The following is a 72089-nucleotide window of genomic DNA, read 5'->3' as shown; positions in this document are numbered from 1 at the left end:
CCCATAGCGTCTGCGCGCACACGAGTAAAAGCGAGCAGACGGCGTAAACGGCAGCGCCGGAAAAGTAAACATGGCGGCACCTGTGGATGTAGTTTCCTTCCGCCTCGGATTTATCACGTCGTCGTCCTGCGCTGTGTGGCCGGTAAGTTCAAAACCTACGCATTTATTTGCTTTATATTCGCGTCCTGAACCTTCGAGAGCGATGTACTCGTCGGTATTTTGCAGTATTTCCAAGATTCATTCTCATATTGTCAGAGACGAGGCTTAGCAGGCATGGCTAAATAAACACAGCTGATCGCAATAATAAAGACAAAACATACCTGACGTTTCTTCTCCAGCGTGAGCTGACACAAAGCGATGGCCGATTTTGCCATTTATTTATTGCTGTGAGGACAGTGGGCGAGTAGCAAGCGCGAGTTCGGATCGAAGCGGGGTGTCGCGTCTGCATGGGTGCTGCCATGTTGGCTTGTAACCCCAGCTACTGGCGGTTGCTAATACAACAATTAAAGACATACACCATAAATACGACGCAGATTAAACATATCCCTTATCGTTGTGGCGTGGTACGTACCAAACAAACGCAAATGTCTCAACGTTTTCAACTCTGAGGCGATTACATGTAGAACTATGTTTTGCTGCGCAAGCACGTGACTTGCTTACACCCTGCAGCAACCAGCTTGTGTAGTACGGCCACGGCCGCTTCGCTGGCCCAATGCGTTGGCTGGGGCAAATGGCTGGGGGAAGGCCAGTTACGATCACGTGATCAAACATGGCAGCGCCCGTATGCCGCTGCGGAAAATCGTCTATAAGAGCCAAATACAAAGTTTACTCCGAATAACGATGACAGGGGGCTATATAGATTCTAGCCACAATATGGATTTGAGGTATTTAGGAGACAGGAACACACTAGAAAAAAATTGTTCGAGCAGGCCCGACCATATTGGCAGCAGCAAAAAAGTGCGTTTTTCTCAGTTTCAGTTAAAGTGCATTTGGCTCTTTTAGAAAAAAAACGCCACATATATCTGCGAGAAACGTGATGACTACACAGCCGTATGTGCTGCAGTTGCCGAAGACTAGCAAGAAACTGCTCTAATTGTACTTCTCTTACAATATGAGGCTACAATGCTTTACTCTCACAATCGCACATATGCTAACGTTTAGTGACTGTAACCGCTATAACTAAGCTGATGCGAACGAAATCCAAGGTTTATGCGAACGGAACAATGATTCATCAGAAAGTGCTCTCTAGTTCGCTCATTAATAAATGCTCTGATGGTCTTAATTTGAATTTGTCATTTATTTGTTTTTCACTGTTAGGATATGAAATCTGCAGGCTTTCCCTCAAGCGTCTCGGTTACCCTCGAAGCAGCAAGCACGTGCCCCTTAAGACCGTGAGGGCAGATCACACTACAGTTCCGCACATTTTAAAGAATATATGTCTGCGAGAAACGCCATTAGTACACAGCCGTATGTGCTGCAGTCGCAGAAGACTAGCAACAACTGAACTGCTCTAATTGCACTGCTGCTTTTATAAAAAAAAATGCTACAATACTTTGCTCTTTCTCAGAACATCAATGGAGGCAGGAAATTAGCGTGTAGAAAATGTGACTGCCAATTGCAGAGTTCGCCACAATTTTGTTACAGGTGCAGCCGTACTCAACATATGTGTTTGGGGCGGAATGGGAGGGGGGGGAGGGGGGGGGGCTCGTGCATGAGTGAGTGAGTGAGTGAGTGAGTGAGTGAGTGAGTGAGTGAGTGAGTGGAATTTTCAGCGCCCCGTGGCCCGCCCTGCAACATTTCCTCAATCAAACCCCGATTTCCCCAAATCATCGCAAAGCTCTCGTACGACTCTTTTGCGTATTTCTATGCAAGGGTTTACAATTTTCAAAGACTTACCTTTATTCTCTTTCTCTCTTTGGTGAAATATGATGTGAAGAAAAGAAGTTGGTCACTCGATCAGCCCCACGGGACGAATAAGACTGTACACCGCTGGACACTCGGTCTGCAAGGAATTGTTACAGCGATGGCCCTTTGAGATAGCGAGAAAATGGCATGCGTATACTGAGTCCGCCGATAAGGACAGCCTCTCCTTGTCTGCGCCGAGGCTTGTCAGGTGTTTTAGGAAGCGCTGCTATCTTCCATGTCGTTAAGTGCGAACGCATCTGTTTGCACTGCAAACTCGTTTCGCATGCAAGAAATAATAAAAAAGAAGGCTTGCTACGTCATCGCTGACGATGAAGAGTTGAGAGATATGAGGCGAGAACAAGAAGGTTCTGCTCACTTTCTGCGACTCATCTTTTTTTTTCTGTCATTTTGGACACCTAATATACGAAAGGCAAACGCACAACTGACCTTGGTGCCACTCCTAAGCAGGAAATAAGGGTGCCGTGTTGTAGAGAGTATTTGCTGACACGACGTGGCCTTATCACGGCCTTCGGTATTAGTCCTTTGTTTTGAACCGACAGAGCAGATATCGCAGCCAAGCGAAAGTATTCGTGCCAAGCATACACTCAGAAGTCGTTGAGAGCACACCGTCACTAGTATACAGGTTCACACTGTGGCTAGATGGCCTTAGAGTGAGTCATTATGAGAGCATCTGTGTCGTCTCAAGTCTTGAAAATACGTTACGTATGTAACGGTAGTACGGCACACCCTATATCGTGCAGCTGCGAACGCACAGGCTGCTGTGCGGCTGTATCCGTTGTGACCGCGATGTACCGCAACGCCCGCTACATAACTAGCGCACATGGCTTTCCTGAGCGAGAGTTTCTAGGCGATGGAAACGCGTATACATGGCTCCAATATTAAATGGAGAGTTTTGAAGAGACTGCTGCCACGTGGTTGTGGCGGTGGAAACACATACATGGCTCTAATATTAAATTGGGAGTTTTAAAAGAATGCTGCCACGTGGTTGTGACGGTGAGAAACGCATCAGCCAGAACGGTAAAGATGGGACTCTTTTTCCGGTGAACCTGCGTACAGCAAACCAGCAATGTTATGCTGGACAACAGGGGCGTAGCCAAGGGGGGGGTTGGGGGGGTTCAAACCCCCCCCCCCGAAAATTTTCAGTTTTGCTTGCGTATATAGGCATGCACACATACAAACGCACGCACGAACATACATAAAGTATGGTTGAACCCCCCCCCCCCCCCCGAAAAAAATTTCTGGCTACGCCCCTGCTGGACAATGTCAAATTCAGTCATCTTGACCAATTTGGTAATGGCGGCATTTTAAGCCAATCGGAGAGGCCGTAGTGGCCCTCCGGGCCAATCAGACTTGACCAATGGCGGAATGTGTCCAGAAAAGCGCCCAGATGCACTCAAAGTACAATTGATATGTATCCGAGACTGTATACCCAGCACCGTCGATGGTGTTCGCGTGTGTTCTAGAATGTCTGTTTCACGCTTAGGGGGGAACAGCCTGTACTCCACTGTTCGTATCGTGCGTACAACATGATTAGAAGAGCCGAAAATATTCCAGAACGTTTCAATACATTCAGCAATGGCATGCGCCGAGCGATAACGCGTGTAACAGTATTAGTCGGTGAAAGCCGTTCACATTGAAAAACAGGTGCGCGTATTACTATTGCGAAGGCTAAAGAACAAAACTTTCAATTACATTTTATTAGAGCCTATGGGGCACGGTTTTTTGTTTTACGTTGAAACTTACGTTGTAATATCCGCCGCAGCTATTGCGCACAATGGGAACAAAAGAAATTCGGCAGATCCCACCTACCGTAGGAATCGATGTTATGCGAAGCATGGGCACGAAGGTGGCTGTGTCGAAATTTTTCACATTGAGCGAGATGTTACGGAATGACGCCAGAGAAATGTGCAAATGGTATACGCAGACACATATTTTGAGGAGTCGAACATGTGTTATATAACCAGTTGTTTACAGTTGCTTAACGATGCCAACAGCAACATAGGTGTTACCAACACCTGACGCAGTAAGCTGATATGTAGTGCTTGTATTCTTCAATAGGGAGCTTTCACAAGCGGCGGAGGCGCTGTGCATTGTGGGTAGTCCGCCATTTTGAAGTCATAGTCAACCAAGCCGGGAAGCGCGCGTGTGCGGCAGCTCCGAGTAAACAAACAGACATGCCGGCGCGATCGCGCATGTTCTTATTCTGAGGAGCACCGAGCAATAACTACGAAGTCAGCGAAGACCAGAATGTACGCATCCACGCTCTCCCTTAAACACCGCGAGTGATACAGCGAGAAAATCCAACTATCCGGAGTGGACCCGTTCACGCTGCAGGCAGCCGACTGTGAACTTGTGACCACTCGTCGATGCCTCGGACATTCGTGAAGTTTTGGTCTTGCGGACGTGTTTTGTTACGCGGCAGCAGCTCAAAGGAAGGGAGGCCGTTGGCGGCCACAACTTCGTGACAAGCGGCTGGGTAAGCGAGCCGCGAATGAAGCAAGTTGCTGCCGATAGCGGGATCATCATGGCACAGGTAAATAAGCTTGTAAGGAAGGACGTTTTAGATATTTATCTTTTGCATTCTTTTGTAAAGTGACAAGCCTCAAGTCGAAGTGTGGTTCCTGGGAAGGGTGACGGAGAAATCCTTGCCGCGCGCACGGCCTGAAACGGCGAGGCGTGTTCCCACATCGCAGCGCTCCTCTTTTACGTGGAGTACGGCCTGCGAGCGCGTGAAGAGCGCTCGTGCACTGACGGCTCCAAGAGCTGGTTCCCTCCTGCCATGAAAAAACTTGAGGTGCGGCCCGTTGCCGAAATAGGCTTGTCGTCATCCGCGATGAAGAAGTGGCGCATCGACACTGCAACAAGCCAACCTGTGCACCGCAGCCTTGACCGCGACCAGTTTCTCGGTGCACTGACTGCAGCTGAGTATCGACCTGCAGTAGCGAGCACTAACGTGTAGTCGGTGAGAAGCAGCAAAGGCGCCGATTAGCATCAGCTCTTCGAGAAAAGTGCAATAAGTTTAAGTTTTCATGAACTTTTGGCGAAATATGCAAAGGTGTACAGCACGCTGCAATGTGCGAGCACGCCTCGCCGTTTCCGGCCATGCACGAGCAATGCGCAGCAAGGATTTCTCCGTCATCCTTCCCCAGGAACCACACTTCGACGGGAGGCTTGATGCGGGCCTGCGAATGGGTCACATAACAAAAGAATGGAAAAGATAAACATCTAACCTGTGTCATGACGATCCCGCTATCGGCAGCAACTTGCTTCATTCGCGGCTCGCTTACCGGCCGCTTGTCACGAAGTCGTGGCCGCCAACGGCCTTCGTTCCTTCGAGCTGCTGTCGCGTTACAAAACACGTCCTCAAGACCACAAATTCGCGAATGTCGGAGGCATCGACGAGCGGTCACAAATTCACATCCACTATGCAGTCATGCAGTCGCCTGCCTGCAGCGTGAACGGGTCCACTCCGGATAGTTGGATTTTCTCGTTGTATCGCTCGCGGTGTTTCGGGGAGAGCGTCGATGCGTACATTCTGGTCTCGCTGACTTCGTAGTTATTGCTCCGTACTTCTCACAAGAACAACAAGCGTGATTGCGCCGGCACGTCTGTTTGCGTACTCGGTGCTGCCGCACGCGCGCGCTTCCCGGCTCGGTTGTCTATGACTTCAAAATGGCGGACTACCCACAATGCACAGCGCCTCCGCCGCTTGTGAAAGCTCCCTATACTCAATATCGCTCATTCGAATAGGACAATGAAGGAACACAGATGCACAGGACAGGCGCTACTCGCAACTAAGCTTTATTCAGAAAAGTTTCCCTAGATATATACACAGCGGAGTGGCACGAGCGGGCACACTGCACGTACGTTACAGTCACAGTTGCAGTTGTTACAGTTGCGTTACAGTTGTTATATGCTTATACTTATCCGTTATGACGGAGAACGCACGCGCGTTTCACGAACTTGTATGTGTGTGTGGAAGGGGTCCTTGGCAGTTCTTGAATGAGGTCATCATCACCCTGATCAGGGAGCACCAGCAGCTGGACAGGACTTGTTATCGGATCCGTTCGTGATCGCGGCTACGAACGGTCACGAACGGATCCGATCGCGGCTACGAACGGTGTAGTGAAATGCGAGGTATAGTAGAGCTAGTTGAAACGCAGATGGCTCTTGCGAAGAAGTGATCTATGATGCCTCCTGTCCTGGACGTTGCACCGAGGTCTTGTGATGCGCTGTCCACATCCAAGCCGTCTTTTATGCCATCTAAGAACCACGCGTTGTTGGGTTTCATAAATTAATGCTGAAGTCACCGGTAATCATGAGGTACATGGTCCTCTCGGCAGTGTTACTATAGGAAGCATTGACCCCGGTTTTTGCATAATCCCCGTGGTCTAAGTTGCGGACCACGTGTACGAGTGGATGGTAGCTCAGCGTCCTTCAGGGGTGCTCTGTCTACAGTTCCCTAACTTTTCTTGCATCCGCCGATGGTATAGCGGTTACGGTACTCGGCTGTTGACCCGAAGGTCGCGGGTTCGATCCCGGCCGCGGCGGTCGCATTTCGATGGGGGCGAAATGCTAGAAGCCCATGTACTGTGCCATGTCAGTGCACGTTAAGGAATACCAGATGGTCAAAATTTCCGAAACCCTTCACTACAGCGTCTCTCATAGTCATACCATGGTTTTGGGACGTAGAACCCCAGCAATCACTGTTAATTTTTTTGTCACTTTCTTTCCGTGTCAGTGTGTATGTTCGCGGTTACTGCGTTGACTGAGATTATGCTATCACCTGAGGCACATAGCCGCATAACATGAACTGTGGTATACGGGTATGTGCCACACGTGACTGCGGGAAAGGATTTCATGACGTACGCGACAGGTATTTTGCGTTATTCACGTCATGACCAGTGAATCGTGTTCGTTGTACACTCATCCTATGCTGTGCGAATTTTGGTATATTACAACCTATGGAGACGACCAGGAGAGCGCCCAGACGTAGGCGGCTAGATAGATAGATAGATAGATAGATAGATAGATAGATAGATAGATAGATAGATAGATAGATAGATAGATAGATAGATAGATAGATAGATAGATAGATAGATAGATAGATAGATAGATAGATAGATAGATAGATAGATAGATAGATAGATAGATAGATAGATAGATAGATAGATAGATAGATAGATAGATAGATAGATAGATAGATAGATAGAAACGCCCAAAGTGCCAGAGGTTCGCTAAAAAATGCTTCGCATTAAAAAAAAAAAAGCAGGGTTCCAGCGGGAATAGAACCCTGGCACCTTGAATGGCAAGAACGTATTCTTAATTTCTACCACGTAGCAACGCCCGTGCTTGAAACTTCTTCGGAAAAAAGACCCGGTAAAGGCATCATGTCGGACGAGGAATCGCGTTAACATAATTAATATTGCTTGGCAGCAGAGTCGAATCGCACCAGGCGTCACACTGTATGGATTACGTAACGAGTGGGTGGTCTAAAGCTTCCGACCCATTCCAAAAGGGCTAAGCCGTACTTCATCATCATCATCATCGCCACCACCACCACCGACCACCAGCTATACGTTCAACAAAGTGCGCAGCTACGTAGGTGCACACTTACAGACGCATAGTATTTGCTACTTCGCAGAATGATGATTGTTCATGGCGCAGGGGTCTCGCAATTGTGCTTGCGTTCGGCGTAAGAGTTTACAACGGGCTCTGGAAGGCCGTTCATCCGTCGTACGCTGTGGCTGTGCTGCGTGTTCCTAGCAGGCCTGGGGTTGTTTTATGCAAGACCCATTCCAGCAGTATACTACATGCCTAGAACAAAAAAAAAAAAAATCACGCCATATCCACGAAGCGAATGATGATTGAGGAGCTGGCTCGGAGAAGGTCGGGAAAACCCGTGAATCTTCCGTACAAGTCCTCTACCATCATATGAAGACATGACACACGTTGTCATATATACGTATATGCACAATGTTTTATTAATTTACAGTTCTGATGAACTATATACACAGTTTACAATTATATACACATTGATGAAGTATATATACAAGAAATATCTAAGAGCGTCTGATTCTCCATTGTCGACACTTGCAGACGCAACTCTCCTAATGTCCTTTCAATTTGAAAACTGCCCTCGAGACACGCACGGCAAAGTGGCCCTAAAAATAGCTGTCCGACGCTCGCGTGGCTGTCGACCGCGTTCCCCGCTCGCCCTGTGAGAACTAACGGCCATGCTAGAGGGCCGGAAGACACGACGCGCGTAGAGTTCCTCTTAGCGTTCCACGACGCTTTGAATGGAAGGACTAAAACTTTGAGGGCGCTTGGCCTTCGCCTTCAGGAGTAGAACGCAATATCGTAATCGGGCCCCATTCGCATCGCCTTCTCAAGTGGACACCATGCCGCAAGGAAAGGAACCTCTGTGCGCGTAACATTGGATGTTTCAGACTATCGTAGAATGCCTATTGCCAGTAAAGACTGCTGAGGCACGGCCGCTGGCTGAGGTATGCGGCCCGGAGCGTGAAGAGTGTACCCCTGTCCCCTGCTCTTCCCATTTGTTTAGAGCGCAGCTCTTAGGCGCCCGTTCCCGTGTTGAGCGGCGTCACCGCGTTGTCGGCGTAACCGATAGAGCGAGCGAGGACGAAAAAGAGCGAACGCGGAGCGCAGCGAGCCGCTGTGTTAGCGTCTGCAATGTCTCGTGCCTGTTCACGCTCCTCGTGACAGCGCAACGCACGCACGAGCACGAGAAAGTGCGTTGACCTGAAAGGCTTGGGAGAAGAAGACGACGTGCGTTGGTCGAAGGGACACTTTGTGTGTGGAACGCTCTAGCGAACTCTTAGATTTTGCATCTAATTTTCCGGGCAAGGAAGTTTTAGAGCGCAGCTCTTAGGCGCCCGTTCCTGTGTTGAGCGGCGTCGGCGTCGTCCTAACCGGCAGAGCGAACGAGGACGAAAGAGAGCGAACGCGGAGTGCAGAGGAGTATGAAAGACGGCAATAGCGAGGAGAGCGCGAGGAGGAGAGAACTACCATAAAGTTTCCTACAATATTTCGCAGCGCGATCGTTCAGCCACCATATGATGGGTATAGTACACGGATTTGCCTAATCTTCGTGCTTACGGCTTCGAACGCACTTGTGTCTTTGTTTATTGCTGTGTTTTGGTGTTCGTTTCGGATAAAAGAATGAACCATTGTGAACTTCGTGACCCAATTTGAATGGGTGAGCTTAAAAAGGTCAAGGTGGTGAAGTGGAACTAGAGAGGCTAGAAGGGTTTGGCTAGTGTCGTGAGCAGACGCTTCTGTCGGCCTCCGCGGTGAAACGTGTTTTTATGACGCCGCTAGGGGCGCTGCGCTCCGGAGACGCTTATCTAGATATCACCGGGGCGTATGACAACGTTAATCAGGAAATTTTGTGGGATATATTGAAGGAAGTGGGCATAGGTGACGACTGTGTACAGCTTTTGAAGGAAATATACCGAGAAAATACAGTTTGTATAGAATGGGAAGGAATAAGTGGCAAGGACAGCGTTGAAATTAGCAAGGGGCTGAGACAGGGATGCCCTCTGTCCCCGCTGTTATTCATGCTGTACATGGCGAGGATGGAAAAGCGCTAGAAGGTAGCAACATTGGATTTAATTTGTCACACAAACAGGTCGGAGCGATGGTTGAGCAGAAGCTTCCTGGTCTATTTATGCTGATGATATTGTCTTATTTGCGGACAGTCAAGATGATATACAGCGACTGGCAGATATATGCGGAAGGGAGTGTGAGGCTCTAGGACTAGGATTTAGTGCAACAAAATGTGGATTGATGGTATTCAATGATCACGGAGACCATGCGGTCTTAATACAGGGCCAAAAAATACCGAGGGTAAGCGAGTACAAGTACCTCGGAGTATGGGTAAATGAGGGGGATAGATATATGAAGTACAAGAGAAAGCATCGGTAGCAAAGGGAAAGAGGAATGCTGCAATTATGAAGCACAGAGCTTTATGGGGATACAATAGGTACGAGGTGCTTCGAGGGCTGTGGAAGGGTGTGATGGTTCCGGGGCTTACATTTGGGAACTCAGTGGTGTGCATGAAGTCAGAGGTGCAATCAGGAATGGATGTAAATCAAAGGACGGTGGGCCGCCTCGCGTTGGGCGCTCACGGGAAGACGACAAATGAGGCGGTAAAGGGTGATATGGGATGGACAGGCTTTGAAGTGAGGGAAGCGCAGAGCAAAATGAGATTCGAAGAGAGGCTGAGGAAAATGAAGGAGAGTAGATGGGCAGAGAAGGTTTTCAGGTATTTGTATAGAAAAAGCGTTGACACGCAGTGGAGAAGAGAACTAGGAGGCTCACCAGTAAATATACGGCTAGCAGTGCGGGGCGATATGGCAACAGGGAGCATTAAGCGGAAGGTCAGGGAGGCGGAGAGGACTTATTGGATGACAGCGATGGAAAAGAAGCCGGCTCTGAGGTAACTACCGAAAAGGAAAAAAACGAATGAGGAGGGAAGGTTTATGATAATTCAAGGGGAAGTGCTTTACTGTTTGAAGCAAGGTCGGGCTGCCTTAGAACGCGTAGTTATAAAGCGAAATTCAGTAACGAAGAAGAACAATGTACATGCTGCGGGGGAACTAAGGAAACGATGGAACATGTACTGATTGAATGTGGCGATATTCACCCAGGTATACGTGTGGGCACGAGTGTACATGAAGCCTTGGGTTTTAGGGACAACAATGGAAAGCTGAACACGTCCGCGATAGAAATAAGTAAGAGACGGTTAGAGTATTGGTGGCAGAAAAGTAGAGATAAAGTATACAAAAATAAATAACTGGGAAAAAAAAAGGTCATTCTGCCTTAAGAGGCAGAGAGATGGACCGTGAATTTATATTTTTTGGTATAATAACGTAGATTTAATCAATGTAGATAAGGCATTAGGACAACATGAAACAAGGAAGTTTTTTTTTTCTTTCTTTTTTTTCGCCTTCGAGCCTGGTGGCAGACATGTCACCGCCCCGTTATAAAGGGGACGCTCATAGCATCCATCCATCCGGGTTAGAGGCGAGCTGACGAGCTGGCCCCGCTGCCGCTGCCGATCATTGTTTGTTTGCTTGTGTTTGTGCTTGGTTGTGTGGAAGCGCGAATTTTGTTCGTCTCTGCACGTGGTTTGTCAACGTACTGCTTTATTGTGGCTTACCTGATATGTTTCCGCCAAACATCAACTGTGACATTACCGTCATTTCTTCGTATTTTGGAGTATGCCTGTTAAGAAAGGCAGGACATGCTTCGTGCCTCTGTGCAAAGGCGGGTACAAAACGTCTGCCTAAAAAGTTCCCTGGTCCGTGCTCCGGCGGACGCTCTTCGTCGAGAAGAATGGGCAAGGAACATAAAACGAGAAGACAGAGTGCTGGACGAGACATGCGTTGTGTGTTCTCGTCAAAATGACGATCGGTTTATTGTGAGGATCTTCAAGCACATCATTAATGGAGAGCTTGTAGAGGTATCTAACGTCATCGCTCAATTGTAATTACTGATGCCCCCCTTACTCAATGCCCTTCAATGGGCCTGTAAGGCATTTTGAATAAATAAATAAATAAATAAATAAATTACAGATACTTGCTAACAGCGAATTTGAGCCAAGACAAATTAGAGAATATTTTTGGAATTGTTAGACGATCGTTTCTGTGTAATGATCACCCCGATCCCAGAGCAGTTTTTGCTCATAGTAAACAATCTAGCGCTCTACAACTTAGCGAAACCACCTAGAAGTGGTAACTCGCCAGCAGAGATCATAAGTGCACTCTTGGGGCCATCAGACATTGGAAAACAAAAGGCAGCCCGCATTACAAGCTTATTAATTGATGAACTCTTGGATGAGAGAAACCTCGCAAATGCTTCAGCTGTGCTTGAAGACAGCAGTATTTTTGACCACAAAGGCTGTGTTGAACAGAAAAGTGACAGCCCTTTAATTTTCTATGCTGTTGGCTATGTCGTCAGGAAAGCACTTAAAAGGTTCCCGTGCCCCACATGTGCACCAGCCATTTTGCCTTTGCAGGCAGAGACAAATGAGAATGCCTCATTGACGAGGAAATTTGACCATGGGGGCTTACTGTACCCCTCAAAACACCTTGAAGACTTGATTGCAAAGCTGGAGAACGCGTTTGCTGTGTTTTTAAGCAGAAATGAGCTGCATGCTGAAAGTATGCTATCATTTTTAGAGTTTCTGCACGGGCATGACCACCAAAAAGTTGGCTGCAGCGAGCATGGTCAAGCACTCACTATAGAAATGGTTAAGTTTTATAGTTTAACTAGGCTGCACTTCTTCACTAAAGCCATCAACAAAGAGAAGTAAGTCTACACAACGCGAGAAGCAAAAGCTGCTCAAACTGAGGCGCTAGCTGTCAGTGATCTCCGAACTGCTACAGCGAAATATTGAATTCAACAACGTGTCACTTTTGTGCTCTGCACCCTTCATTATACCGTTTCGTCATTGTGTCTCCGGAGCGGAACGATCATGCGTTTCTAACCTGAGGGCCGAACTTTGGTCCTTATTCAGCTATGCTGTTTCCCACTTACAAGACCTTTTTTTTTTCTGGAAGCCTGAAGTAGCTTCCATTAAAACAGAGTAATGATAATGATAGAAATAACAAAAATCAGTAATACGCCGTTTAATATATAATAAAAGCGGGCCTATACAACTCCAACGGTAGGTTGCAAGAACTGCCAGCATCTGCTTCTAAGTGAAGTTTCAGGGGTGACCGACCGAAAATACAGCTGCCCAAGAATGCTACACAGAACATCACGACGCTCGTATTGTCCTGTCTGCATGAGCCAACGAACGATTGCGAGCACGCAGATAAATTATACAAAAATGCGCACAGAAAACGCATTGCTGGGTGCCGCTTGTAAGCGGGCCAAAGAGCGCGCGCCCCGCGCCAGCGGGCCGGAGCGCCACCTGTGCGCCGTCATAGCAAATGATTTCAACTGCGCCGACTCGTTCACAACACTAGTCAAACCCTTCTAGCCTCTCTAGTGGAACTGCTGAACGTTTGCTGAACTTCATCTTGCGACAGAGCGGCTGCAGGCTACACGGAGCCAAATGGAGCCGAAAGAACGAAGCTTAGACAAATCCGTGTACCAGCCAACATCATTCCTATGCTGGCTGAAGCGCCGTGCGTTGCAGCTCCCATAGGCATTAGAGCCAGAGTTCCCTCTAGTGTATTATTAGGGAACTCTATGGGAACGACAGTGGCGAGACAATAGGTTCCGCGGCGGCCACCCGCGGAGCGAGAGTAGTCGTGCGGTCACCGATGACGTCACTCAGGAACGCGTCGAGGGCGTCCACCGATACCATATACGGAAGTAAAGCGCTGCGTGAACGGAGGCCTGCCTGCGGCGGCTGTTGTGGAACGCGCCCACGCGCTGCCTTCCGCGGTCTCCCGGTTAGCGTGGCAGTCGCGCCTCAACTTATCGCAAAACCAAAACACCCAAACAGCTGCGCTCAGAATTCGCATTAGCCAGTATCGTAATCGTCGGTGAATTTTTCCAAGCAGCATTTAAAATGCAGTCGCTACATATGCTAGCTATTTTTCGTCGTCCACGTAGTATATATATATATATATATATATATATATATATATATATATATATATATATATATATATATATATATATATATATATATATATATATATATATATATATATATATATATATATATATATATATATAGTGTCATACCAATGATAGCATTCTAGCGTGAACTCAATGAACTTTTAGATGGCAAACAGCACTGGACGAAATTTGCTCAGCAGGATGTCTAAACTTTAATATAATTAAACCTTCAGCTGATGAATCAATATAGCGCACTTCAGTTACTTCACTTAGCAAACTGGACTACCTCTCAATTTTATCATATGGCTTGCGATTCAGTACAGCGAATTGGGCTTGTTGGTACATAACGTCGATGGAATATCGCAATCTTAAAGACAGGGACACAGAAGGAAGGAAGCGCTTCTGTTGTCTTCCCTGCCTTCCTCCTTGCATAAAAAGATTGTTGAAAATTATGGATCGTTTTATTGTAATGCCTCCATTTATTGGAACGGTGGTGTAATACCACTTTCTTCCTGCCGAAATTTTCCGTTCTGACGCCAAGGTAGTTTTGATTTTTTGCTAAGTGAAGTAATATTTCACTGCTAGAAGAGTTCAATGATCAATTATAGTTTGCTATTTACAAGCACCTATACAGTTGGGCTTTGTACTTGCATTCGGTAAAATAATAATAATAATAATAATAATAATAATAATAATAATAATAATAATAATAATAATAATAATATCTGGGGTTTAACGTCCCAAAACCACGATATGATTATGAGAGACACTGTAGTGGAGGTCTCCGGAAATTTCGACCACCTGGGGTTACGTGCGCCTAAATCAAAGCACACGGGCCTCAAACATTCTCGCCTCCATCGAAAATGCAACCGCCGCGGCCGGGATTCGATCCCGCGATATAAGGCTTCGGGTCAGCAGTCGAGCGCCATAACTTCTAGACCACCGTGGCGGGGCTGCATTTGGCAAAAGGTTTTGAAACTGTAAATCGTGAAATTCGGCTGCAAAAGCTATTTCGTTTGGGTGCTTTTATTGTGTTCTTTTTATGAATCTCTGCATAATAATTTGCACCACATTTTGTAGGCAATTACGGGAGATTATGGTCAGTAAAGAAGTTATTAGTCACAAAAGTCAATTACATGAGGCGTTCCCTGAGCATCAGTGTCCTTACACCTGTTATTTATTTAGAACGACGTTCACTCGTTAATCAGTAAAGCTACTGTCTATCAATATGCAGACGACACGATATGCTTCTTACACGCCGTGACGTTATGATGAAGCTATTAGTGGTTAAATCTCTATTTCTTTTTAGGAACTGGCTCACCAGGTTCTTAAGCTCGGGCGAAGTCCCTCGCCGTAACCTTAGTTCCAGAGGCGACCGCTACAGGCGAAACTCGCGTGAAAGATAAGTCTTCTTCCTCTTGTTCTTCGAGCGCCTTGATGATGATAATAACGCAGGCAAAACCACATATAGCATATCAAACTGCAGCATTCGCACGCTCGCGCGAAAGAGAAGTCTTCTTCCTCTTGTTCTTCGAGCGCCTTGATGATGATAATAACGCAAGCAAAACCACATATAGCATAGCCAACTGTAGCATGCGGCGCTCGCTCCACTCCGGCGCGTGCTCTAGTTTGATAGAAGACGGCTAGAGGGCCACAACTTCGCGCTTCCTCTCTCTTTCGACAGTCGTCAGTCAGTGCGTTTCGATGCTAATAACATGAACGAAAAAGACACGGCGGCGGAGCGGAGGGCTCGCAAGGCAGCCGCAGGCGGGCACGCCGCCAAGACCCTGCTCTGAGAGCTCGCGAGGCCACAGAGAGACGTCAGCGTCATGCGGACCCCGAGATACAAGCCCGCGAAGCCGCAGCAGCGCGGAAGCGGCGGCAAGAGAACCTCGAAGATGTACGGGCGCGGGATGCAGCGGCCAAGCGCCGAAAGCGGTCGCCACCTGAAGTTGGTGGCGCCGACGGGCGCGATTTCCTCGACCACACGTTCGGCCACAGATGCAAGGTCTGCGACCGCTTGTGGTTCGACAAACTCACCGCAGTCGCTACTATAACAACGTGTCACGTCTTTATATGACAGCTGATGAATTGTACGGAGCATTCACGGTTTACTCGATTATCTCCGAGCCAGCTCCTCAATCATCATTCACTTCGTGGATATATATGGCATGATTTTTTTTCTAGATCTTCCTTTCTTTCTCTTCTTCCTTTTCCCCTTTACGTCAGGTATTATCATTTTACAGCGAGTCATGATACAGGAAGTGACGTGGTTTCTTGCGTCACTCTTTATACGTTCAAAAAACATGTGTCGCGGAGGTTTTGGATGCACTTGGGCAGTTCGAGCAACGAAAAATGTTGTGACGGGCTGACACGGAAGGCACTTGAAGTTACCACGAGGTTACTAGATCTCCAACACTGGAGCGTAAGCGTCCCTGTACTCCCATTGTCCGATAAGGAACATGCTTTTCGACCTTAGGCACGTGTTGCACATTTCAGTTGCGTTCAGGCGTGAAGTTACATTGTGTTTGCTTGGCCTTTCGCCTCGTTTTATCTGCGTGCTGAAGTCCTCTGTTGCACCGTTACGCTGCAGTCTACACTGACACTGTGTGGATGCGATAGCGTGCATGCGTAGCGTGCACCACCTCGAGAGCACATTCCTCTTTCTTTTCATCTGTTAATGACTTCCTTAAAAGTAGGGTAGCAAACCGTACAAGTGTTTGGTTGACCTCTCTGCCTTTCCTCCTCGCTACGCTGGCTGGTGTTCAGCACTGCGTACCGTCTTTGTGGGGAACGCAGTGACTGATCGTCAATTGCCAAGCATCTTGGAATAATCATTGAGGCGTTCAGCCCAGAAACGGATAGAGGATTTTTCCGAGCGGGGAGCGGGGTCAGCTTCTGGGAAGTCTGAAGCCTTAAAGGGGTCATGAACCACTTTTCCAAGTAATGATCTAATGGCCTCAGTATCGGAGTGTACTGCCTCCCGAATCGATTGCCGCAAAAATTTCTCGAATCCGTCAAGAATCAGCGGAGTTACGGGGGTTTGGCGCACGCTCCCAGCGCTTTTTCTCTTTTCTCGTGCCGGCGAGCGCACTGGAAGCTAGACAGGGAGGGATGGCATGGGGGAAAGAAGTTACGCCAGCGCGCGTCATGAAACGCGATAGCTCTCCCGCTGTGCTTCGCTTGCGCGAGTGCGGCTACCGTGTACTGAGGAGTGCGGCGCCGGCAAGTGGCGGCACCCCGCGGCAAGAAGCGCATCTGATCCGAACGCCGCTCTCGATTTACGTCGGCTATCGGCCAATAAGCATGCTATGTCCCTTGCGACGTACAGCGGACAGACGCCCCGCCCACCGACGAGAGTGAGAACCGGCCTCTGTTTGAAAAGAGGGTGTCTGGGGAAACGGCAACTTCGCGCTCCGCTTGTGGCCATTACGCGGCGCGCACGACTGTAATATTTGGCAGAGCAGTTCATTGCCGTGTCAGCTTTCCGCAGGATGTGTTTTTTCAATCAGCCCAAGGGGTGCTTCATGACCCCTTTAAAGGCTAGCTGAGTATGGAGCGTCAACATCAATACTGATCTTATACATTCAAAAATAAAGGGTGGATCCACCCGTGCTTCAGACGTGGCACCTCTTTGAAAGGTATGATTGAACTAGCGAAGAACCTCACTACAAAGCCAATTTGTGATTTTAATGTTGGGTGAGAAATTTCAGTCCTAAATTTTGCCTGCGTATACTTTCAATAGCCGTATTTTACTGGTTTTTCTTAAAGGGTCATTAAAGAGACATGATTTTCCCGGACCAAACGCCGTGACGTCACTGATTTCGACGGTGTGTGCTAGGTCCTACGCAGTTCCTAATCAGTAAAAATTAAATACATTGTCCTCTGACGGGGTCATAGACTTAAAAGTTTTAGGAAATTTCGTTGCGCCAATGTAGCCAAATTACAAAAAACACAATTTGAAATCCATGACGTCACTCGCCGATATTTCGGCGTGAAATCTAAAAATGAAAATTTGACTTTGATCTTTCCCTATATTAATAATGGGTGATAAATGCAGCGCGGCAAATTTCACAAACACGGCACGCAAGAACGACACAGACGAAGCGTTAATTCCAACTTCGTTTGGAACAAATTATGTTCCAACTAGCCCCTACAAAGGTCTTTTATTAATAAACCTATGATGGTGAAGTTAATGACTTTAGAGTTCCCAGAGTACAGTTTATCAATGTAAACCGATTCATTGTTTCACTTTAGTGTCCCTTAAATTAGAAGGTGAGTCTATAAATGTTACACTAATAATGGGAAGCGATATGCAGGGCTAGGAGTTGCCTTTCGTCACATGTTGTCGTAGAAAGCATACTGAGTAGAGGCCTATGCGGCCGAGAAGGTACAGCGCTACGATATGAATTTATTGCATGTGATTCGCGGAGTAATAACACGACATGTATGAAGCTGTATTACAAGAATAAGCGGGTTCAGTATCTGGCTGTCTGTTTTCGTTATCGCCATTGCGTAATCCGTCTATCCTCAGATGAACGTACGAAACAACCGCTCTAGAACTGCCGGGGTGTTTCAAACACCGATTTGATGTAGCCATATGTTTGCCAGGCAATGGCTACCGTAGACCAAGCCTAGTCACGTGTTACGCAGCCGCGACGCCTTTCCGCAGCGGACCACGTGGCGTGACTTTTAGAGCGAGATACGCAGAGGCGAAAAAATGCGCTTGCAGCTTGAGTGTGAACGCGTAGCTCTACGCAGAGCAGAGCTTGAGCATTCGAGTAGGCCGTGTTCTGTGTCGAAGTGACGACCGCCGCGATAACGGCATTGCGCAATGTGCTAAAATGCTCACGGGCGAGCGGGGAACGCGGTCGACAGGCGCGCGAGAGGGAGGAAACGTAGGAGAGGAGAGAGTGTAGGGAACGCGCATGCGCTGGCACTCATCGCGGCGTTGCGCAGGAGAGAATTTCGGCATGTCGAGCCCGCGTTTCAGAAGAGTGGAGAGGGGGAAGGGAGAGTGGAAAGGGTTTGCGCATGTGCATTAAGGGTGGTCACGCCGCACACCACCACGACCACCGGTTTGAACTCCGCTATGAGATGCTTCGCATCTAAAGAAGTCGGTTTCGCCGCAAAGGCGAAGCAATGAATGCGATAGCAACAGGCTGTAGCGTCCGAGATGGCCGGGAACCGAGAGCGTTCTCCGATTTCTCTGGCTCGATGCTATGCAGCTCTCCATCTTTTGCCAAGGCCGGCCGGACGCGCCTTGCGTTGTGCTCCGGCGCCTCAAGGTCATTGCGACGCGATGAACGACTCTGCGGGACGTGTAGTAGTAGAGCTTTCGCTCTAACACTCTTTTTTGCCTTTAAAAGGCAGAAAGAAGTGCTCCACACTCGCCGCCATGGCTGCGATCGGCGTTAACTACTCCTATGTTTAAATGCACATATATACATAGGCGTGCGCAGGGTTCCTCTTCGGGGGGGGGGGGGGGGGGGGGCGAAAGTTCATCGCGGCGCTCCTATTAAGTCAATGTATGGGGCAGACTTTGCACCCCCCTCTTCTTAGGTGACTAGGTGGGCGGCCGCCCCCCTGCCACCCCCTCTGCGCACGCCTATAAAGTGGACGGGAGGATGACCGCCGCCGTAGCTCAGTGGAAGAGCATCGGACGCATTATTCGAAGGTCGCATGTCCGGTCCCTGCCGGCAGCAACTTGTCTTTTCGTCCACTTTACTTTTTTCACATATATATTCTAATTACTACAAATAACATCCCCTATACTTTCCTTGGCATTATTGTCTCTTAGTTCCCATCAATACTGTAGCGGTAGCAGTTTCAAACAACACAACTTCGGATATTGTCAGGCCTGAGAGTCTGAAAAAAATGAGCGCCGAAAGGTTTCGGCGTCCGAAGTTTCATACATCCTTATACATTGCCTCTATGCGACACGTGACGGTGCTGCAACTTAAGAAGTCCGGAGAGGCCCCGCCCCAGTTGACCGAAGCGCAGCAGCCGATCGCCTCCGCGACTAAAGAAATAGTCCTGCTCATGGACTCGGCAATGTACTCCGAAGGTGGGATCACTGGCCGTCCGGCTTATGACGTCAGTCTGGAGTGCACGCCCACTGGCGAAGGCTTGTGTACATCTGCCTTTGAGGAGGAAATGCCAGAGACTTCTGAACTTGTATGTACTAGTTCAAACTACGAAGCATGCCCAAACATCGGCTGTCGAGTAAAAACTAACACGTGTGAAGGAAAATGACATGGACAAATGGTAGATGCACACCTTCTGACATTTATTTCAGTGCACGTTTGTATATCAAAAATATACAACCAAACAGAACACGCAGGTTCACTGCAAAACTCAAAGCAGCACAATGCGCTTTGCTGTACTTTTTTTTTTCCTTCCTTCACAGACATGAGGTACAGAGAAAGTGGTGGCAATGGGGCGAAAATAATCAGAAAACGCCAGAGTATATCGTGTATGTGTCCCGTGGCTTATATCTATAGTCGATCGTGTCAGTGTACACGCTATACACAGGACGACAAACTTTATAAATGGTGTGTCGCATGTGTGTGCCAGGCCGACATCTGCAGGCACACATGCAGATAATAACATTGGCAGTGTGTTTTCCTCTTTTTAACTTTCAGACAAAATGATGCGGAGATCACCGCCAAATAGCCGAGTTGCTCATCATGCCAACGGTACTCGAATGATCTCTCAAGAACGACTTTCAATTTACAGCATGCAATGCCAACGACCTAAGTCAATGCAGGTTGCTTTCACTCAAGTTTCCAAAGATAGCATCGTTTTGGTCAACACTATTCTTGGTTCAGTAATGCGCTTGATAACAGTGTTTACCTATTTTTCCTTCAGAACTTTAGTTGCGGAGAGGTTTCAAAAGTGTACCATGCTTCTGAAGAAGCTGGCATGTTTGGTGAACCAACCAGATGTACCAGATGAACCAGCCAAGCAAGGGAGCCAAGTGTTTTACTGAACGCAAAGCAAAAAGTTCAATCTTGCTCCAAACAAGAGCGTAGTAGTAAGTGCAGCACTTACTTTGAAAGGTACTCGCAATTAAAATGCAGATTACTCTGTACTTTAATAACAATGGCAACTAAATCTCTACTTATAGAAAGCCAGGCAGTACAGCGTGCCCTGCATCACCTTCCATGATAATTTAGAGGAACACCATGTAACAAAAGAAAACCTGCTGTCTACCTAGTGTGCCAGGGAACACGAGCACCATAAGGGAAATTTACACAGTGTAGTTTTCAGTACCATTGGCATGACGGCAAATGCCTCTGTCCAAGGAGAGGCATAACAAGCACCCACATAAACCCCAGGTGCAGAACAACTCTTTCCAAAACACCTGTGAGTTGTGGGAAGAGTTTAACAATCTTTCTAGTTGGCGGAACTTCTGCAAAAATAGTTCTGCACCTCTGTAATACATCACCCGGAAGAGGAAAATAAAAAGATATAAACGTTTTAGACATGAAGCCAGTGGTTGTGTGATGGTTGCGCAAGATGCAATAATGGCTACGCTGTATCTCCAAATGTTGTCGTTTCCTTTCCTATTCTTGCAGATCTCAAAAACACTCCGGCAGCGGTAACTCAAGACCTACTGACAAGGACAAGCTTTCTGTGGGGATTACAGTGGCCAGCAAAAGGCCCATATGGAAATCACGTACTAAGGTTCCGCAAGCACAATTTCTCTTGCCACATCGACTGTTCAAGTCGGCGACGTTAAACACGCTGAGCATATGTGTTACTGCCGGTGCCATCACATACTTGCACCACAAAAGTGGGCTGGCAGTCGCTAAAAGCAAATGTTCTCAGAACAACGCAGCATACCTCAATGAAAAGACCAGATGTGTTTGAACAACTGCAAAGACAGACTAAGCAATACAGGTTTCAATGGGCCATTTAAAAAAAGAGGAACAGCAGACAGTGGTACACAAGAACACACTGGTAGAAAAAAGGCCATACTATACAGACAATGCCACTGTCTCGTGTTCTACGGGCACATACGTGCACACAAACAATTCACCCAAAAGGCAGCAAACCACCACAGTAAGCCCAATGGCACCAAACAACACGTCCAGTGCAAAGCGCTGGATTATCTTCACGCCTATCGAGAGCAAAGACGGCAACTCAACTACTCGAGCCTGTAAGACATTCCATGCTGACCCAAACTAGCACAACGCACGAAGTGCAGCAGGGTGCCCACTAGCTGGTGTGTGCCACAACAAACCGCATGCCACATATTCACGCACGATGCAAGGATGACATTCCTTGCCAGGAACCTGATCTGACAACAAGTGTGTGGCTGGTGGAGATCCAGAACGCCCACGTTCAACCTATGACCCACTACTTCAGGGGTGACGACGGCATGTGCAACCATAATACCCGCATCAAGCGACACCTCGGCAACAATAGACATACATGCGGTTAGTTATGCACATTGGTGCTCTCGCTTTTAAACACATCTGCCAACAAATGGGGACATCTGAAGAGAACTTGCCAAAGGAAGTCCAAACTGGAAACATGAAGGGAGGCTGACAGAGGCATTCGAAATGGAACTGGCAGTGCAATTTTGACAGACAAAAGCCAGTGAGCTGAAATGAGCACATTGATGAGAGCAGCCCGAGAGTGATCTCACCGTAAATGAGCTAGACTGAGATGGCATAGCACTTGCTCAGTAAATTTATGCAGAAAAACAATCCCTGAAGGATGCGTGGTTTAACAGCAGCTAGCAGCACGTCTCTCAGGTGAAATGAATATGCGCATATACCGATGTGGTGCTCCGAGCTGATACTTCAATACAAACAAATCAAGGAAAAGAACAAGGTGCGTTTTCAAACAGGAGCATAGTCTACACAGGTGGAGTGCCATAAACGCATGTGTGCTGCAAGAGTTGAGTGATGATGGCTAAAGAGAGGATGCGTACCTGGGGACCGTGTAAGTACTGCCTTAATAGCACAGCGAAAATGGAACCTACATGAAGAAACGGCAGATTTAACTATCCAAAGTACATAGGCACTTTAGCATGGACCATGTAATTTGTCCCACAGTTTCCCCTATTTTGTCTCATTTCACATTTCTGAGTACTGACATGCAGATTACAGACTCAACATGTCACTGGGTGCCCCGACGATTTTTCACAAACAAGAAAGTAATTAAGGATTGGGCAACAGTAAACTTCATTCCAGCTCCTGCACCGTGTAATTTCTCTGACACATAGGGATCTATACCGGGCAACTAAGCGACGGTGTTGGGAGTTCTGATAGGACATTGAGGAAAAAGCGCCAATGACATGCACACACTAATCACTGTCGCAAATCCTTCATAACTGGTACGTAAGCCTACCCCTCTTGAGCCAAAAAGCACCAAGAAATTGACGACAAGCAGATGTTATGTTGCAGTCAAAACAAGCACCTGTCAACTTTACACGCAGGGGCTCCTCCATGACACCATCCTAGGTTAACCGACAAATCACAACGCCATTTAAAAGCACACTTCATGAACACTATTTTTTTTACAAGGCAGCAACTTCATTTTCAAATGAATTATGTCACATGAACGACAGTAGAAACAGTGAACACAAGGAACTCGCTGCAGTGCAACGAAAAAAGCAAAGTGATGAAGGTGAGAGAGGGTAGAGTGAACGAATATAATCGTAAAAAACAACAAAAGACCAAGCCGCAGAGATGAGATAAAATAAAAGATTGCTTCAGAAAATGGCACCACAGAGAGCAGAATCATTGCCACTATAGAGATACAAGGCCAGAGTGAAGGAAGGACAGAATGCAGACTTCCTAACCATGCCACACAGTTTCAATACTTCGAGGCCTCTCCCAACAGCATTTGAGATGAGATGGGTATAGGCGATTTTATTTTCGGTTCACGGGCGCCGCCATCTTGGACTGATAAGCAATTGTTCTGCCTGTTTTCTATGTCGTAATGTGAAATCATCATGGTCATAAAACGTTGAATGTACCTGCCCAAGTGTTTTCGTGCATGCAAGTTCGCCGTAGCACTGTTTGTTTATTTGATACGTATACAAAACTGCAACGTTATCAGCCCAAGATGGCGGCGCTTGAGCGCGTCCGGAAAATGGTGTATAGGCGACATGGCAATGCGGCCACGAAATCTGAAGCATGTGCACTTCAATAAATATGCGAAACAACAAACTGGGACATGCGCTGCCCTTTAAAGAAACACTGAAAACTGTAACAGTCCCCAGGAAGGTTTCTGACCGGCCAGCAGTATAACTCCCACACACCCTACACCAGCACACTGGACAACAAAAACAAAAAAAAACTGCAGATGGTGGCTTTGTGCGGCACAAACAAACAAGTTTTGAGGTAGTAGCAAGACGACACATCCGTATAGAAAAGATGTGCCTCCCGTGAAAAGGGGGACCGCCACGTCCCGAGAAAACACGTAAGAACGGTGGATACACGAAAGATGCGAGATGCTAGAGCTCTGCAAGACGTTGGATGCTGTCATAATGGGCTGCGCAGAGATTGGTTGCGCTGGCCATGAGCAAGTTCAGCCGCTGGTGCTGGGCAGAAAAGCATGTAGCGAACAGGGTGGTGCTTTAAACAAGTGCAGAAAAGCATGACAATGCTCTTCTAGCTTTCACGTGCACTTAGAATTGTTTCAGACCTTACTGGCTGCAAGCAATGGCTACACGCTTGGACGCCAGTACACAGATTATGGCATGGTTTCTCAGAGGAGTTGTTGGAGGTACGGCAGCAGTAAACAAGGTGAAAGCTTTCGAAAAACACGCACGCACACTGCCAACCAGATGACACTGTGACGGCTCACTTCAGAACAGAAGCTGCCCCTACAGCGACTCTCACCACGCAGTCACGATCGGGGATAAGCACAGCGATGACTCTCAATTTCATTTCGCACGCTGCTGAACCCACACGAGTTCCTCGAAACAGAGCACAGGCTGTAGAGAAGGGTAAACTGTGCAAGGCAACCTTGAAGTTCGAGTAGCACTGGCTTACACTCTTAAGATAAGCTTGCACTTTTCGGGGCTTATCCCATTACCAGCCAACAATCGTGCCTTTCCTTTCTTCAATGCTGCATGCCTGGTGCCGTCCAGATCATGAATGGCACGCATGTTTGTCAGCACGATGCAGGATTCCTCGAAAGGGAGCATGAATTTTCAGGGAAGGAAACAAGTAAGACACATGACTATGTACTGTTTGGAGACCAGACACGCCCTTATCGGTGTAAAGCAACAGGTGCAAAGCCTATTGATGCAGCAGCCCTCCAGTACACAACGGGGGCACATAAACTGTGGCGATAATCTCACAGCCAACCCGCTTGCCATGCCTGACTTCAACAAGGCAATCTCTGCTCAACATCCAGCCACAATGTTCGTAGATCATCAAAACATGCACTGGTCTCAACAGCAAGAGCTTAGAAAAGAAAAGCAGGGCTGAACAGGTCGCAACAAACCTTGCCTGAGTAAAACTGAGGCATCTTCCGGGAGTCATCTCGCCCTTGGATGCCCATGCGATTTCAACACGCGGCAGCATACCCTTCATATCCACATAACGAACATTTCACAGTAACAAGTCTTGCCTATGACGTTACAAACGATTCATGCAGCACAACTTGTCATTGATAACAAGCTCAAATTTCAAATGATACACTGCTTAGATGCTTAACGCATTTCCCAGAGTGCTTGGTGTTGCCTAACAATTTGGCCCACGCCACAGCAAACCTGCTGCCAATGTTCCGTTTCTTCTGCACATTGTATTTACCTAGCAGTTGAGCAGAAGCCTAGACACTCGTTCAAATGCACTGCGACAGCTTGCAGGCACAGAATGTCGAAGCAAACCATTGTCAATTACGGATGAAAACTTCCATAGAAACATCACACACTAGCACACATTTTACATCTCCAGCAGAAAAAAAGGCTAAAAAAAAAAAAAGGAAAGATTAATTGGGATACATAATGCACTTGTGCCTCTAGTTGATGAAAAACTCTTTGAACAGTTTGATTGGAAAGTGACTAAAAACAGGTCGGCAGCAGCAAGAAAACCTTTCAGTGCACGAGACCGTCCCTTAAGCACCAGAAGCATTCAATATACACCAGCAAAGCATTTTTTTTCTAACCCTCTGTACACGACAGCTGAATCCCATCACAATAATTTGGTAAAAACAAATAGCTCTTCCGAGAGAAACAACCGTACGTATGACATTTCACAGTACCAGCCTAGAGGGCACGGCAATCACCAGTCCCATATCCACTACCGTGCCACTGCATGCAAGTGCCTTAAGCTCTAGACACTGCACTCTCACTCCAAACTTCACACACAAACGCCAGTGCAACAGCAACACTTTGGTAACCGACCCTGCGGCCACCTCTTCTCGCCCTCACCACGCAATACCTCAGCATCAACAAACCATCAATGCACTCAGAGTGCAAAACGTGCGAGGTAATCAAAAATCAGCCAAGGATTGTACACACACACATATATATACAGACAACTAGATCCCACCATCCTTAAGCACATTGCAATTACAATATTACTATACAGTGTCTCAACTGCGGCTCGACCAGTATGCAGCAGCTGATTCATACGGAGTAAGGTCATGTGTGTGGACGTCCAAACAACAATTGAGCTGTGCTTCACAACTTCACGCTTACGCTGGTGCCCAGAAAGGTTACGATGAAGAAAGAACGGTGACAGTCCGCGTGGAGACTCGACCAATGAGTGACGAACATTGTTTGACACGCAGCACACCTCTCCATCGAATGCCAAAAAAGAGCCTGCCACGAATTCTCGCTTTCTTTCTCAGACGAAGTGCCATGTCGATCCCCCATGGCATTCAGAAAGCACACTGGACGTACAGCGGACATTCAAACGGCCTTCAAAAGCATCTTAACCACTTCACTGCCCAACACAGAACAACAGCTTACTTGGTCTTATCTGGTTATCGACTTGGATTTCTCCAAGAATAATTTCTTGTGGAGCCCTCACATCCTGTGTTGGTGAAAACTGCCCCAACGACACCAGAGGTGCATGGGCTGAGATGTTCTCGTAAAGCTGAAGTAGGCTGTACACTAACAACATGTATGCAACCACGTTTTTCAGGCCAGTAGCGGTATATGGATTCTCAACAGTCCTCCGCACCACTTCGTTAAGAAATGCCAACCGTTAACCTGCAGAGAGGCCGTCGTCACAAAGCATGCTGCCCGGCAACCTTCCACGATCCTTTGGGATATCTGTCCCTAATATCCTCAAATGTCAAAAAAAATAATAATAAACGTCTCAGGGGAATCCATCTATCACCCGTTTTACATGGTACAGACAGAAGAACACATGGTTTTATGACTCTTTTGAAAAAGAAAGGGGGACATCTATGCGCATGCTACAATAAACACGCCACCAAAATAAAGAGAACACCACCTTCACCATGCACATGGTGTTTCTGTCCAGAGCTCTAGTCTCAATAAAGAACTGGGCAAACACCCCATCCTATGGCACATGCCTGTACTATGTACTACCACGCATGCAGAACGGCAAGTGAGGCAATGAACACACCGGCTAAACCCAGTTACTGTAGCCCTTTATCCCTGGCGGAATATCACAGGCACGACAAAAACAAAACACCGTGTATATATACCTATTTATGAATATAGTTTTTATATTTACACGCGTCTAAAAACCTTCAGAAAGTAAGTTGTACTAACAAGAACCACTACTAAAATCAAGAATCAGCGAAAAATAGTACGCTATCTGTGCGCTTGAAGCACATTGTCAAATCTACCGGCGAGAGCACAGAACATCGAACCATCGGGCAAGTCCAGAGCATTAAACATGCCAAGCCAAAGCATAGAGAGAGAGAAATGCTTTAATGAAACGCTGGAGATGTTAGTCTGGCTATTCGCCTGACAAGCTACTCCAGGTGCTGGGTGATGAGCCAAAGCATAGATTAAACAAAAGAAGAGACCAGGACCTAACTTTGTTTTTGACTGTCTCCATTATTTTTCTGCTTATCATGCCCGTTAACGTGCAGCGTATGAATGCTAATGATCCCAAATAAGTGCAAACACACGCAAAATTATTTTTAGAAGTCACGCTGATGAGAACTGATCAGTCAATTACAGTTGGGCTGCACAACTCGTGTTTTGCAGTTATTCGGACTCAAAGTCAAAAGACGGACTACCACCACTGAGAAGAGCACTGACACTGGACCAGCATAACTTGACTTGGGAATACTATCTTTCCACTGGCAATTAACAATGGGCCCCACCGTATCATTGGTAATTAATGCTGTCTCAGCAAACAATGACACGAGGGAAGTGGAAACAACACACGAAGCAGAGAACCCCCGACAATGAGCCGTGAACGATGCACGCGTATTCCATAAACGATGCACGCACGTTCAAACCTACCGAACTGTTCCTAACAACGCAGCACCACGACTGAGACATTTAGGTTGCGACTGTGAGCATTGACAGTGTACCTTATAGTGATGCACAACTACTAACGACATCATTGATACTGCAAGCAGTTCAGTCCTTTATCAAACTATTGGCTGTGCCAATAACAGTACCCTACCAACAGTACTGAGAAAGCATTATCGATGATGAAAAATCATGTAACATACCGCCACCTCAGCACTGCAATGTCAAGTCAACAAAGTTACCTGTTCCCAAATGCACGTAACAGAGTGTTACTCATTGATCGTCACATTTCTGGTAACATCACTTACGAAGAATAAGTGTAATGCCAATAATGAACTAGCACCATAATATGTCGACAGTCTTTCTTACACTGCCAAAAGTTTCATGGCAAAATATCCTTACACTATTAATAAGCTGTTGACAGCACTGCTAATGATAGGTGTTGTCACACTGTGAATAATTTCTTTTAAGAAAAAGCTGTTGATACTAATGACAACCAATTCACTGACAGCTTTGCATCACTCGAGGTCTTACATGGGGGTTCACAACCTTTTCAGGTGGCGCTAAAGGTGCAGGCATGAGACCCAATGGTGCCAAGAAGCAAAACGTGCCTCATGGATTTATGTATCGTCGACAATCAAGACGTCATAGAAACATTGCCTCTCAGGGCGTTTGAATACTGGGACATTCTATGCCTGCCCTCTCCGATTACTCCAAAGCGATGATGTCGCTTTAAAAGAAAGCCAGAAAGCTAGAATTACACAGAAAAGGAGCCGAGCGCAAGCTTAGGCTGCGGTGCAAAAAAACAAATTCACCCTAGAAAAGGGTTTCATTGTCGAAGCTATTTCAACGTTTGCGAAAATTCAGTGAACACAAGGTCTCTGAGATCTGCTGACAAAAGTAAAAGCGCCCTTCAAAAAGCACTGAACACTTTCCGTAACCGATTTCCATAGGACAGTCATCGCGCCTACATCACGACCAACAACGGCACGGCGCAATCGTTGAACTTCCAGTGCCAGCTTCAGAGTACAGGCTAACGTGCCCCGTAATACATATTAATCAGGTACAGATTTATGCCTTAAGCCAAGATAAAATAACGTGGCTTTCAAACTTCACTGCTGTTGTGACAAGCAACGCTAAGAAATTTAAGCCGACAAAATGAAACAACTTGCACATACACATTTTCAAAGCTACCCAGATTTTTATTTTTTCCGGCTGCTGCTAGCACTTTTCTTTTGCAGCCACTATTACCACCTACTAGCTAGTACAACTGTTCATAACGATAAGCATATCTCTTTTGGTTACAGATGTCCTATAAGTTCTCTTTAGAGCCAATTTCGTTTCCTGCAGCTCTAGTCTCAACTGCTCACACTTAATTTACTGTCCTTCAACTATAGGTTCAGATTAAACACAAGGGCTCTTTATCGCTCTACCATTGCAACACGACAAGAAATGTTGAAAGTAATCGCCACAAATTTTTTTTTCCCGAACACCTCAATTCCAAAAGCCAAGCTTGTAGGCAGGCATACCACACGGTTCGGTGAAACGAGCATTACCTGGTGCATTTTAAACAAGGCAATAACGGAATTTTTTGTAGTTGTTCCGAGTAGGCATGGCACCGAATTTGTCTGAACAGGACTGTCTTAATACAATCCCAGCTAATGCAAGTGCACCAAATATTATTACCAGCAGCAGCAGCAGCCAAATTTCGTACATTACATGAGTAATCGAGTAGGAGACACATTGGTCTTCAAGTTGTCCACTTCATCAGGGAATTCAGCTTAGTCAAGTAAGATACTTGGATTGATGTTCACTGCACTACATGAACCTGTAGATGCCACAGCAGAAAATGTGCAGATTACAAAACAAGTGGTAACACTACAGTGAGCACACGCGCTTTAGCATCAGCAAAGAGAAGTACAAAAAAATTTTTGGGCGCAATAACACGACTTCCGAGAGTGCTCGCGCCAAGAGCAGTGAATGAGCTAACAAGGAAAAAAGCAACTAGGCACGGTAATAACGTCCCCTGCTATGGCACCTCGCAATGACCGATGACCACCCCACACCAGAGGGAAAAAGCATGAAATGAGATGAAAAGTATTTTGTACTTCAAACAACGGCTTCGTGGCCATGTGGTTAAAAACGCAGTTAATACTACAACGACGGCCCATCGAGGGTGCCTCGTGCTAGGTGCCTGCCTAGTGGCATTTCTCGCCTCGGTCTTTTTTGTTTGCGAGAAAATTATTCGTACCTGCAAGAACATGGGATTCTTGCGAATGAATCGAATTAGAAAGGCAGCTGCACTGGCTGCAATTTCACAGAAAAAATCACGACGCTTTCAAATTCAGACAGACTGCCTGACTAAGCCTGCATGTGATTGATTGTGGCAGGTGCAGACATAACTGCCAGAGGCTTTGTTACAATAGCTTGCTGATGTTCCTCAATGACCTTACAGTGCGACGATGTCAAGGCCATTAAGAGGTACTCTTTCAAACTTACATAGGTCACTGTCTTAGAGCAGCAAATGAAGGCATAAAATTTTGCAGATAAAGTTAGTCTTTCATTCTGTACCCTAATCCAAATGGACGTGACGCAGAACCGGGACAACTAGTATGTTTTCACTTCGCTTTTCTTTCTTTTTTTTTTCTGCGGGGATGGATAAATCCTTTTTAAGGCCTTTCCATTGAGTGATTTCAGTTTGCACAAGTATCGGGGCTCCCAAAATGTGCAACTGCAATATCTGCTCAACGTTTCCAAACACCCATAGCAGCTTCCAGTCTGTACTGGTATGCCGCAGGCAGTCCTGACTGAGCAGAGAGCTGGTACAGACTCTGTCGTACAGTGACAGTTACAGCACGTGGCATGCCTTTCGTCATGACTTGCAAGTCAAGTGAACCTCGACATAATAAACGTGGACAGAATAGATCATCAGATACAACAAATCAAATATGCTTACAACAAATATCCGAAGGGGTCCTGAACCACATTTCTTATATTTAAATCTCAAGAATGCTTTGGAATGTGTAAAGTGCCTCACAGAAATATACGTTGCAGAATAATTTTTTTTTTTTCGGCAGCTAGTACGAGTGAAGGTATTACAAGTGTTATGCTCCTCCCCGCGCCCAACTTATGCTGTGTTTCGAATAGTACAGCCTGTTTGGTTCACTGTATCCATTTGTGTGCCAGTAACGGCAGAGAGGAGTGCATTCATCCAAACATCCTGTTCGGAAACTGAATGTCTATCACCCAATGGCAGTGCTTTCCGGGAATCTACCCAATGTCATTGGGGAACAGGAGGCTGCCCCCACCACCCCATTTGAAAAGAGGGTGTTTAAACTTTGCAATCCGCTGGCAAACTTCACGTGCCACTTAATACTACAAAATTTGGCTGAGGTATCCATATATCAGTCGTCTATCCACAGAGCAAGTTTTCTCAACCAGTCCAAGAGGTAGTTCGGGACCTCTTTCACATAACGTGCATACACTCTAACCTCGATATAACGATGACGGATATAACGAATTATCGGTTATAACGAAGTAAATGAATAATATTCTTGTCATAGATACAGTGTTATGAATGCACCTCTATAACGAATTTTCGGATATAACGATGTTATTTTTGTGTCAGATGCGACTTTGTTATAATGAGGTCAGAGTGTATTTCTATATGCGTGCAACTTCTTTTTTGGCAAGATTTCAACCGTACAGCCAACTTTTGGTGAACATTCCATCAACGAAATGCGATGCTGGCGTTTTTCATGCCATGGCCTCAAACACTGTACTCAACCTTGCCAAGAATTTGGTCATTCTTCAGCAATGTCACAACCCTTATTTGCAGCAGTTCTTATAGTATCATAAAAATTGCAAGAAAACCACTTGTTTCACAACTCGTCTGACATATTTTAGTGAAGGTGGAACTTTTTTTAATTTAAAAAAAAAGCTATTCATTCCGTCTACCTATAGAAAGGTTTGAACAAGTGACCTTCGTATTATACGTGCTGCATCAGGATCGTATTTTACAATATCAGACCTTTAGAAGGCTCGCTTGACAATATCTGAAGTTGCCTGCCACTGAGATTCCCCGGAGCAAATTCTTGCAGCACACCTTTAAGTGTTGCTGGTACATACGGGGAAATCGAATGGGATATTAGTGGAATACTTGCAAGACACTACTACTGCCACTGCACAAGAGAGCCTGGTCCACTAAAGTCTGTTCCAGCGAGACAATATAATACATGCAAACACAGGGCACGCCATAGCCACTCTATCCTACGCTATCCCGCAGCAAAGAAACCATGCTGAGGAAGAGTGGGCCTCCGCAGCGGCGGTAGCTTGCACACACGTACTAGAGCAACTCCCCAGCGAACCCGGATCTCTCGCCGGAGGGCACACCGGGGCCTGAGCTCGTTCGGAAAGGTCGTCGGGCAGAAGGAAACGCGGCAACAGTCGACAGCCGCACGTCCGAGGTCCGCCGTTCTCCGCACTATAATGTTTTAGCAAGTCGGTAGGCAGTAATCACAGACGACACGGCAAGGTCTCTGCCAATTTTACCAGTGCGCCTTCTTCCGTGGTCGTGACGAACACAGAAAGGCGGCACTATGACAGACTGCAACAACGCGGCGAGCAGTCCTGCTGCCGCCCTATAGTGTGTATATATAATATCTCTCTCTCCTTTTAGGAGGCCGGCAATGATTGGGAGGTAGGCGCGGTGGTGTGTACAGCGTGACATCATCACAGTGAGGCCCCTAACGGTCATCTGCAGAGTGGAGTCCTTGCCCACAGGCTCGAAGGAGCGTCGCAGGGTTTGGGCTGCACGGAGGCGCACCCCTTCAGGCGGGGTGGTGCCACGCGTAAGGGGCAGTACCACAGGGCATGGGCACCGGCATGGTGTGGTAATGCTGGTGGTGGTGGTGATGGTGGTGCAGGTGCTGATGCTGGAGGTGAGGAGGCGGCGGCTGGTGCTGATGCGGCTGGTGATGGTGCTGGTGATGGTGCTGGTGATGGTGCTGGCTCTTGGCGCCAGCATCTGCGGGAGACAGGGACGGCGAGTAGCCCAGCGAGGCATACGTGGGAGCCTCGCCGTGCTCATTCTTCACAATGTCCGGAATCTGTGGAAAATGGGTGAAAGAATACAGGTACAATTAAGAAAGAACGAAAGGAAACGAGCGATTAGGATTCTTTGCATTGAATTGAATGCACAAAAGCGAGACTGAAAAAGGACGAAAGGTGGAGCAAAGAAACCTTATTCTGCCCCCATTCCCCATTCACTTTACATACCTCCCAACCACCATGCTGACAGCTCCTACAGGAAGCAGTGACATCAGCAATTTTCAAAACAGGTGAAAAGCACCTACTGCATGACAGTAAGAGAAAGAAAAGACAGCCGCCCACAGACCTTCAAATCAGGCAAGTCATCGATAAAAAGCATAGCAATATGTTTCAGTAGTCACTTGCGAATTCTAAAGGCTTCACGTCTAATACTACAGTAGCGCAATTAAAAGGGACCAGCATCCTAATAGAATGTGTGACGAGATTTTAGTACAAATAAAATGTTGCGCAACATGTAACTGAAGCAAGCACAATGAAATTTTTATAAACTGTTAATTGTGGTCTTTGTTCACTGCTGCAGAAAATTGAGAGAAATGATGACAAGTAGAACTGCAATGAAGTGGGCTTATCACTGTTATGTGTGCATATGTGCCACACGATTTTATAACATCGTGCACAACCTGTATAGCTATCTTCAAATGCATTCCTCTAAGATTAATCCTAATACAATTCAGGTTTTCATGTAAGCCGCATGCAGTTCTTTGTTTAAAAACAGTTTTGTCACATCTGCTTGACGGTCATGTTGGTTTTTAATATCACAGCCACTTGAAAGACGACCACTTTTGTTCCTTCTTTCTGTTTTCAACAGGGTTCCAGACTGAGGAAACAACTATGTGATCAACCCCATACATTTAAGGCACGTATTTTATAACCAAAGAGCGAGACATCCACTGAACTGACCTGATCAAGGAACCCTCCGCTGAGATTAGGGCTGCTGCTAGTGCCAGGAAAGCATCGGGAACCATCGTCCGGCTGGGTTGCACCTCCATAGTGGCACATAGATCGGTGGTGTGCTGCCAGGACAAAGAGAAAACGGGGAAAGAAGGCACTGAAGGATGAATTCGTAACAGTAAATGCACACACACTTGTGTTACTATCTACCCACGGAGACACTCCAACTACCTCGTGTCCCCCGAGGTTGTTTTCCCTTGCATAACTATCGCGTCTCCTGTAATCTGGCATCTCCACATGGCACTTGCCACTCCAAGGTCGAGCTATGGCGCTTGCCGAGTCAAAGTCGCACGGTGGTGCAAGAGATGGCATAACTGCTGCTGTAGCCACACAACCCTAGAGCATGGTTTCTCAGATGCAAGAACCTGTTTCCTCCTCCTCTGGATCGGGACCAATGTCGCAAGTGGGACAATCCCAGTGAGACAGGACAATCTAATGGACACATTCCTGTTCCCTCAAGTTCACCTCCATTTCAAGAAACTTCACACGCAAACAACATAGGTGTGGGTTTCTGGCCAGGGCAAACATTACTGACTCAGTATCCCAGCATAGCGAACATCCTTGGTTCCACTACGTGTTATATCGGCATGCTACAATTGATTGTACAAGTTGGCTAGCTGGCTTACTCTACAAAAGGAGCAAGAAATGCCCCATTAATTGCCTGTTCACACTCTTGCATACTTTGTCCTAGTATTGTGATATTTGTTCCTGGAGTGCAAGAGACCACATGCAGCACAAGCAATATGAACTCGTGCTTTCCCGGATGCTACTAGTACCTCTCTTACCGTATATTGCCGATTATAAGTTGACCCTCCAACTTGCAAGCCCTTCTAGGGGAAAAAAAATGTTGACTCCGAACACAGCCTCATGCTGCGGCCATAGCTCACCAATAAGCTTTTCAGAAGAGGGAGTGATGCAAACAAACATTTATTTGCCCGTGAAACATTGCTTACGACTCGTCGCTTGAGAGAAGGACGCAGTCACGGTCATTGCCATCGTGTGGGCCACTGCTGCTGCTCGCCGTCGGAACGGGTGCCGGTGGTACCGAGATGCCGCACGTGGAAAACGCCGCGCGGACCACGTCGGTTGGCAGTCCATACCAGGCATCGTTGACCCATTGCGCCACTTCACTCAAAGAAGCGCGCCTCCTCAATCAACAGCAGGGTATCGTCCAGACTTCGGTCCACGACAGGAACGGCGTGTAGCAGCGCACGCGAAGATCTTGGTCCTTTGTTTTGCTCCATTCCCTCACGCATTTTTCCGACACATCAAACTTGCGCCCTGCTTCAACGTTGCTTTCCGACTCTGCATAAAGGATCGCTTGCCTCTTGAAAGCAGCACTGTACTGTTGCCGGCGTAGCAGTGGCATCTTGGCATCCGTTTGGCAGCGTCGCAAATCGCGCACACCACTGCTCGCAAGCGAAGCGAAATGCAGAAATGGCGAACAGGCGTGAGTGCAAAAAGACGCGAAGACGCTTGTGGGCGCATGTGACTGGTCATGTGGTTTAGTTCCCCGCGAAGTGTTGCCAGCCCACATAGCGCTTCCAGCTTTTCTGTAGAATGCCGATGGTTTATCAACGAATTGTTTCTATTGCATGAAAACAAAACTGCAGGGCGCTTCACAAGATAAATTCCTCTTTATTCATAGAGCATCGTTCGCCCTCTATCAAAGGTTTGAAATGCTGCTTTCGAGACAGTGTTTCCCGAGCAGTTCGCATTAATGCCGCGCGGCGGTGATATTTAAACGCGCTCCGTAGTTTCACCTCGCGTGGTTTTGCTAGTTTCGCGATCGTCGTGGCAGATCGCAAAAATGTCCGGCTCCGGAAGCGGCGCGCGTGCATTGGGAGATAGCTGTTGCCGCGACTCCGCTGCCTCTGCGGCTGATGTTATCGATGCGTCGAATAGCAGGAAATCCGAGGACGACGACGTTTCGTCGGACCCCACAGATAAGTCGACTTTACGATTCCGCGTATAGGTCGACTCCGATTATAGGTCGACCCCTGAACTTTGGAAGGTCATTTTATGAAAAAAATCGTCGACTTATAAACGCCAATATACGGTATGTCAGCAGTTTACACAGAGAGGTGGAATATTAAAAAAAGAAGGCAAATCATCGTACTTTGAAGGAGTGTACCACTTTGTTAATAATGATGCCTAGCTGCATGAACACAGAAGTGGCAGTGTACCAACTTAATGTTCGTCTACATACAAGTCGGTGCCCATTAGTGAACTTGACGCTCCACAATTTATATATGAAGCACAGCTCATCAGCCTCATTAAATTAATTATGGCACTTAATGTGCCAAAACCACAATCTGATTATCATGCTGCATGACTAATTTTGACCACAATGTTCTTCAATGTGTACCTAAATCTAAGTATGTGAGCATTTTTGTGTTTTGCCTCCACTGAAATGCAGCTACAGGCAGTGGAATCAAGCCCGCACAACGTCAAGCTTAGCAGCGCGAATCCCATACCTACTGGGCTATCGCGACAAACACAGCTGTAAGACTAGCCATCATGCACTGCCACACAGTGGTGCAGTGCAGCTCCTCGTAGTGACGGAACGAGCAATCACTCACCAGGCACGGCAGCCGACTGGGAAGCCGCTTCGAGCCTGTGCAGTGTGGTGGCTGGGGCAGGAGGTGGTGGGACCAGGTTGGGCGCGGTGGCTGCCAGAAGTCCCGCGTCACCCGGGTGGCTGGCGTAGCCTGTGGCCTCCGCTTCTTGGAGGGATGCCAGAGTGGCAGTCAGCTCCACCAGCTGCTCGTGCGTGAATGACTCCATGACTGTGTGTGGCAACAGGATGACAAGTGGGAGAGAGGCAACACTTGCGGATGCACGCGTGACAGTACGAGAGTCAGCAAAGGCCAAGCATTGGCATTACTTACTGCATTACCTATCAGACAGCTGGAGGTTATCAGAGAAATGGCCTGAACAGCAGTACATTGCTGCTGATCGTTAAAGTCCTTTAACTTTCAATCTGTTACAGTTGCTTCTTTTTATTTCAGTGTTGCATTCGATGTTATTGCGCCACAATCGGTGTTGTTCACTAACTACTGCCAGACCCAGCCTAAAAACCCACCTGTAACTGAGGAACGTAATTCATGCCTCTTTTTGTTTCGTTCCACAGCAGGAAACTGTCATGATCTATCATTCCACTATTGCCATCGTCCCTGTTAGGTTATTAAAGCGGATAGCACGTTGAAATTGTTTATTTTTAATTAGTGTGCAGCTATTTCTACATTTCATGCGTAATCCACAACAGGACTACAGAAGGTAAAAAAATGTGACCCAAGCCAGCAAGCCTGTACTTGCGCATATGCCACGTGTGTGCCTCAACATCCACTGCAGTAAACAATACATTTTCTATTACCTCACTGTCTTCCATTGTAAATTCTCATCTTTCACAACCATTTACAAGCTTCAATCAGTGCCAGGTACACTTTCACTGTCTGTGCTGATGACAACCACAATGTATAATGTAAATTTGGGGGTTTTCACAGCGAAGCTCTCTTAGTCTATACTGTGCTGTTGTTGTCATAGTAGTAGTAGTAGTAGTAGTAGTAGTAGTGACTAAAGGGGGGAGTGAATGTAGAAATAAACGAAATGATGATGATGATGCTTGAAATGATTATAATGATGATGACTTTCGGTACAAAAATAATTTTGCTCCTTGTTGCAAGCTCTGAGCAGCAAGCTCCGAATACCCAGCAATGCACTTCGTGAAGGGTACAAGGGTACATGCACTGTTGATCTCGAAAATAAACATGTGGTCAAAAGTATATACTCGGTGCAAGTGCTTCCGTGTGGCTCTTTTTGCCCTATGTCAAATGTACTATGCTGATGGCATTTAACCCGAAGTATGTGCGAACAAGCCCAATATGCAACCATAAGTCAGTTTTATATTGAACATAGTGACGTGTGAAGTATCCACTACAAGAAGAATTGCTACGTAATAGATGACACAGAGGTGACTAGCAGAAACCAAGCGAAGAGTACTGAAGAAGCATAAAATGGCTAATATTTGTCATGGGTAAGTCATGTGTTCAAAATAAAAATCTGTGGTTCTACGTGTCAAAACCCTAGTATGATTATGAAGCATACTGAAGTAGGGGACACCAGATTGATTTTGACCACCTGGGGGACTTCAATGTGCAACTAAAACTAAAAACACAGGTGTTTTTCTACATCACCCCCGTTGAAATGAGGCAACCACGGCCGGGAATCAAACACGCAGTTTCAAGCTTGGCAACATAATACATTAGCCAGTAACCTACCACAACAATTGTGAACTCTGTGTTAATTAAGCCACAACAAAAACAACATGGAACGGCAGAGGAGCCATCAACTTTCGTTTGTCATTTACAGCGAGTATTCAGAAAAACAAAATGCGCCAGGAACATGTTGAAAATGAGATGATAGAACTCACTTGTCTTGACAGGTTCGTCGTAGTATTCCGACGACACTCTTGACTGATCATCATCAACCTCGTATTCGGGCCGTATGACTTCCTGCTGCAGAGTGTAAATCGGGAGAATATCTTTCTTAGATGGCATTTTGGTGGCATGTTGCACAAACACTTTGTGCAGCATCTTTATGCAGCATGCATGTCTAGGCGCTGATCCCCACAAGCATCTTTTGACATGCATCTTGTTTCCACGATAATGTCTCCGATAATGTTTTCTATAATGTTTCCACGATAACCTTGTTTATTAATTCCGACCCGTGGTTGTTCACTCATTTAGTTAGTTCATGTAGTATGTATACCGTGTGCTTCTGTTCGACCGCTGTGAAGCTGCATAGTGTATGAGGTGGCCAGATTCCCATCACGCTGCTCAATGCAGCTTTTTTGCCTGGTCTTCCTCGCAACCTTGTTGCAAATAAACTCAATTCAATTCAATTCCATCTTAGTGTATAGTCAGAAAGCTGCAACAAGCATTAACACATTCCAAAATATGCCTATCAGTAAAGCTGTGGCTTTACAGGGCTGTTGGCATGCTTGGTTAAAGCGTTTGTCTGAAACGTTTTAACCAAACATGCTAACATCCCTGTGAAGCTGCAACTTTACTAATACATAGAGACATGTCTACTAGTGCAATGGCCCTATTAAGCTCTTCTGTAGCATCAATGCTTATGTGAAGCATACCAATGAATCGCTTGTAAAGTAACATATTTAGCTACCTGGCTCAATACTGACGAGAGAAACAATGAGCATAGAAAACTACAGTGTGTGGTGAAGTGAATTCACATGCTTTATTCAAATTATGAATACTAACAGCAATATCTAGTACCTTTCTTAAACCGCACTGCATTGCCATGTTAATTAATGAACCCCTCTGAACAAGATATACGGCTCTGAACAAGATAAACGGGAGAGAAGCACAGCGAAACTTTTTTTTTTTTCACGAAATTGGGGAAATAGTTTTGGGATCTGGGCAGCAGGGCCATACCTTTATTTCCGGTATGGTGGTGTGGTTCTGCGGAGGTGATGAATGGCCCTCGACCTCTGGAGTCCAGGTGTTGATGCCAGTTTCAGGGCTGTAAGGATACACCTAGCAAAGCAATACACAAAGCAATAAAGCCCCATTTAGTGCATGCCTTCAGAGCACTTTGACAACAGCGCATGAATCATTACATCGTCACGACACCAATCTATATGCCCACTTGTGAAGTTTTGCACCAATTAACTTATCCATTCCCATGCATAGTGTCACACTATTGATGGTGAAGAACATAGCTGTCTAAGTACAAACTCAAGACTTTAACTCTTCGTTAAGTCAAATTGTACCTGGAAAAACAAAGAACACTCTCAGCATTGTAGTCATGAGTACAGTTCCCGGTAGTCGAAACCTGCTCCACAGGTCAAACATGCTCGCTGTTTTAAGCAAGCCATCATCCCTTCCAAATAATCTCTTGCACTTAGACGCGTTCTAGAATATATGCTACTTCTCTAGCCATGCATGCAATTTGACTACAGAAAAAGATAGAACCAACAATAATAGCCAAGGTTCCAAGACACGAAGATGTATCTTGTGCAAGGCTACAGCTTTGTAAACCTGTTAGTGTTAGAGCATCACTTCCATGTCAGAACCATTTGTCAGCAAGTGATATATCCCCTTCAATGGCGCTGTGTACAAGTGCACGCATCAACTTTGGAGGCACATCATGCACCACGTGTTTCTTCACATGGCTTGAAACGCAGTGTGCACATTTGTGCAGGCTTCCTGAGTGGACAACTAGCGGTCATTTAACTTCATTGTGCTGCGCATTGCTGCAGAGGATCTCTTTCCTGGAGACACTACAAAGTTCAACAATAGTTCGACGTGCCGCGTTTCAGGACCAAAGTCAAGAGTATTATTTTTCTTTGCTCAAAACAAATACAGCCAAAAAAACAAACTGGGCATGCATTTTGGGCCTAATATTTTATTCTTTTTATGCAAGCACTGAAGCTGACTGATTGCGGAATAATTAGATATTTATTTACACGTTAATTAATATTACTGAAACTCACACAAAACAACACATTCCTTCATTTTCTTTCTTCGAATGTAATATTGAGTGCCTTGGAATTATGCTACGAGAATTTGACGCATTTACGGACAGTGCATCATAATTTGAGCCTGAAGGGGATATGGTCGACAGAGAAACGAACAATGTAGGTGCGTCAACAGTTCGACTTGCACAGAAAAAGAAAGTATGCACGCCAGAAAAGTGCGTATCTGCTGTGAGCCTGGAGAGAGAGAGAGTGTGAGGAGTGAGTCAGTAGGAGCACGAGTGACTGGAAAGTAGAAGCAAGAGTTACATCGCTGGTGACAATATCCTTGAACAAGTTGAGTATTTGCTTATTCTGCCGACCTACCAAAGGGCATGCTCAATAGCCCGCAAGGAAAGAAAAAGGTGCAACGGACACCAAAAAAAAATACAGGACGTGATGCATGTTGCAGATTCCCTTTTTTCTTTTCCTTTGTGTTGAGGGCGCCCCTTTTTTTTTATGACAGCATTACGTTGGACGTATGTCATTTTATCTAACACACCTACCAACAGCAAGCACACTTACCGAATCGTAGGCCTTGAGCTTTTTCTTTCTGCAGGGAAGCTCACTTCCAGATTTCAGGTCAAGCTCCCAGTAGGAACCCTGTACAAACATAAAACAATAACAACAAAGAAATGTAAACCAAGAGCTTAAAACATAACAACACATTGGTGAGTAAATTTTGACGTGAAAGTGCTGCTAAGCGCTGCACACAATGGTGCATGCACAGCTCATTTGATCCGTGAGACATCGACTTAATAACCCACATCACAAAAAAGTCATTGGTGACTTACAGTAAGTGCAAGAAAAGTGCATTAAGTATTAAGTCTTGGTGGGAGGGACACTGACACGAGACTTAAGAGAGTGACCAACAGCACCACATGTTGTCGTGCAGGCTTCACACCTTGATGGTGTGCTCGAGATGACGCTGACGGCTAACTGTCAGCACTCTGAAAACGTGCCAGGCACGTTTTCAGAGCTGGCTCGTATGAGAGTTAATCTTCGAGAAACAATTAGCACTGCAGAAAACATACTGAATGTCTTAATGCACTTGCTTGCATGTTCGATACCACCTAATAAGGCATCTTCATGTGGCATGGTGGTTAGGGCGTCGGGCTTCACTACTCAAGGCCCCGAGTTGATGTCCCAGCCATCGAAACCTTTTTATTTATGCTTATTTATTTATTGACTTACAAATGCCAGTTTGACAATTCACTGCAGCCTCCTTCAAGCCCCCAACAGTAGCGGCGCTCGCGCCGTTAGGTTCAGATCAGCCTAAGGGACAATTTTTCCAAGCTGACAGTCCTACTGCACATACAATAAACAGCTGTCCCAAGTGAACTTATGAGGGTCATCCAGAACATAAAGACCGCTTAGTTAAAAAATATGAAAAGCACAATATTTATTGCAAAAAACAACTCCATTACAGGCATTGAGCTTCCTTCACTTCTCTACATAATCACCTCCCACACATTTGTCGTATCTGGTCACGAGCTTAAGAATCCCCGTGTTATACTCTTCTACTGCCAGTTCATTAGCCAGATGGTCACTGCATTTTTCAACTCTTCACTTCCAAAACATTTACCACCCAGAAACATCTTCAGCTTAAAGAAAATGTGGAAATTGATAGGAGCAGGGTCCAAACTATTGGGTGGACGATCAAATATTTCCCATCCGAATTGACCCAGCAATCTTTGAGTTGCAGCAGCAATGTGAGGGCAGTCACTGTCATGAAGAAGCTTAGGAGCACTTCTTGTGGTGCTAGTTGGTGAAACGCGATTCTAATATGAGGGGCATGAATTAAGACACACACAAAAAACAAAGGAGACCGGATAAAGTGCTCATTTTGTCTCCTTCGATTTTTGTGTGTGTCTTAATTCGTGGCCCTCATTGTAGAGTCGTGAAGAAGCACTATTCCTCCAGAAAGCATTCCTCGCCTGCCATTTTGGACGGCTCGCTGTAGTTTTCATAACAGTCTCACAATAACAGTTGATCATAGGGCTTTTCGGCAAAAAAATCCACCAAAAGAACACCTTTATGATCACAAAAGATGGTCGCCATGACCTTACGGTCTTATGTTGGAGCTTCCTTCGGAGAGCCAGCAACCATGATGTGAAATGCACCGTGATGAAAAAAATCCCAATGGATGCAAAGAAAACTCTGGGTTTGAGCCTAAATCGAACCCAGGTGTGTGTGACAGTCAAGTATTTTACCAAAGAGGTACGCTGGTGCTTGAAACGGCTTTGGAAAAGAACTTGATGCAAAGAATAAAAATCAGCGCTTGAGTTGGAATTGAACCCAGGTGTTCTGCATGGCAATGAAGTATTCTACCAAAGAGCAATGCCAGCACTTTAAACTGCTTGAGAAAAAGACCCTATACAGTTGTTATGTCAGGCAAGGAGTCACGTTTACAGGTGTAATAATGCATGGCAAAGGCGTAGAATCCAGAGTTGCGGATTCGGAGTCGGAGAAACATTTAAAGGCAAACAAAAGTCTGCGCACCTTTGAAAAAGACATACAAAGACAAAAGTGCTTGCACGAGGCATTCAAAGGGTCCATTTATTACCAAACTTAAGTACTTGCTTGTCGCGGTTCATTTGTGTTACATCAGTGCAGCCAGGCCTTTGCCTTCTCATGTTGTAAGAGTGTAGCACCTGCTGCCCTCGACTCGTTCACTGCGGTGCCAGCATTTTCCATACGCCCAATTCGTATGACTGTTTCTCCTCTTTTCGAGTGACAATTTCTCATACCCCTATGTGGGTTTTAACAACTTAAAGATAGATTGCCTCTACATCTGCTGTGCAAACATAAAAGTATGATCTGGCCATCAAGAATTATCGTGTGGCAATAAATGCATTCACATGTCACTGTGTCATGTTGTTCTTCCGACAATCTTGTTGGAAGTAACACCACACATGGTTTAGACATTTTCTGCGAACTGCATCACCACTGATGCATCCTTAAATATAGGTATGCATCATGTTTACTACCCATCATCATCATTTTTGTTCACAAATGCAATGTTTGTATGATCTAGGTTTGAAGCTTGAGGCTTTTTACCCTCAATGTAATGTATGCCTCCTTTGACCTGTTGATGCTGTTTTCACGAGCATGTGAACAGGAAATTGCACGGTGAAATTCACTGAAACGTACAGTAAAAAACTGCACAGTAAAAAGTTGCCTTGGGATGAATTTCCGTGCGGGTTGCACAAAATATTTCTCATCCTGAACAGTACTTCACCATTACGGCCTCTGAAATGCGTACACAGACACAAGTGATCTCAGAGCCTTTGTCCTGGACAAACCCTTGCAGCAATTGTCCAGAAATTTTTGCTGTATGATAGCTCAGTAGTTGGCTCACCTAGCTCCCCAAGGCAGATTGCTACAAAGGCATGGTTTCAGATCTCAGCGAAGTAATCTCTTTGCAAGCCACCTCTCGGTGCCAATCTTTTAGTTATTGCTGTTAAAGAACTTCGGCAGCCTTAGATGTTGCCCAAATGCTTAAGGACCACAGAGGCAAGCTACAAATCTTTCATAGATTACATAGTGCGTCATTATCGCATTGTGGTTCTGGCACTTAAAACTCCAGATATTATTATTATTATTCATACGTTAAATACATAACTTTATTGCAAAATGTGCTGAACTTTTCCTTTCTCCGAAGGTGTGACACCTTACCCATACATACAAGCATAGGAGCATACCCGTGTATACGAGCACACGAGCATGTTGTGCATACGAGCATGCAAAAAAAGGGGGGGGGGGTGCAACCAGTTTCACTGTGAGGAAACCTAACTACGTGAAAATTTTCAAAAAATAGTAAGAAAACTAATGTAAACTATCAGCTTAACAAGGCATACGTCGCATTTACACAGCATGAAGAACTTTTCAAGAGGAATATCCCCTGCACATTCAAATCTGCAAAATATCACCGCACAGCATTCTCTTTCTTTTTCTTTTTCACGTTGTGACGCTGCCTGACCTCCCATCGTAAATGGTAAAATTGTTAGGCTGGATGGCATTTTAAGAAAAAACAGGAACTCCTCCGTCGTATGACAGAGGAGTTTAAAGCATGAGGAGTTCACACTGACAATAACAGCTCCTTTTGCAATGCAGACGGTTGGCCTTCCAAAAGAAACGCACCAGACAAATGTCAAAGCAGTCACGAGAGACATGCAAGAACAGGAGCAGCTTCTCAGTCGGAGGTAAGGGCCAACATTTTGAGGCACGGGCAGAGAAGAGACGCTTTGGCAGCCGTCTCCGCTGACAAAAGAAAGTTCAAAACATTTGCAGGAAAGTAATGCAGTAAGGAAAAGGACAAAGACGCCGCCACGCGTGTGTAGAGATGGCATGCCAGCTTTGAGGAAACCCGCAAGTTGGAGGAAAGTTCATGAACAATCAAAACATTCAGATATTCCCAATTGTCTAAACAAGTATAGGGCTGTCTGTTCCATATAGGGGTGAGAAATTCAGTAAATGATCATTTTTGAATAAAAACAGCGCAAAAAAAAACTCGGGCAAAAAAAAAGAGAGGGAAGGTGCACAGTAAATGATGCGAAGCATACTTTGACATTGCGAGCCTAAGGTAGGAAACCGTAAATAGTGTGTGTAGGCGTGTGCCAACAACTGGGCATGCACCAAAGGGTCATTATCGTCGTCATCATCAGCCTGACTATGCCACTGCAGGGCAAGGGCATCTCCCATGTTTCTTCAATTAACCCGGTCCTGAGCGTGCCGCGGCCACGTTATCCCAGCCAACGCCTCCTCTATCTTTCTCAATGCCAGTGCAAACGCTCGCTCCTCAATGGGAACCTTTGGTCCACCTTAGTTCAGGGAGTGGTCGTGGTGCAACGTCACTTAAAGGGTGCGACTGCTTTTGTCACACGTGCACCTGAGCGCGTTCCCATGGAGATACGACAGATGCACTGTCCCTCTCCAATATCATGCGTCTGTCAGATTTGTTCCTTCGTGCTCCTTCCTTTGTGGCTCGAAGCAATGCCACCACCGCCGCCTCACAGCGCTCCTGTGGCAAATCTTAAAGGGAGCGCATGCAGCAGCGTCACACTGACACTTTTCCGCTGGTGGCCCACATAGCGCCACGAACGGAGACGCGCCATCTCAAAACACCACGTCTATTAGACAGCCAGTGTGACAGCCAACATAGTGGTCATGGGGGATGCGAGACGCCGCCCGACGAATCTGAACACAACTGAACAAAAAGTTACCTCATCTGACTTCCGTCGTGAGGCACCACCTTAAGGGTACTCTCCCCCATGAACACAAAGCAGATGCGAAGGCTAGCCGACGGGGGAGAGTAGGAAAGGGTAGAGGAGAGGGTGGTGAATGGCTGGATCGGGCGCATCTATCTGGCTGGCATTGAAAAAATTGAGGAGGCGATGCCCAGCAAACTTTAATACTTTTTATATCATCAGCCCAAATAACTCTCTGCCTCCCCCTGCCGCGCTTGCTTTCTCTTTGAATCCAGTCCATTTCAATGACCGATGGTTATCTTGGCTTCTCACTACATGCCCCGCCCACGCCCATTTCTTCTTGATTTAGACAATATGTCATTAACATACATTTGATCCCAGACCCATTCTGCTCTCTTCTTGTCCCTTAACGCTACGCCCTTTTTGTAAGCCTCCACATTTCTGCCTCATGGGTAAGTACCAGTAAGATGCAGCTGTTATACACCTTTCTCATGAGGGATAGTGGTGAACTACCATTCATGATCTGGGAATGCCTTCTATATGTACTCCACCTTATTCTTATTCTTCTTGATACTTCAGTTTCATGTTTCGGACATGCAGTCACTACATGCCTTAAGTAGGCATCTTCCCTTACCACTTCCAGTGCCTCGCTGCCTATCAAAAACCACTGTTCGTGATGGGTAGCAAATACACCAGTGGATATATGCTGAAACACAGGAGACAAACTAGAGGCAAAAAAAAAAAAAGAAAATGAGGTCGGTAACGGAAAATTGAAAAGTCAGCCATGCAAGCAGCCAAATGCAGAGAAAGGGGAAGAGAACGAAACGGGACAAGAACATGCACCGAATGAGGAGAGTTAGAAGCAGTAAACATCAAAGAAAGTTTCGCTTATTCCTAATTCCCATATAAGAGATGGAATCTCCCCCTTTTATTTTTCTTCCAGTGCGCAAGTAAAATGTGATCATACAGATGCATCCTCCTGTGCAACAGAGAGCAGGTGAGATAGTAACCACATATTCTGATTTTAACTCACATTTATTTGGCCAAGGCTGAAAATGCAAGTGTAACCATGATTCAAGCGAAAGAATGTGGGTTGGCGGCGAAAGCACCGCGCCGATGACTAAGTCTGATAAAATCGTCTACCTGGTGTGGATGAAGGGCCACTGAGCACAGCTGACTCTTCGATTCCAAATCGTGAATAAGGGACTGTGCTTACTATTCGATCATCAAGAGAACACTTAGCAGAGAGAAAAAGACAACTAACAAACAATTTGACTTGCGCAGAGATAAAAAGAAGCACTTCTTCAAGATTAGTCACAAAAACTCGTGAGACGAAAAGAATGGTGAAAAGACTCAATCAGACAACACTCATATAACTCTTGATGATGCATTTATTTATTTAATCCAATTGCTCTGTTTGAGGAGAGTTACAGGAAGCAGAACCACTGTGGGTTACCAAATAAAGTAGATGTAAAGAACACAAAGAATGACAGCTCAGAAAGAGGAAAATCATAACCTCAGCATACACCACTTCCGAGTGCATGCTTGTTAGAGGCAATCAGCCTACCAGGGGCGTAGCCAGGGGGGGTTGGGGTTCAACCCCCCCCCCCCCCGGAATTTTTCAGTTTTGCTTGCGTATATATACATGCGCACATACAAACACATGCACGAACATACATAAAGTATGGTTGAACCCCCCCCCCCCCCGAAAAAAATTTCTGGCTACGCCCCTGCAGCCTACGTAAGGAAAGCGATGCATAATTTTGTATGAGCAACACAACTCGCAAGTGGTAAGTGCAACTTAAATGCATAACACGAGCAACAGTGATGTACAGAATCACAATTAAAAAAAAAAAGAGAAAACCTCTTCAGCAATACAGATCTCGTAGCTACTATACATTAAATGCCTGCAGATGAATGTCACACTCATGACATGTGCGTAAGTTGCCAGATTGGTATCTCTCTCTCCCTCTCTCCCTTTCCCATAATGTTGATGAAATGTTAAAATTCACCTACTCTGAATATTAACGAGGTGCTGCTTCGTATCAAAGGGCAACACTAGTCAAGTCTGTGAATATCCAAAAAAAGAAAAAAAAAACACTCATCCATTCCGGAACACATGCACGGGAACAACATGCAGAATGTAACGCAAGCTGCCTAGCAAAACTGACAGATCCACTTATGATATGAGTAACAAGCAAACTAATCTGCAATGACAGTGCCCGTAAATCACTCCCCTGCTCAGGGAAAGGTTACTAAAGGGCATCAGTGGGAACACGTCAAAACAAATTGCCATTTCACAATATGGAAACATATTTAAAGCGGCAATGAACTATAATGCATGAAAGAAACACGAGCTTGGCTTAAAGCAAAATACTCAGTCACAACATAGCAGTGAGAGGGACCACGGTGAGCCAAAATTGTACCAAATGTGGTGGAAAGAAGATGAATTTTCAGGGCTCGTTTTTCTGTCAGACACGATATTAATGAGAACTAACAGATAATAATGCCAAGGAAAGTATAGAGAATGTTATCTGTAGTAATCAGGATATAAATGAGAAGAAAGTAAAGTGGACGAAAAGATAACTTGTCGCCAGCAGAGACCGAACCTGCGACCTTCGAGTAACACGTCCGATGCTCTACCACTGAGCTACAGCGGCGGTCATCCTCCTGTCCATTGTATGGGGTATATATGTGCACTTAAACCTAGGAGTGTTAGTCAGCACCGATCACAGCCAAGGTGGCGAGTATGGAACAGTTTTTCTGCCTGTTGGCGTCACGTAGCACGTGATCTTTTCACAAGCTGGCAGCTGACCAATAATCCCTCGCATACTACCTGAAGGCATCAAGTCTGCCAGAACGAGACCCTTGCTATGAATGAAGGAAAGAAGATGCCTTTTAAGGGCTAGTTTTTCTTTGTTAGACGCAATATTAATAAAAACTAACAGACAATAATGCCAAGGAAAGTATAGGGGATGTTATTTGTAGTAATTAGGATATAAATGTGAAGAAAGTAAAGTGGACGGAAAGACAACATGCCACCGGCAGGGACCGAACCTGCGACCTTCGAGTAACACGTCCGATGCTCTACCACTGAGCTACAGCGGCGGTCATCCTCCTGTCCGCTGTATAGGGTATATATGTGCATTTAAACCTAGGAGTGTTAGTCAGTGCCGATCGCAGCGCTTTTATCATGCACCAAATGTGGTGCATGATAAAAGCAAGCACTCCGAAATTATCTGTACGAGGAGGGGAAGAGATAAGTTACCCTCCCCCCCCCAAAAAAAAAAAGAAATGAAAGTGTAAGGATAAACGTGTAAGGCCCACGTGGTAGCCTAATGTTCTCATGTGTTGCCTTCCTGCCCGATATTTTTTTTTTAGCAGAAACTGAAACTGAATGCAACCACCCAACGCATTATTACATCATCATCACCAATTTTTCTCCACTGCAGGGACGAAGGCCTCTAGCACTGACCCCCAGTAACACTGTTTCGTCAACACCTTATTTCATGTCATTAACAACATTCCATTATTCTCAACCAATGGCTATTCATGTCTAAACACAACACACGCACTCGTGTTGTGTTCCCTGCGTCCGCGTCTACAGTTCACGCTCCTTGCATAAATGGACACATACTAACTTGCCCAGTTTTCTGCTTAGCTGTCTGCGAGTTCTTCAGCTTTTGTCACACATCACACAAGGAATCCTGCTGTCCACAAACAAATATAGTGAGCTGTTCCTTGAACCACATGGCGTTCCTAATGCGTGCAATGCAGGACTCGACTTTCCCGTAATTATTGTGAAATGTGGGACATCTTGCTGCAATTGCTTTTATTTACTGCAAGGGAACAAGTTCATCCATCAGATGGTGGTTTAGATTGCATTAGATTAAATTTATTTTTCCTGTAACCAAGAACAACAAAGCTACGCTACTAGGCGCGAGTGATTTGTATAAATTGTTCTTGCATTTAAAAAGGCAATCGTCACAAATATATGCATTTCTACGTGTAGTCCCTCAACGAAGGTCTTCATAAATGTGGAAAAACAGGAGGCTTTCCATAACAACACATCCTGAATGCCCGGAAGTGAGCAAGTAGCCTTTTGTTTAAAAGAATGCCTCCTTTCTTTCATAAAGAAAAAAAAGGAGCAGTTGGAGGTTAGGTCTTCCTCGTATGTCATCCCCTGTCAACTAACAATGAGTCACACAATCCAGACAAGAAAGCACCTGCAAGTTGCGTTTTCCTTTTGTATTTTGTGCAAGTGAGCCGGTATAAAATGTGTGTGCGAGAAGATTTCACAGCTGCTTTGTTATTTGCGCAGTAGCATCACTGCATCAAGGGCACTCGGAAGTATTGTTGCACTCTAATAAAAAAATATTAAAGCCTGCAAAGTACAGCTAGAAGCGCAGTGAGGAGACATGTTCAGCAACGCGTGCTTGCAAAACCACACCAATGCATCAAGAATAGACTGTAACTTTGTGCAATTCTAAGTCAACAAGTTCACTCATGGAACAATGGCAAATGTTCTACATATGCACGCAGACAGCCCTGTTATTCTGCCCAGGCACCTGTATGGCCGAGCTTCTTGACTATGAAAATTCGTAGATCTAAATAACGTAGCGTTCTCCAATTCCCAAAGAAATTTTCTTGTTATTTCTCGAGGCATTCACTGAATATCAAAATATTCATGGAAGGCCCTTTTTTTTTCTTGTATATAGTCACACAGCTTGCCTGACAAAGTGAAATTGCAGGCACTAGCGTAAATCTGCCGGCAAAAATAAGAGCTGCACAGTCTAAGGAGTCTAAAGATTCAACTAATGTGAAAATCACAAAGGAAATCCCAGTGTGTAAAGGTGAAGTGCAGAGACATTTAATATTATAACACCACATACAATACGTTGCACAAAAACTTGAACATGTAAAACATTGTCACGTAACTGTGCATCTAATTAATAATGCTTTCATGATGAGCTGCCGTCAACAGTGCAGGGCTGCTGAAAGTCAAAATTTACTAAAGCTGCTTTATTTTGTCTGCGTTGAAGATTTCCAAAAAAATCTGGAATGTGCACATGTAAAGTCAACGAGAAAGGCATGCTGTACATGACTGCGAGACCATTAGAGCCCCCTGTAAATAAAGTCCTTTGCAAACTATTTGTTACGAAATGCAAGCTTTTTTCAGTTCAAGACTGGTTAGGTAATAACGCAATGCAATGAGGTGTTGTAATCACAAGTGTGCTAATGCAAGAGAGAGAGAGAGAAAAGAGTGTAAGGAAAGACAGGTAAGTTAACCAGAGGAAACCTCTAGTTCACTACCCGGTACGTGGAATGGGGAAAGGGAATGTAAAAGAATGAAAAAGAAGAAGTAATGTGATGTAAGCACACGACGAAAAAAAAAAAGGAAGTCATGACCGTAGTTCAAGTACTACACAGCGACATTTTCTGCCAACAGTCACAGTTTAAAGTAGGAATGCAATGCAATGAGGTGTTGTAATCACAAGTGTGCTAATGCGAATCAGTCTAATTGATGCATAGAAATGCCTAAACTTGAAATGGCTAAATGCAGTATCAATGTGATACGGCTGCCAGCTGTATACTGAAACACTGACGAAAACCTTTTTTTGCTACTATCAGCTGCTCAAGCTCATTCATGGATGCTTTGAACAATTATTTATTAACACATCCTGCTTTTATCATGGTATCGCACTATATAATGCTTGCCCACTCTTAATGTAATACGATTTTTATCCAATCAGCGTAATTCGGGAACTTCACCCAGTTTGCGGTATGTATGTTACTTGCACGTAATCTGATTCACACCAACTTAGGTGGCTTCGTGCTTGCCACTGGGCATGTGCCGCTCTTACAATTACAAAATAGGACCTTTGCTATACCACTGGCACTGGGTGGAATTGCGGCTTACTTGTATGTCGTTACGAGGTACCACAGCAGGCAGGTGTGGCTTAGTTGAGTGCTGAAAGCAAAGTCACCAATTTTTCGAGACTGTGACAAATGATGTGGCTTACACGGAAGTTCTGCACTGCACCGCAAATGTTAAGTGACTGGCTGCCCGAGTCAACAAACCATGGGGCTGCATTACCAAAGCCAGCGATCCACCACATGGAAGGTACGATTGGTTTAAAAGCTTATTCACAGATGGCACGAGCGGCAGTATACACTGCGCTTATCGTCAATGGATGACAGCCCCAGCCCGCTACCGCAAAGGTTAGATTTCTAAGAAAAATTTTTGTTGTTGCTCGTAGAATGCCCGCGCTTTCCACATGTGAGGAGACACCAGGAAAAGGTGCTCAGCTAGCACTACCACATGACGAAGGTTTCTACATTATCTTTTACACCGACGTCAGTCTGCGCTAACGTAATGGCGGCGATTTCTTGGAGAGTCTTTTGGACGTAAAAGCTGCCCCCCAAAGACAGCACTCTACGTGCTTGACGATATCTAGCTTTCTCATGTAGAATGATAATCGGACTTTTACTTCGTGATCAAAACTAAAAATCGTTGCTTCAGGTCACAAAAATATCTGTTCACATTTGTCGACATACTTGTGATCGAAGAGTAGCATATAGCGAATGTGGTGGTAGGATTTTTTGTAGCGTATTTATACAATAAAAATAATTCACATGAAAGGCCTCACAGCCCACAAAATATGTGGTAGCTAATAGGCTAAAGGTCACATTCTGCCAATCACTACTGCCTTCTTTAATTCCCAGGGCCAGTAAAAAGAACTGAGAGAGCAGTGCAAAGAGGTAATAGCACTGAAGGTGCCTAATAATGCAATTAAAATTTTAATTTAACCAAAACTGAAGGGGTGAGCATTTCAGCGCATGCCAGCATCATTTTCCTTCACAGCATCAAGTGACCTCAAAGTCAGTGTTGCGAAGTAATAGGCTCCCTGTCCTCCAAGAGCTTATTGCTCGAATGCCACAACCAATCTGTTTATATAAACGAACATGCTACACATATATTTGTCCTGTTAATGTTCAACTAGCCAAAACAAACACATGGTGAAATGAGCTAGGAAAACACAAACAGTTCAAAGTTTTTCTAAGACACAACGTGTAACATCCTATGACAACGTACACCAGCACGAATCCATGTGCACCTCACACACATGTGCAGGGCACCTGTTCAAATGTGCGTGGTATTTATTCACCGAATTCCTATCCCAATATGTCACAATGTTCTAGCGCGCCTTCACAACACACCTTACACTAGCACCAATGCCTTTGACCTTTACCACACGCTCATTTCCACGCATAACCACACCCCTTCCGATGCGTGCGCATTCATATTTTCTTCAATATGCCAAGAGATTGCGCAGAAGTTCAATAATGAAAAACAAGAAGAAAAAAAAAACACTATATTCAGAGTGTGGTTTTGCAATGAACAAAACGCAGTTGCTTTCTCAACTCAATCTAGTAGTTAAACGTAAGCACATAAGAAAACCAAAAAGTCAGTGTTGTGTTCATGGAGATACGACAATGGGCATCACTTGGTCGCAGACATCGTGCAGCTTATCACGACACGCTGGCAGCTTTAGAATTGTTCTGGTGGCAGTGTGGCGAGTGACATTTATTATGACATTTGCACTTTAGCAAGAATTTATGCAGAAAAACGGGCTGCACATGTTTCAATGGCAAGTCTAATGCGAAGGGCGGCAGCAAGGAAGGTGCTACGCAGCAGGAGCATTTTAAGCATGCCATTAGAAAATGCCAGGCAAACATACAAGGAAACGTGTGCTTAAGTCGGCACTAACCAGCAGAAAAAAAAAAAACATTTCGAAGAGTTTATGTCACAAATGTCTTGTAACGGCTTGTTAGTTCAAGGCAATTTTTTGGCGTGACCATGAAACACAGAGCGGAACAGTACCAATATAAGAAATGTGTAAGGATATGCAAAGATCAAAGGTATTCATATGGAAAATGGATATCTTAATTAAAGTAGCAGAGACATTTTTCCAAGTAGCACAAGCTCTACCAGAGATGCTCCCGTGAATCTCTGCTCATCTCCACGACACAGACCACAAATGCACAACCCAACTAATGATTCAGCCATTCATGCTCGCCTCACAGAACTACATGAACGTATTCAAAACACAGCGGCATGTCAACGAACATCAAACAAAACATCTTTGCCTTTACGCATAAAAATTTCACAAGTTTTTTTTAGGGATGTGCGAATATTCGAAATTTCGAATATTTTTCGAATAGTGTTTGCTATTCGATTCGATTCGCACTGGAATTTTACTATTCGAACTATTCGAACTTCCCAAAGACAAATGCAGTCAGCGTCCGGTTGAAAGTGACCCCATCAGATTTTCAATATGCTTCACCTAATTACACTCTCGTATTGCGGCAAAGCTGCCTTTCAAGCTCCGTTACGGTCGAACTTGGTCAAGAGACAAAGTCCGGTTGGAAGTGGTCCCTAGATTTTCAATATGCTTCACCTACCCCCGTATTGCGGCAAAGCTGCCTTTCAAGCTCCGTTACGGTCGAACTGAGGCAAGAGACAGTCAACGTCTGATTGGAAGTGGTCCCTAGATTTTCAATATGCTTCACCTCCTCACACCCCCGTATTGCGGCAAAGCTGCCTTTCAAGCTCCGCTACGGTCGCAAATGTATTAACTCAAGAAAACACTGGTTCCAGTATGGAGATGAAAGATGTAGCAGAGTTGGGGGCTCAATTAATGCTGTTTTGGACCTGAAATTTGGGCAGGAAGTCCGAAAAATCGGACGCCGAAGCTTTTTAGCATCCAAAATTTCAGATGTTCCTATATATCGACGTCTACGAGGGAGATTTGGAACTCCGGACTTGAAGGGAGCACACCCTTGTCTGCCACATCAGTTGGCCTTCCACAGCAGTTGAAAGAGGAGGAGAGGCTGAGGAAATGGCATCTCTGCCTATCACGTGTAAAGTGTTGTCGGCAGCACTTTGGTTGCATTAAATCATGTACGTAAATACAATTCGGCCTCTACATTGCCTCACTCTTGATAAGAAAGACAACTATGAAATATGACCCCACCAGCGCTTCATCAACCTAGCGAAAAGAAACACTTTCATGTTGCTATCTCACAAGAACATACTTAGGGATTCTCTGCAACTTTTTCTGTAATTTCACTTCGAATTATTCGAAAAATGTTTGAGAAATATTCGAAAATTATTCGAAATTATTCGATTCGATTCGCACTCAATCTTTATTATTCGAATTCGCTTCGCACCCAAAATTTTGCTATTCGCACAGCTCTAGTTTTTTTACAAATGTTTGGTGCACTATGTGGCAAACTGCTGATATATATTTCCCAGGAAAAAAGTTGCACAGAAGTATTTTCTGAATTACACCCAATATGTATTTCACTGTTAGTCATGACACAGATTCTAAAACAAATACTGCATGTAATATTTTCATTTTTTTTATTCTATTGAGGTGTTCTCTGCACATCAAGCATAATACATCATCTGGAAAGAAGGAAAGAAGATGACTTTTAAGGGCTCGTTTTTCTTTGTTAGACACAATATATTAATGAGAACTGACAGACAATAATGCCAAGGAAAGTATAGGGGGTGCTATTTGTAGTAATTAGAATATAAATGTGAAGAAAGTAAAGTGGACGAAAATATAACTTGCCGTTGGCAGGGATCGTACCTGCGACCTTCGAATTACGCAACCGATGCTCTATCACTGAGCTACGGCGGCGGTCATCCTCTCGTCCACTTTATGAAGTTATATGTCTATTTAAATAGAAATGTTTGTCAGCGCTGATTGCAGCCATGGCAGTGAGTGTGGAACATTCTTTTTCTGCCTGTTGGCGTCATGTAGCACGTGATCTTTTTACGAGCTCGCAGCTGACCAATAATCCCGCAGCTGACCATTATTGTCTGTCAGTTCTCATTAATATATTGCGTCTAACAAAGAAAAACGAGCCCTTAAAAGTCACCTTCTTTCCTTCATTCATAGCGAGGGCCTCGTTCTGGCAGGCTTGATGCCTTCAGGTAGTCTACGAGGGATTATTGGTCAGCTGCGAGCTCATAAAAAGATCACGTGCTACGTGACGCCAACAGGCATGTAATTGTTTTGGCTCATGATTGGAAAAAGCACTACTACAGCGCAGACTAAGTAAAAACAAACGACAAAGCATTCTGTCCTGTGGTCTGGCTAAGTCTCCGTTGTAGTAGTGCTTTTCCCATCATGAACTAACACGCCCAAATGGCAGTTATTCTAAATTGTTTGGGCTGCTGTGAAATCAAAAATACTCAATTTTTGACAATTTTTTTTCTCCCACCTGATATAATGCCATCTGAGAAAATTCTAATAGATCTCAAGTGTGATTACAATTGCTACCTGAATTATTTGGGGGGAAAAATTTTTCCTATCGTGCTAGTTATCTTTGAGTTAAAAATAAAATTGGAGATAGTTGAGAACACTGGTTGAAACAGTTGGCACGGAATGATTCGGCGCTTGCCAAAAAAAGAAAACTTACAATGAAGACGCAGTTTCAATCCTCAAACGAGTCTTTATAATGCCACTGGATGAACACTTCCCCCGTAGCTGGTCATCGCAGGCCTTCCTTTGAGCCCATCTCGGTACAACTTTTTGTCAAGCAGAGGCTAACTGCACCAGTTACAGTTACAACCAATGCAGTTGACTCCGCTCCGTGCCGCAAGTGATCTGCTCACGTGGCATGCGCAAGTGGCTCTGATGCAGGTATTCCGTATAAGCATAGCGATGAGCATGAGAATGAGCAATGAGTGTGAGAAATGTGTGGAGTCATGAGACAACACCACAAAAAAAAAAGAACATCATTACCAATGGGCATGGCTGAAATGCCAGCCATGCCCATCGCCATTATGATAAGCATCGCCACCTGTATGCTATAAAGCGCTCATAACGTAGTACTTAGTGGCACTGGAAGCTTACTGTTGAATCTTTTATTGTTTTGCCATAGCTGACCCACACAGCAACCAGGAAGTCATTGCAGTCATCGCCTATGTTGCACGGCAAAGTAACAGGGCACAGTCCAGCTGCCGGCTTACATACTACAGGGACAGACTACTCTAAAGTACTGTGGAAGCACCCAGTTTCGCACAAGCACCCAGTATAAACAATCTCAAGACTTCAGAATTCGTAAATTTATATGTTAAGCACCCTCCCCCTCCAAAGTGCCAGCATCAGCCGAAATATTCTCCCCACTGCGGCCGTTACGAGACCACTAGGGGTGATGACGGGAATATTCTATAACTTTTGGTGGAAAGGAAAAGACCGATGGGGGTAGAAATTATGGAGGGTGAAAATGAACAGTCCTTGAAAGAGAACCCAGTGGTGCCAGGGCTTTCTTCATAAAGCATGCACCCAGCCACTGTTCCCACACTTCTCGTGAAATTCTTGTGTGTCATTGACCAAGCCCCCATCCATAAAACGAACCTCGTTGTCGATGCAGCAGAAGCAGCCAGTACTGGCATCGTGTACATTCCAGGAGGGTGTACAGGAATCCTTCAGCCTGCAGACATGTACTGGAATAAGTCGTTCATGGGCTCCCTCCGCGTACCATGGGCTGAGTTCATGAGGAGGGAAGAGAAGGCTCCTAATGGGAAACCACCGGTAACCTTTGTGCGAAGATGTGCTCAACTTTGTGTCAACGGCTTGCGCTGCTGTGCCCGAAGAGAAGGTCATGTGATCCTTCGAGAGGTATGGGATAAGTGTTGCGTTGGATAACAGTGAGAACGGGCACTTGCATATGCACCAGAGAGCCTGTGGTCTGTTCAAGCCAAGCGAGTATCAGTAACGAATGCACTGACCTCCCATTCTGCACTGACTCGGAAGGGCCATTCGCTGGGTTCAGTGATGACGAGTAAGCATTACTGTCCCCGATCATTTACAATTTCAAAATAAACACGCTTTCTTCGGTTCCGTAGCCACCGTAACCCTGCCTAGAAGCTTTTTGATGGCCACCATCTTGGTGTTTACTGTTTCGACCAGACAAGTGCCCACATCTAAATTAACGCAATTTTCAGCGAAAGTGGTGTGGGCACTTTCGTGGTACTTTACGGTACAAGTGCCGACATTGAGCTTATAAGTGCATCAATAGGCTAGAGCGATGCTGATAAGACTGGCGCAAGGAAGACATTCGGTGTAATCGCAGTACGTTACTGGTACACCTCGGGGTGTGTGCAGTATATATCGAAACGAGCGTTCCTTGAAATTATGAAAGCAATCCACAGTCGCCACCGTTAGCAAATCTGTATTTACAGTTCCAACCAATGCATTGCTAGGAGCAATGCATCACTATGAAAAAGAAAAAAAAGCCACGCAAAGCAAATGTCCCGGCTCACATTTTAGGTATTGATTACTGAGCAGTCACATTTGTGGTCCTTTTTTTTTTCTCTTTAGCATGCACAAGGAGACTTAAATATGAATTTGTCAGTCAGTATGCACAACCACATTTAGTCAATTTTGTGGGCGTAGTTATGCTGCGTTCCCAACAGATATGTATTAACAAGGTTCCTCTGTATTTTAGCACCAAAGCACAAAAAGTAATAACACAGGAAGAAGCTATACTTGGGAAGTCTACGACGTACTATTCTGCACCGTTTACAGGTGAAGTACCTACTTCGACAAGGAACAGACAGTCTCGACACTCATAACAGGAAAGTTCCTAGCTTCACCAAGCAAAATCACGAGTTCCATTCCCAGGAGCAGACTCCAATGCCTGCATGCTAAAGGACCCCAGGCGATCGAAACTTATCCAGAGTCGCTCACTAAGTTGTGCTCCACAATACTGTCACAAGTCAGGAAGTGTTAATTGAGAACGCTCAGCAGCGGAGGACTGGATGGGGTGAGGCTACGGAAGCAACCAACAGTCTTCTTTGTCGTCTTCTTCTCCCACAGCTCCTCGGTCTCGCGCCAGAGGTGCCGTTACAATATAATATCCTTCTGGCACGTAAAACCTCAGTAATTACTATTAGATTCCAGTGTCTGTTTTTTGTATTCTTCGCATGTTGGCAAAGGCAAAATAGCCGAATGAGATAAAGAGACATTAAGTACAAACTAAATACCATTTGGACTGAACATATTTTTTTCAAAGCTCCATTTTCATTGCTTTTGCGTCAATCGGTTCATTAGTGAACGAGGAATTAAAGGTCAAGGCGTTACGTTTAGAACTTCTCGTTGGAACCTCGGCACCCGCCACGTCAGGACGATGTCACAAATTTCATCACAGATTTCGTCACGTCAGGGGAGACGTCACTGCCTTAGCGCTTCCATTCTACTAATAAAAAAGTAGCTATAAACAAGGTGCATGCATGTTATCAAGCCTCTTAGCTAAGTTAGAGTTGTTGTTTTCTTTTTTGTAGAGGAGAATGGCAGTTTGCAAATACAGCCAGAACACTTTTTTTATCTTCTGTGTCCCTTCAAGCACTCCTTCCTGGACCCACGGGTCTGCACCTGCCCCTACGAATATGGGACACAGTTCCTTCAGGTACGATAACAAGGTAGTACCGGTACGTAAACAGGATTTCAGTTTGTAAACGGTAAGAACGGCTTAAGAGACGCATATCACGAAAAGCTGCAAAGGCTTCAAGGAAAATGCTACCGCACTACAACAGCCCTTTCAAGCACGACTCCGACATAAATGCCATGACAGAACTCCACCTCTGCCCTTCAATAACAAAAAAAAAGGAGGAGTTAAAATGACATTTAAAAGAAGGCAAGTGACAGGTTAAGATCTGCACATGGTACGCGCACTGACGTACAATGGCTTGTCGAAATGCAGAGGGTGTTAATGCTGACGACACACTGAAAGAAAGGAAAGCGATAAAAACGGAAGCCTCACCGAAGATCGCAAGATGCGCGACGCCTTAATTGTGATGGACCAAGTGCCTGCAGGAAAGCTACGCATCAGAAATGCTGTTCCCTTTACAAATCTATGCAAAATCCTATACAGAATCCTATGGGAAACAATTCTCCCAAGGGGTACAAAGAAACGAAGTGTACTATATACCTACCCACTATGCCTTGCCCGAGCACCGGCCGCAGCGGCTGGATTTTCGTTGGAGGCGAAAATGTTTGAGGCCCGTGTACTTTGATTTAGGTGCACATTAAAGAACCACAGGTGGTCGAAATTTCCGGAACCCTCAAAATCATATCGTGGTTTTGGGATGTTAAACCTCAGATATTATTATAGAGGCAGCCCGTTCCAAAATGATCTCATAAGCATGTTACAAAATTAGGCTAGAACTTAAAGGGACACTAGCCAATATACCCAGAGAAGACTTCAAAACCTGCAATGTTACACTGACATTCAGATGCAAAGATTTCAGCACAAAATTCAAGAATGAAACCTTTTAACGACGTCATTTTTTCTTTCAGTATAGGTCCTATTATCGCTAAATTAATGACAATAGAGCTGTCAAAGAATAGCTTATCACTCTAAACTCGTCTAGTGCTTCACTTTAGTGCCCCTAATAAGTATATCAATCTCCTCTGTTGATACAGCTGTACACAGTATTAACTGCTCAATTAGGTACTCTGCGATCTAATCTAACACAAATCAGTGAAACTATAGATAAACCTATTACTCTTCTGACAAAACTGCACCCCCTCCCACCCTCCCTGCACTGGGGTGGGTGGAAAGCTGAACTATACACTGTGGGAGACATCGAAGATAACTCTGCCACTGTGATGGTCAAAATTTGGAAATGTGTTTACGCATAGTTAACTGCAGCAGTTTGCAACATGTCTACAACAAAATACAGCTGGCATATAACCTCATTGGCTATGTTTGGAGCTGCTAAGGTGTGCTGCTCGGAGATTCAAGCACACCCTTGCCTTTGAGGTGAACAAATTAATTACGTATGATAACCTTGTAACGAAAGGTCAGCAAACACAGATGCCACTCCTGGAACACCAGTAGACTGCTGACAGTAAAGATAGAACTGTGCCAGTTACATTGTCTCATAGTCGATTCTGCATGCGAAATAAAGCTATATGTGAAAGTTTCAGTGCGTGAATGAAAAAAAAACAAGTATTTCTATAATTGCTGTTTCTTGTCAATATTTAGTGATCCATAGGCGACTCAAGGAATTTATGAGGGAATACAAGCAGTTAAATACCCAAAAAAATTCACGAGAGAAGTGGAAGCTTTTGTGAACACAGAGCTGCTGAGATAGAAAAAACAAAGAACAATGACGAAACTAACCAGTTCTCCCTGTAGTGCCTTGGTGTATCAATTCCACACTATAAATGTGGACTGCCAAGAGAAAAGGAATTTTCTAGAGGAAAAATGTTTAATAACTGTACTAACTTCTGCTGCTATGCGCCAGGTTGCGGGATTGATTGCCAGTGGAGACAGCTGCATTTGGACGAGGGCAAAATGCAAAAACGTCAGTGCACAAGAGTCGGAGAGTGTCAGCAGAGAACCAAATCAAATATGAATCGAACTGTGATTGCATCGAATAAAATACAAGGGGCGTTCGAATGAAAAGTACGAAACGACACTGTGGGTATAAATGATGAACATATTCAAGGTATACACTATGCGCCTGATCACAGCGATCCCATTGATGAACGACCTGAAGGATTCCTTGTTCCCGGAATTCCTGTGGCCGTGATGAGACCCAGTCCTTCACGGCGTCCTCGAGTTTGTCGTCCCATGTAGTTGAAGCGCTTTCCTTTCAGGTGTTTTTTCAGGGGACCAAACACATCGAAATCCCAGGCGATGAATGGTGGCCAGTTTAACACCTTCCGCTGTCAGAAATCGTTTAACGCCCTGCTACTCCTCAGTCGTCGAATTTTGCAATGTGAACACCATCCTGTCCTCACACGCACTGCCACGTCAATTGGACGGCATTCTTTATAAGAGGCTCTGCTCTCTACTGCACATGCGGGCGCCCCTGCATGCTCCGATCCACAGCCGAGACTCCAATCGCATCCCTAAATGTCTCCCACAGTGGCATCTATGTGAACAGTCATGTTGTTACGACGTTTCGTTCCTTTCCATTTGAACACCTCTTGTACTATTCCGAGAGTTTTCAAATATTAAGGCAACCATTTTCAAAACAACCTTAAAGCTGTTTCACATGCTGCAATTGCAGCGAAGAAAATCGCTCAGTTCGCTCAGTTCGCAACCGCCGCTAATGGCGGTTTCGTTTCACATGGACAGCGAATGGTCTGCGATTTTCACTCTGCGACTGGCACGGCGCGCAAAGTTGCTTGCTGCCGTTGTTTGTGGCAGACTCTGCATAAATTTCGAATGTAATGTAACAACTTGTGCGCTATGATATTCTTAACTTTTCATCGCCGGTAGCGAAGAGCACGCCTGTCTTGTCATTTAAAAACACTTTACAATCTAAATTCACTTGAGAATACGCAACAACGGCCCCAACCAAAACAAACTCGTTGGCGCAATTTCGACGGCTCGGCCGGGTCGGCGCAATTTCGACGGGTCTCGACTGAAAAATCGCTCCGCCGCTGCCAACAGAGCGAAAAATTTCCGACATGTTGGTCGCTCACCGCTGACCACTGCAGCGAGAGCACTCGGCTGTTTTTTTCGCTGCAAGCGAATTCGCAGCCTGAAAATCGCTCCGTTTCGTGTCATGTGAAACAGCCTTTAGGACCCCACAATACTTTATTTCGAACAAATATTCACAAGCTTTCGGAAAGGAACACAACTTTTAATGACTTTTAAGTGACAAAAAAGTATCACAATTACGTAAATTGAGGTAAGCTCATCTATAGAAGTGACTACAGCCTCCAGGATATTTTGTAAGTGCTGGTAGGAATACAACAATGTCTACAGTATTCAAGATGGTACTTTGTCACCGGCATTTAAATAAAACTAACAGATAAATATTGAACCATGTTCAACTGAACACGACATGTACAGCTAAGTATGGAATGAAACACATAAACCACTTATAACAGCATGGGCCCTAGCACCAAAAGCAGGTAAAATTCAGTGTTGATTACTGCATCTTCAAGAAAAATTTACAAAAACACAACACTTGCATATGTTATTCATGTAAACATGTACAAAATTTGCACTTCTGAAGCCAAATGCAGCCGTATTACCCACATTCTGTTATTACAAGGTGAAGACGGGAACTGGCTAATGCAATGCAGCTACAACATAGTAAAGACACTAGCGTGTTGTTTCGTGTAATCTTATGTGTTTCTGTTACTGTGTTGGGCTTCACTGTGTAAATTTACACAATGAAGCCCCACACAGTAACAGAAACACATAAATAGGATTACACGAAACCACACGCAAGTGCCTATTTTCAATCAAGCTGCAGAACAGCATAACTTTAAATATACCACCCATATAATGTTCTAATGCATCGCCAAACGCCTGGCCAACAAACTTGCCAATCTTGTGATGAAGATAGTGGACTGATTAAGACTTTCGCTTCAGCGAAACTACAATTTTTAGCAAAAACACCGTCATCCAGTGGTCAATGCAACGTCAACATTCTCGTAGAAGCTCAAGCTGCATGCATATTGGTATTTCAATGATCAAAACAACGAAAACGGCACCTTGCTGTTCCAATGTTTTGTTCCAAGAATTTTTCATTTTCAGGATAGCTATTTATTTTAAAATTCAATTACAATTTAATAAACATTAACTACCATAAAACACAGTATTGTGACATTATTTTTTTTCAAGAGAATATCGGGTGCCTTGAAATAATGTGCAGATTTTATGCATTTACAGGCAGTTGTGACTGAAAGGGTTAAAAACGTCGCTTGAGGCATTAATGTTTAGATAATAGCTGATGTTTTTTTTTAACATTGAATAAGAATTGAGCTGACCTTCATCTGCCGACAGATAGCACAATGACCATATACACTCAAACCTCATTATAACAAAGTCACATCCCCCCCCTAACACGAAAATAAGTTCGTTATATCCAGAAATTCTTTAAAAATGTATATATGTAGCACTGTATTTATGGCAAAACTATTCTTCATTTACTTCATTATAACGGATAATTCGTTATGTCAGTGTTCGTTATATCGAGGTTTGAGTGTACTGTTATGCCGTACCTTAATACACTGTCACCGAAAGCATACAGCACAAGTTTTCAAAATGAGAGGGAGCATATAATATCTCATGTTTTACAACCCACATGATACCCCACGAAGTCTTTCGCATACGTACTCTAGATGAGAGTCCCAGGAAAGATCACTGTCGAAGTCAAGATATTTGACAGAAGTCGCATTCCCTTAGAGGTTTACAGAGACGTGGAGAACATTTTGAATCGTGTAGTAGAAAGAGATAATTGGTGTCTGTCTTTACCAGGGGATTATGACAGATGATCAGTTTTAAAGTTAGATGTATTAATATCACTTAAATCAGCAGAAAACCAACCCACAGCTTTAACTGCCACTGCCTGCAATGAAGCAATAGCACGCATATGGTTGACTCATCGTGCTAAAATGTCAGTATCATCTGTGTATTGATACAATCCAACAGGGACCACACCGGCAAGGTTCTTCACATAAATGTTAAATAACGGAGGACTGAGCCTATTTACACCCAATTTTATTACTTGGAAATCTGTCGTAACTTGCCCGAGTAAAACCAGCTGGCATCTATGACGCAAAAAGTTTTCCAGTAGCGTCAAGAATGTGCCGCGATACCCTAATAAAGGAAAGCTTGGTTAACAAAATGCTGCGACTCATGCTGTCAAATGCTTTGCTGATGTCAAGAAGGATTGCACAAACGATCTGATTGCGTTCGAAGGAAAAGTTCAATACGTCAGATAGATCTTTGAGAAGCGCTTGCGTACCTTTTCCTGGAATCAAGCCGTACTAGGTAGGGGATTGTGTACCGCATATATCTACAAAGCCCCCTTGTCACTGCCAGCAATAAATGCTTCGAGAGAACATGAGATAGACAAGGCAACAGAGAAATCGGGCGATGGTTTTCTGTTTTATTACCTGCCCCTTCCTTATAAAGTGGAATTACTACAGTAGTTCTCATATTTAAAGGGACTGTACCACTGGAAATATCACTGTACAGCGACAGCAATTAACATCCTCAATAACGTCAAGAACGGAGCACGGGTCATTTATGTAAATGCCATCAATACCTGGCAATTTGTTACGATTTAGGCTGAAGATAACTGACCTAAGTTCATCTTCGGTTAACGAAGGTAAATGTGCAGACAATTACTATTTCACAGAAAGCACAGTGGCGAGAGTGCCGATACATTACCCGACAGCTGAGAGAATACAGCATTAAAAATCATTACAGAGGATACAGTCGTCAACACCAAATGAAATGAAATCGCATGAATGCTTGTTACCATCTCTGAGATTATTTATTAAAGACCATGTTTTTCTGGTGCCTGCCCAAGCAGACTTAAATTCATCCCATAAATGCATTCGCTTGCAACAAATTACTGCGCTTGCTCCATTTTGTACTTGTTTAAATTTACATTGCATTGCTTCAGAATCTGGATAACACTTAAGTTTGAGCACAAAGAAGGTCCTTTTTTTATAAAGCAGCCGAAATTTCTGATGTCATCCATTTATTTTCATTTTTAACTCTACATCAGCTGTCATAAGCCACAGATTAAGAATTGATGGACCTACCAGGGCATCGTATGGCAAGAGTAAAGTGACAACTTACTGTGGATACTGCCCATATAATATGATAAGACACGAATGTAACTGCAGCAAGAATTGCAACCGGGTACTCTCAGCTTGAAGACTTCTCAAGTGCACTGTTGTTAGCAAGAAACAATGAACTATTCATAATGGCACTCCTTTTTTCATACAACACAACGTTAATGCAAGAACCGCAAAGATTAGTTGAGGCTATGACGGCCTTTAGAAAAGTTATTAAACAGCATAAAATGCAGTTTTCCATAAAGAAGCAGATCTTTGTGATGACATAGTAGAAAATCACTAATAAAAATTAATTAAAAAATAATATGAGACAAGCATAGATTCCTAAGGTGTGTGAAATAAATCGGAATACTACCACCGAGGTAACACATTTGAAGGAACATCAAAAGTGGGAAAGTCACGATGTATTCACGAATTATGCTTCTGCCTAATTGCAAAACAGCCTTTCTTACAGTAATTGGAAGTTTCAACCTAAGTGGAAGTGTGTGCCTGCTCCCGTGAAGGATCAACCTCATCGTATTCCTCCCGCGGTTAAAATCCTGGTGCCGCACAATCACCACGACATGCATTTCGACAATATTTACTCAGAGCCATTCACTTATTGCTCAACAGGGACAACAACAATTCCTAGAAGAATGAACTGCTCAACCCAGCAAACTTCTTTTTACATTCACTGCAACCAAACTGTGCAAATGCAACAAAAAGGTTTTGAGATTTGTAATACGGGATGCATACTCTCTTGAAAATAATCATAGCTTCGATTAACGGTTTTCATCGCCAACTGAGCAATGAAAAGGTACGGCCTATTAAAGTACCAAGGTTAAGCATGAACGAGTTCACTAAACTCTGTCGCACATTCCTTGAAGTGCATGTACCTTTCATATGACATTTCTTTAGCTCTCAGTGTGCCCAAAGCAAAGGCAGGTCACAGGCTTCAGATTAAGTGAAGGAGCAAGCGTGAGAGTTTGTCTCGTGTACGGTTGGAAAAAAATACATGGTACGTTTTGCGCGCGTCCACATCCCTTAGGTGGTGTCTATCCATTTCGCCCGAATAATAATTGAGCAACAAACAATGTAAAGACGAGTACTTTCACACATGCTAAGTTAATTATACTAGTTCACAGAGTTGATTATCGGGTCCTCATAAACCGCATGCCACGCCTGACAATAATCCCCACTTTTTTTTCCTCGTTTTCTTCGCTCGTTCCGCGCGGCGCGAGGCCTTGAAAATCTGCGCTCGCATCCAAGGTCGCGATGATCGCACGTGTTTGCGAACAACCGCCAAGGGAGTTCCGCCTCTGCCGTGCATGGAGAGGTATGCGCGCAATATGTTTGTACACTCCGTTCCCCCTCTCTCGCCGCTCTCTCTGAAGCAAAACCCCTTTCCGTTTCATTTGGCAAAGACTGCAACGCTGACTATCGTGCGTCACCAATTTCGCACCATCGCTCCCGGACTCGCTACAATCCTTGGATCGCGCGTTCCGCCAGCGCGTTCTCCTTCGCTGCTTCGACGTTCGCCTCCTCTCCCCCTTCAAACCCTCCTTATAACCTCTGCAAACGTGCGTAGTAGTGCTTATTGCCACGCAGGGTGCACAGAATAAGCGCTGGCATTCGCGAACAGAGCGAATGCGCAAGTGTTTCTGTCGCGCGCATACACACATACGCACGTGCGCTGCCGCAAAAAACGGTCCGCGCACTCGCACAGTCGAACCTTGTACCACAACCGCAGCGCAGCGGCGAAGCCGTTAACATATCATTTTTTTTTTTTTTACTCTCTTGCGCTAGCGCGGGAGTGGTGGAGGAGGGAAAAAATGGGGAGAGCGATACAGAAAGCCTAAAAAAAAAAAAACGACAACCACACGGGAAAGAAAAAAAATTCAAGAGAGCGAGAGAGAAAAAAATGCGAGCGCTGCTGCGATGATCAATACACGTTACCTTTCCGGGGTCGTCCTTTGACCGAGGTACCTTGTGAAAGCACTTGTTCAGCGACAGATTGTGGCGGATAGAGTTCTGCGGGCAGGGAGAGACGCAAAAAAAATATATATTAAATAAAGACCGAGTTCGCGCCAGCGGCTCAAGGCAAAGCGCCACCGCGGCGGAAGCTCAACGTCAAGGACCCTCGACGTCGTCAGCAACGACGAGGGCGCCGCCGCCAACACGCGCGGACATCGACACGGGAGAGCCCCAACGTTTGTAAACACAAAGGTCAGACAACTATCACTGGAGAGATGGTTGCGCGGGTTGCAAGACAACAAAGTCGCCGCTGTGCAACCCGGAGTCGGGACCCGGCGAACCGCCGTCCTCGACTCCCGAGGTCGACAGCGCACGAGCGCGTTTTTCGCAGCGCGGAAAAAACACAGACAACCAAAAGCGGCAGCGAGCGATCGCGCTTCATGCCGTGTGCCAAGGTCGGCGCCTGGAAACGACGCGCCCGTACCTCGATCGTTTTTTTTCGACCGCGGGTAATACCAGGCGTGCGCTTTTGCTTCTCCGGCAACACGGCACGAAGAGGCGATCGAGAGACTCGAAACCGAAAGAGTTTGACGGGCACCTACCTTCCATCCCGTGCCTGCCTCGCGGTAGAAGGGAAAGTTCGCGCAGATCCAGGTGTATATGTCGCTCAGCGTCATCTTCTTGGTGGGCGAACTGTTGATGGCGAAGGAGATGAGCGTCGAGTAACTGTAGGGCGGCTTTCGCTTAACGCCACCGGAGGAGACGTCGTCCGGCTGAGCGCCCCGCGAGATGTGCGTCGCGGTGGCCGCAGCCGTCCCGCCGCCGCCAGCCTGCAGCGGGTGATGCGGCGGCGGCGGCTGAAGAGGCCGTCGCGGGTTGTTATCCCGTTGAGTCGTACGCGGTGACCATTCCATGAGCGCCCGCTCTAATGGGGGCCGTCGCCCGGCGCTCTTATCGTGGACGGAATCGAGGCGCCGACGCACTGCTAACTAGACGCCACTACTGGCTCTAAGGGGCATCGCTACGAGTTTCGAACTTAACACACTGCCATCTTGACGCGGGTTTCGGATCGGTGCTAGGCCTGGCCCTGCAGAACGTCAAACTGCGCGCTTTACGCAGAAGTTTGGGTGGCGCTGGCGTACAGCTAAAATTTCTGCGACGCCGCAAGTTGTTGCGAAACATCTGCTGCAGCAGCTCTGGCCGGGCTAGAGTACACCAGAGTACACTACGGTAGCAATAAAGTTGTTTCCATCCATCCTACACTACGGTAGTCGTGCTGCGCGGCGCGTTTTACAAATTTTGATTTGTAGATATCAAATGAAAACGGCTTTAAATTCGTGGCAGTCGGCATAAGTACTGCTAGCTCATGAATCCTGCAGTGCATGGCGTCTCGAGTAACAAATTAAAATGCCTTGGCTACCAGGATGAAAACAGAGGTGGGAGTGCATTATAAAAAAGTTTGTCCGATACCGAAAGACACGCGCATGGCGTAATCATCGATAGCGCTTGTGAAAACGCAGTTACCCTCAGAAGAAAAGCTTACAATATTCTTTGGGGCAGATTTTTGTTGATTTAATTGTTAGCTGATTTGCTTTCCCATTTAAAAGACTCAACACACTCTAAAAACTACATGCACCATTGGCGCGTATGCCTCGATCGTGTACTATAGCTCACAGAACAGATCGAGTAAAAGGGCGTCTTTTTGTCTCACAACGATAATCGTCATTTATTTTGCCTTCCTTTCTTTGCATTATCGCCGCGCGCCCGGCGCTTTCTGGTCGCGAATGGCATGTGCGCTGACATAGCAACATGCTGTTCGCTGGGGAGCAACAAAAAACACTCCCCAAAAGGTGCAAACTATTTTACAGTCTACACTCACACAATAAATCGAGTAAAAAGGGCGTCTTTTTGTCCCAAAACAATAATCGTCATCTGGCTTGCTTGCGTTTCCTTTCTTGAAGACTTGGCGCTGGCAGGGGCGTAGCCAGAAATTTTTTTCGGGGGGGGGTTCAACCATACTTTATGTATGTTCGCGCGTGCGTTTGTACGTGTGCGTGTATATATACGCAAGCAAAACTGAAAAATTTCGGGGGGGGGGGGGGTTGAACCCCCCCAACCCCCCCCTTGGCTACGCCCCTGGGCGCTGGCCACTTTCCTACCAAGAATGCAATGTCACGCTGATAGCGCACAAGCCGATCGTGACCGGAAAGTGCCGGGCGCGCTGCGATAATGAAAGGAAAGGTAGGCAAAATAAATTACAATTATTGTTGTGGGACAAAAAGACGCCCTTCTTACTCGATCCATTCTGTGAGTGTACACTCTAAGAAAAATGGCGAGTATTTGGGGAGTATTTCTGCCACACAGCTACAACCGACATCTACCTCGCGTACTTTCCTTGCGTTATCACCGCGGTCCCGGCACTTAGCGTGACACAGTATTCCTGAAAGGAAAGGGCCGAGAGCCGGGTTTTCAAGAAAGGAAACGCAAGTGAGCCAGATCACGATAGCAGTTGTGCGGCAAAATACTCCCAAAACACTCGATCTTTTCTTAGAGTGATAGTTGTATGGCAGAAATACTTCCAAATATCCGATTTTTTTCTTAAAGTGATAGTTCTGTGGCAGAAATTCTCCCCAAATGCACGTTTTCTTAGAGTGATATAGTTGTGTGGCAGAAATACTCCCCAAATACTCGAAATTTTCTTAGAGTGATAGTTGTGGGGCAGGAATACTCCCCAAGTGCTCGAAATTTTTAGAGTGATAGTTGTGTGGCAGAAATTCTCCCCAAATGCTCATTTTCTTAGAGTGATATATTTGTGTGGCAGAAATACTCCCCAAATACTCGAAATTTTCTTAGAGTGATAGTTGCGGGGCAGGAATACTCCCCAAGTACTCGAAATTTTTTTAGAGTGATAGTTGTGTGGCAGAAATGCTTCCAAATATTCGATTTTTTCTGAGAGTGATAATTGTGCGGCAGCAACACTCACAGAACAGATCGAGTAAAAAGGGCGTCTTTTTGTCCCGCAACGATAATCGTCATCTGGCTTGCTTGCTTGCGTTTCCTTTCTTGAAAACTCGGCGCTGGCCACTTTCCTGCCAAGAATACTATGTCACGCTGATAGTGCACATGCCGTTCGTGACCAGCAAGTACCGGGCGCGCGGCGATAATGCAAGGAAATGAAGGCAAAATAAATGACGATTATCGTTGTGGGACAAAAAGATGCCCTCGATCTAATCGGTGAGTGAACACTTCCCAATACTTGAATTTTTGTGAGAGTGTATACACTATTATACTTGGTGTGGGGCAAATACTCCCCAAATGCTCGATTTTTTCTTAGAGTGTAGTTGTGTGGCAGAAATATTCCACAAATACTTGACTTTTTCTTAGTGATACCTGTGTCGCAAAAATACTCCCGAAACACTCGATTTCTTTCTTAAAGTAATAATTGTGTGGCAGAAACACTTCCAAATACTCGATTTTTTCTGAGAGTATACACACTATTATAGTTGCGTGGCGGAAATACTCCCCAAATAATGAATTTTATGGTGTAGTGTTGTGGCAGAAATACTCTCCAAATACTCGATTTTTTCTTAGAGGGACAACTACGTGTGGCAGAAACACTTCCAATTAGTCGAATTTTTTTTAGAATGTATACACTATTATATTTACGTGATGGAAATACTCCCCAAATACTTGATTTTTCTTCCAGTGTAGTTGTGTGGCAGAAATACTCCCCAAATACACGAAACTTTCTTAGAGTGATGGCGTGTGGCAGAAATAATTCAAATTTATGTGGCAGAAATACTCCCCAAACACTCCATTTTTTCTGAGACTGATAGGTGTGTGGCAGAAATACTCCCCAAACACTCGATTTTTTCTTAGAGGTATAGTTGTGTGGCCGAATACTTGTAAATACTAATTTTTTCCTGAGAGTGTGTACACTATAACTGTTGCGTGGCGGAAATACTCCCCAAACACTTCATTTTTCTGAGAGTGATAGTTGTGTGGTAGAAATACTTCCAAATACTCGATTTTTTCTTAGAGTGATAGGTGTGTGGCAGAAATACTCCCCAAACACTCGATTTTTTCTTAGAGGTATAGTTGTGTGGCCGAATACTTGTAAATACTAAATTTTTCCTGAGGGTGTGTACACTATCACTGTTGCGTGGCGTAAATACTCCCCAAACACTCCATTTTTTCTGAGACTGATAGGTGTGTGGCAGAAATACTCCCCAAACACTCGACTTTTTCTTAGAGGTATAGTTGTGTGGCCGAATACTTGTAAATACTAAATTTTTCCTGAGAGTGTGTACACTATCACTGTTGCGTGGCGGAAATACTCCCCAAACACTCCATTTTTTCTGGGACTGATAGGTGTGTGGCAGAAATACACCCCAAACACTCGATTTTTTCTTAGAGGTATAGTTGTGTGGCCGAATACTTGTAAATACTAAATTTTTCCTCAGAGTGTGTACACTATCACTGTTGCGTGGCGTAAATACTCCCCAAACACTCCATTATTTCTGAGACTGATAGGTGTGTGGCAGAAATACTCCCCAAACACTCGATTTTTTCTTAGAGGTATAGTTGTGTGGCCGAATACTTGTTAATACTAAACTTTTCCTGAGAGTGTGTACACTATCACTGTTGCGTGGCGGAAAAACTCCCCAAACACTCCATTTTTTCTGAGACTGATAGGTGTGTGGCAGAAATACTCCCCAAACACTCGA

The 72089-nt window shown here is 45.2% G+C and overlaps 2 protein-coding genes and 1 long non-coding RNA gene across 4 annotated transcripts in view; all 3 read right to left on the bottom strand.

The window, feature by feature from the left end:
* The window catches only part of LOC119386925 (peptidase M20 domain-containing protein 2), a 58015-nt gene extending 55386 nt beyond the window's left edge, over positions 1–2629 (bottom strand). The window contains exon 1 of one of the 2 annotated variants that reach the window (XM_049413308.1): positions 2353–2629. The gene's annotated coding sequence lies outside the window, so the exon portion shown is untranslated. Of the gene's footprint in view, positions 1–1896; positions 2165–2352 lie in introns of those variants that run through there. The other variant, XM_037654214.2, reaches the window with a different exon arrangement.
* A 17166-nt stretch (positions 2630–19795) lies between these two features.
* On the bottom strand, positions 19796–23406 carry LOC125757641 (uncharacterized). Its single transcript, XR_007415380.1, has 2 exons — positions 22029–23406; positions 19796–21993 (listed from the first exon to the last, which is right to left on the bottom strand). It is a non-coding gene; the product is annotated as an uncharacterized LOC125757641 (long non-coding RNA).
* Positions 23407–31894: 8488 nt separating this feature from the next.
* LOC119386923 (forkhead box protein J3) lies at positions 31895–68441 on the bottom strand. Its single transcript, XM_037654210.2, has 8 exons — positions 67965–68441; positions 67345–67419; positions 41082–41159; positions 39475–39576; positions 38454–38538; positions 36604–36810; positions 33971–34083; positions 31895–33069 (listed from the first exon to the last, which is right to left on the bottom strand). The coding sequence occupies exons 1-8, from the start codon at positions 68274–68276 to the stop codon at positions 32791–32793; spliced, it is 1251 nt and encodes a 416-aa protein (XP_037510138.1). The 5' UTR covers positions 68277–68441; the 3' UTR covers positions 31895–32790.
* Between the last annotated feature and the right edge of the window lie 3648 nt (positions 68442–72089).

Source organism: Rhipicephalus sanguineus, chromosome 3 (assembly GCF_013339695.2).
Source record: "Rhipicephalus sanguineus isolate Rsan-2018 chromosome 3, BIME_Rsan_1.4, whole genome shotgun sequence".
Taxonomy (NCBI): domain Eukaryota; kingdom Metazoa; phylum Arthropoda; class Arachnida; order Ixodida; family Ixodidae; genus Rhipicephalus; species Rhipicephalus sanguineus.
The sequence above is the reverse complement of the archived record's forward strand: the minus strand, read 5'-3'. Positions and strand labels throughout refer to the sequence as shown.

What these genes read in the sequence shown, in the direction of transcription:
- LOC119386923 (XM_037654210.2), bottom strand. Translation starts at nt 68,276, where the DNA reads ATGGAATGGTCACCGCGTACGACTCAACGGGATAACAACCCGCGACGG. An exon ending in CAAAGGACGACCCCGGAAAG is followed by an intron (nt 41,160 to 67,344) that starts GTAACGTGTATT and finishes ATGTTTGTACAG; the next exon opens with GGTTCCTACTGGGAGCTTGA. An exon ending in AGCTCAAGGCCTACGATTCG is followed by an intron (nt 39,577 to 41,081) that starts GTAAGTGTGCTT and finishes TTGCTTTGCTAG; the next exon opens with GTGTATCCTTACAGCCCTGA.